The sequence below is a fragment of the Lycium barbarum genome, chromosome 7 (genome assembly GCF_019175385.1).
Source record: "Lycium barbarum isolate Lr01 chromosome 7, ASM1917538v2, whole genome shotgun sequence".
Lineage (NCBI taxonomy): Eukaryota > Viridiplantae > Streptophyta > Magnoliopsida > Solanales > Solanaceae > Lycium > Lycium barbarum.
In genome coordinates, this window is record NC_083343.1 from 38,882,592 (window position 1) to 38,954,680 (window position 72,089).

Consider the following 72,089-nt stretch of genomic DNA (forward strand, 5'->3'; position numbering starts at 1 on the left):
ACATGAATCCGTTCCTTTTTCTTACTAGTTTGAATTGTTTTAATTCTACTTTAACAATAAGTCTCATTATCGGTGCATTTATTCTTTAGGTTGTAACGAATTTTTTTATTATCCTTGATAAAAGTAAAACAAAAATTGTGGTTTTTCTTCCCATATGCTATTATTTTCCAGGTATGCTAAATGCAAATGACAATAGAGAGTAGACGGGATATGAGGTATAAATGGATTCAGTCGAAACCTTTTCAGATGTAAAATAGAAAAATGGAAATAGGAGTAACAGGACATGTCACCATTTGGCTCTGAAAATCTCAACAATAAAAAGGTCTTTCTGATCCTAAGCGCATACCCATAAAATAGATAGCACAAATTGTCGAAAACTAAACAAAGAGAAATTCATACAACCAAAATAAGCACACAAATCAAACTCAACTTATACAAAGCTATAAAACGAAATCAAGATTGAGTTTTAAAATATAAATAGAAGGGTTTTTCATATCATAAACACATACCCAAAAGAAAAAGATCAAAAATTCAACTTCGTGCATATGCAAAACATTGAAACAGAATCAGAAGATTGAGTTTTAAAAGAAATAGAAGGTTTTTCATATCATAAACACGCAGACCCAAAAGAATAACCTCAACAATTCAAAAGATTGAGTTTTTAACCCTCTGATTTAAAAAAAAAAAAAAAGTAATAGAACAAATAGCACAAATCACAGAAAATAAAACAAAGAGGGAGAAGAAGCTATAATACCTTGAGAGGTTTTTGATGCACAAGAGAAGAATCTGAGGAGATGAGAAATCAATTGGTTGCACTAATTAAGGAAGAGCAGACGATGGGTTTGATCTGTAGAAACTAGGGCTAGAGTTCAAATCGATCACTTGTGTTTGAGAAGATAGAGAGTTTGATTTAATTTTTAGAAATTTTTATTTTAGTATATACTACTTTATTAGTTTTGGCACCTTAATATTTTGTGAAAAGTAAAAGTTTTTATTTCACTGCAATTGTTTTGGCGCCAGTTTTTTCAAAAATAGTAGCTTTTTTAATATTATATGTGGTGGAATCTATCCTGCTCATGGCCTATCAATTACAATTTGGGACCAGTTACTAAATTCTTTTGGGACTAGATTTAGTGCCTTCACAATAAAATATAGAATTCAGGACCGAAATAAAATCTTGTCCCAAAAAATGTACTTTCAGAGACAGGATTATTAACTCATCCCTAAATGTTGGTCGAAGATAAGCCTTTTTCTTGTAGTGTACGACTTGAATATTCTGTATCATCCTGGTAAGGCTAATGTGGTTGCTGATGCTTTGAGTAGGAAATCTATGGGCACGTTGGCTTATTTGCGTGCTCATGACATGCCCAAGGGAAAGGAGATTCAAAGGCTTGCTAGTCTTGGGGTTAGGCTTGATGAAACTAAAGATGGAGAGTTAGTGGGAATCACTCCATCACGGTCTGACATTGTGGAAAGGATTTAATCCGAGCAATATAATGATGAGCTTTTGGCAAGGCTAAGAGAGGGAGTGGAAAGGGGTGAGAACACTTCATTTACTGTTGGGACTGGCGATAGTGTTCTATGGTTACAGGGACGCTTGTGTGTTCCTGATGTTGATGGCCTTCGACAAGAATTGATGATAGAAGCTCATAGTTCCAAGTATTCGGTGTATCCGAGATCCACCAAAATGTATAAGGATTTGAAACAACACTACTGGTGGAAGAGCATGAAGGTTGATATTCCTAATTTTGTGGCTAAGTGTTTGAACTGTCAACAGGTGAAGGCTGAACATCAAAGGCCTGGAGGCCTGGCTCAAAATATTGAGATTCCGCAGTGGAAGTGGGAGGAGATCAACATGCATTTCATTGTGGGTTTACCCTGCATTAAGACTAAGTTTGATTCGATTTGGGTGATAGTGGATAGACTCACAAAGTCTGCCTACTTTCTCCTTGTGAGAACGTCGTATGTCGCGGCGCAATACGCCAAGCTATATCTAAAGGAGATAGTTAGATTGCATGGGATTCCAACATCCATCATATCGGACAGAGGTAAGTAATTCAATGCTCATTTTTGGACATCCTTTCAGGAAGGTTTGGGAACTAGAGTGAAATTGAGCACTGCCTTTTATCCTCAAACTGACGGGCAGGCAGAGAGAACTATTCAAACGTTGGAACATATGCTGAGAGCCCGTGTGATAGATTTTGGAGGAAATTGGGATGAACATTTACCTCTTGTTGAATTCTCGTACAACAACAGTTACCAAGTAAGCATTCATATGGCTCCTTACGAGGTTCTTTATGAGAGGCGTTGTCGGACTCTAATTGGTTAGTTTGAACCAACTGAAGTAAAAATGTTGGGTCTTGACTCAGCTCATGAAGCAATTGAGAAGGTTAATCTTATTGTGCAACGACTCAAGACAGCTCAGAGTAGACAGAAGTCTTATACAGCTATGAGGTGGCGTGAGCTAGAGTTTTCTGTTGGGGACAAGGTGTTCTTAAAAGTGTCTTCGATGAAGGTAGTAATGCGGTTTGGTAAAAAGGGGAAGCTTAGTCCTCGTTTCATTGGTCTTTATGAGATTGTTAAGAAGATTGGGACAGTGGCTTACGAGTTGAAGTTGCCCCCCGATATGGCCATGGTGCATCATGTGTTTCACATTTCAATGTTGAGGTTGTACAAACCTGATCCTTCCCATGTATTGAATCATGAAGAGATTGAAATCAATGAAGGGTTATCTTATGAGGAGGAACCAGTTTATATTCTAGATCGTCAAGTTAGAAGGTTGAGGACGAAAGATGTGGCATCGGTCAAGGTTTTATGGCGAAACCATGATACTGAGGAAGCTACTTGGAAAGCAGAGGAGAACATGAAGAAGAGATATTCTCATTTGTTCCCTATGATAGGTATGAGCTAGCATTTTAACTATTCTTAGGTGTATCGTCTGTGTTTGTTGAATCAACTTGTGGTTTATTGATTACTTCCTAGAATATGATTCTCACTGGAGGACGAATGATCTTAGGGGGGGGGGGGGGGGAGGGGATAATGTAAAACCCCGTATACTTGAACTAAGTGTGAATGTGTAAAAATCTAGTGTTAAGATGATATTATATCTATATGAATCCATTCTTGATGAATCCGAGTGGAGGATGGTCGTTTTGAAGTCAAACCAACAATTGAAGTTCTTAAGGGCTCTTAAATTCGTCTAAGTTTTGGTAGGTCTGTCTTCTGGGCGATTTTCATGAAAATGTGTTGCGAATTTGGAAAAACGTCCTTCATGAACGTTGTCGATATTTGAAATATCTTTCCAATGGTAGGTCGCTCAGCCCAAGCAAAGTTATGTATAAAACGTTATGTCCGTTTTACTAAAGGGCGCAAAAGCTGGAAATTTCGCCCAAAGTACGCCTAGAAAGTACGAGATGTCCTTTAAAGTGCGGGATGTCTTTTTAGGCCGTACTTCTTCCGTTCCTCACTGTTTTTGGCGGCCAAAGTACGGGCTACAAGTTCGGGACGTACTTTGTGGCCGTACTTTCACCGTTTCTGGTAGAAAATTTGGTTTAAAATGGGTATGGTCTTATTTTGTTCCCATTTTTTTTCATTATCCCAAACCCTAAGGAAGAAAATTATTCCTCCAAGTCTTCAAATCAAAGGTAAGAACACCCTTAACATTACTAATCCATTCTAACATAAAACCCATGATTCTTGTGACCAAAACCTAGGGTTTGCAGCATAATTCTTCCCAAAGTGATTCAAGCTAGGGTTTGGGTGTTCTTCATTAGGAAAGTGAATTGTTAAACTTTGTTTAACGTATTAAGGTATGTCTCTTTTAAAAATCATTTTTGACTATAAAGGTGATTTGTATGTCTCTCTTTTGAAAACTTATGTTGAATGAAAATCACTTTTTGAAACTATTGTTGGAAGTATAATTTTTTATTCAAGATTCTTTAATGAATGAAAGAAAAGTAATATTTTCATGTTTCTTGAACTCTAATTCATGTCTAAATGGTGGTTAATGTGTGTGAGGGGACAAACCCACATTAAACCTAGATTGTAACAAACCCTATATATGTATAAGATATTATGAATGTTTTCCTCTATGAGAGATGCTTAGTAATGATGGTTAATAGTTGGTAATGACATTCTCATTGATGAATTGGGACATGGAAATCTTTCGTAAAGAAGTTATACGTTTTCAAAAAATTGATTGGAATGGCTTATTCTTTCGATATGGCATAATGAACCTTAATGACAATTGATGATGTGACTACATTACTAATGCATTATGAATTGGCCTCTATGCTATGAAAACTGGTTGTTGTGTTTTGCCTTGCTATTCGGGAGGAAGAGTAACCACTATGGATCCTAGTGTATTAATTGTCTTGCCATTCGGGGGGAAGAGTGGCCACTTCCGGGTTCGCTACCTGGGGTGTATTAATGGCCTTGCTATTCGGGAGGAAGAGTAGCCACCGTGAATCCATATTCTGGGTATTGCGCAGTGTTGTTGATATTGAGTTGGGCCTATATGGGCGATTGTGATATCCATCTTTATTATGGAACTGGTATTTATGCCTGTTTGATTTAAAGCATAATTGAAACTGGGATTTTGAAATGGCTTTGTAAACTGTTTAGCAAATGATATTAAGAATCACAAAGTGGAATCATTGTTTTTATACTATCTTTTCAGAACTGATTTCTTTATGTATTATTATAATTTATTTTCGTATTACTTGTTGTCCCCGAGGCACTCACTGAGTACAAAGTACTCAGGCATACCATTGTTGTTTCTTATGGTATGTTAGGTAACGGAGAAGAGCAGGTTCTTGATACTTCAGGCGCTTAGGAAGGACTTGTTGTTGCTGCTGATTTGGTGAGCCCACACGTTCATTCGTGGGACACCCTATTTATTCGTTCATTCAGTATTAGTTTTTGGGCTGCGTCCCGATGAGTCAAACTATTATTCCTTTATCTTAGAAGCTCCATAGTATACGTTCTTGTGGGTAGTTGTTGAGTTATTGATTAACTCTCTGGCACGTTGTTATGTTCGACTAAGTATTGATTACTAAAGAATTCCGCTGATTTAATTCATATATGCATGATTTGTTTACCTTTATTTTATAAACCGTTGGAGGCAAATGTTGAACCTGGTGGGTTCAAGTGTTATTATTGTGTCGTTTAGGTTCTTCCAATGTTGTTCATGACGTCGGAAGCCGGTCACGTCTAGGGTGGGTTTTGGGGCGTCAAAGATGTGTTTGATGAGGACAAAGTTTTAGTTGATATAGCAATTTTCAGAATCACTTTAACAACAGATTATTACTTAAAGTATTGTCTAAAGATTCCATGCAGAACTTCTCCTCATACAGGTTTTTATTTCATCAAAGAAGTACTTGAAGGGCATGATAAACGATGTTACGAAATGTTTAGAATGGAAAAACATATTTTTCTTAACTTGTGCAAAACCTTAAGTGAAGAATATGATTTGAAAGAAACAAGAAAAATGACAATAGAGGAGATGGTTGCTATGTTTTTAATGGTAGTAGGTCATGGTGTAGGCAATCGAATGATTCAAGAACGATTTCAACACTCAGGAGAGACTGTTAGTAGAGACTTTCATCATGTTTTATTAGCATGTTTGAATTTGACTATGGACATTATTAAACCAAAAGATCCAGCCTTTTCCAATATTCATCCTAAGTTAAAAGAAGATACCAGGTATTGTCCATTTTTTAAAAATTGCATTGGAGCTATAGATGGCACACATGTATCTTGTATTGTCCCTTCTAAAGATCAAATTAAATACATTGGTAGAAACGGCTTCACTTCCCAAAATGTAATGGTTGTATGTGAATGGTGTTATACCCCATTTTAACTGGGGTTAAAGTAGGAGTACAACATGTTGGTGATTCCTATTTATTTTATTTTAAGGAGTCGCCACCTAATTAATTTAACGGTGAATTAGGACACCTAGATGTTAACTAAGGTAAAGTTAAAACTAAACCTCCGTTAATAGTCTGCTTAACCAATGTGATTCTAGGTAAGGGTTCTATATTATCCTAAAGGGAAGGGGTTAGGCATCCTTTAGAATCCGTTAACTACGGTTATCCGGCCAAACTTAGGTTAATTAATTAAGGTTAGATAAGATGCTTAAATTTTAAGAAAATGGCTTATAGTGTTATTAAGGTTTTAAATAAAAATATAATAACGCTGCTTAAAATAAGATTTAAAAGATATGCTAAGGCTTTAAATAAAAATACTATTTTAAAAAATAAGACTTGCAAAATATAATGATACGCATATAAATAGAAGCTTTTAAGAAAAGACCTAGCCAATTTAAACTTAGAATGAAATCACATCATATGAGTACAGTGGTGTAGAAAATCATAGACTTATTTTATACATAGAATGCAAAAGATGATGAGTTTTCTTTTCTTTTTAACTTTATTTAACTATGCTCGGCTAAAATATATATAATTGGATGAATCTTGAAAACAATGTTTATAAAATATACTTGAGTTTATATCTGTGTATTAGTGACACTTTAGAAATGTATATGATAGTAAGAATAAAATATGATTCGCTTTACTTAAAATATATAGTCATGTTATTTTGCAAATCAATTGTTCCAAATAAAATAAATATTAGACATTATAAATAGTTTTAACATGGAAAGAAGAGAATAAAACTTATGGAATTAATTGTTAGTTTCCTTGGATTAACTACCCACTACTAAAACTAACCCCACTAATTTGCTAAGGTTCATCTAAGTTAAGGAAATAACAAAGTAAAGTATTAGTTGCACAAATACAAATCAAATGCATAAAATGAAATAAAGGAGCGAGTGATATTAAATGGGCTCAGCCCATTTTAGGACTGTTGATCTGCTGCTGTTGTCTATTGGGCTTTGGCCCAGAAACTTGTTTTCTATTTTTTCTTTGCTGCGGCAGAATTGATGGAAATGACTCGAGGAGATTACGCACCGAATACGGAAGAAGAACGAGTCCCTCGGACTCGTATGCGATGTTCATGCATAAAAAAATGAAAGGAAAAGGATTAGTATGCAATCAGTAAACAAGGCTAAACATGTGTAATGTATATTGTACTAGGGCGTGTATAGAATTCAGTCAACCAGGAAAGCACAGAAATGGTAGTCGTGGCATCGTATCCACTACTACCAGAGGATAGGGCAGTACTCATGAATCATTTTTTTTTTAAATCTAATCAAACATACAAACCAACAAACAAGAGAAATACTAAACTAAATATCAAATGCAACAGCGTCCCATTCACTGTTATAATCAATATTTAACCAAACACCTAAAGCAAAACAAACATATATTGAGTTTAATAATTTTAGGCATGCTGTCATATAGAAATCAGATAAAGCATTTAAAAAGAAGAATCTTAACAGGCGTCTCAAGTCTATAACACCTAAACATAACAAACCAACTAAAAAGAACCCTCGTCAATTGATATTGTGGATATTGAAAGTAGATATAAAGATGCAGGCTTTAAACTTAGCGAAGTGAATTTTCTAACTTTTAACACATCGCATACAATGTTCAGTTTGACGGAGAAGCAGCCTGAAAAAATTTGAACAAGTTGGAACCTTAACTAAACATATATTAAGATTTGAGAAAATCATTTGATAGTTGAGAGGCATTTTTTGCTAACTTGACAAGTCAACAATCATATAGATTTCAGCTCACACAGCAATTTCAACACGCATTGTTTATAAGATAAAAAATCGTTCCATTCGACATATAAATAAGAGAGAGGATGCTTCCAGATTTCTTCTCCTAAGCAAACAATCGAATCTGAAAATATTTAAGTAACCCCCGAAAAGAATATATCAAACTACGGAATCCCTTAATCATGGGCAGGTTTGAAGTATCTAAACATGTTTGAATGCACGAAGGGAGATGACCAAGAAACAACCGAACAGACTCTCAAACAAGCGAAGCATAAGCTGAACTTGAACAAAATATCGAAATAAAAACAGAATTAGAGTTGAAGAGAGGATAAAACAAGTTTGGTTCAGCAGGATACTTTAAACGGCATGTTTTATGCACAAATTTAGGGACTGCCCAAACAGATGCAAAGGTAATTTAAGCAAGAAAACTATTGGTAGTTTAAACCATCACTGATATCCACCAGATTTCAAATAAACTTGAGAAGATAGAATGCGCTTTAAAGAACTAGGATTTATTAACTCAATATGAGGCGAATTCTTGCAATGTCTATGTTTAAACCAGGTAAAGGGAAGCAGGTGAAATCCCAAATAGATTCTTACAAGCTCATTCTTTGCATACGAAGATCCCATTCAACCACTTTGAAATTCATCTAAAAGTCTTGTTCAATCTAAGCTCTTCGGGCTAAATTAAAGGTGACAAGGAAAGGAAATCTAAACATGGGCACTAGGGTAGATTCATTTTAAATCCTTTAAATACGCAGTTGAACTCAAGTGGTAGGCAGCTTCGGTCAAATTTATAGGCAATAAAATAACCTAAAATCTGGTCATTTAGCATGGAACTTATGTTGTTCAACATGGAAACTAAAATCTGGTCATTCTATTAAGTAAATGTAGCACACTGTGGCTAAGTAATCTGATTTTAGCTCACATTATTTGGAAACACAACTAGGCTAGATTGAACCATGTTAACACCTCACTAATCCAAACAAATTCCAACCACAATACAAGATTTGCCATCATTTTGATTGCCTAGAGCTTATAACAGGGATTAGGCTAGACTGCGATATACTGAGGGTCAACATAGCACATATTCAAGTGGGAGACATTTAGTTTATACTCACCCAAACAGACCATAATAGACATGATAACAGTGGCTACTCTTAACAACATGTTGTCACCTTAAAATCATATTTTACTAACAGAAGAAACAGTAATTCAGATAGACACAGTTGAATATGAAGTTATTAGATATGTATTATACACTTGGATAACTACAGAAAATTATGTGGTGAGTCATGGAGCATGTATATATTATTAACAAGTGATAAAGCATAGTGATTAAAGAAAGATTCCAACAGTGCATAATAAGCATAGAGTCAAGTATGCAATTGTTCCATTAAGACAACATGACAATTGAGTAGGCAAGCATGTGGAGAGAGCAGTCATGCTTTTATAAAGGAAAGACATATCAAGGTGTGGTTTACTAAATCACCATCAATGCTAGTTAGAGTTATTTTCATGGCACATTTGCAATAGTTCAAATTAGGCAAGTTCGCATTGGTTAACAGTCAAGATTGGTCAGGGCGACTCAACAATCATCCATGATTCAGAATTAGGCAGACTTGCACTGATACTATTCCATATCAACCAAAGCAAACATTCATGACTTAGGCCTTTACTACTGATGTAAGATTCCTATTAACAGCTAATCACATTTTAATCTGAACAACAATAGTAATACAAGCTCAAAAATCAGACCAGAGGTTCATATGGCATCAGTCGCATCCAGATAAGGGAAACAATAATGACAAATGACGTTAACAGCATATAATAAAGCTTATGCTCAGCACTGACCATATCCAAGCTTAAAGCAGATAACTATATCAGTATAGGCTAGCAAAATTGCAAAGTTCTGGTTCAATGTTAATCATGTTCAACTCATGATAGTCGATTATGACAATATGAACTAGTATAAGCCTCAAACCAATCCTTTAACATTGATCATATTCTACTTTAACAAACAGTCATGGCAAGGTAAGCTAGAGGGGACTACAGCTAACCAGACCAGCAACTATCATCTAGCGTTAATCGAATTCGACTTAAAACATGCAGTAAGGATGTGGTAAACTAACCTAAGTCTCAAACTACCCATTCGACATTAATCCTAGCAACTTAAACAAACAGCCATGACTTTGTGGACCAGATAAATCTTAAAACTAATCAGCCAACATCAATCATATCAATTTAAACAAGCAGCTACGACGTTGTCGACTAACAGGGACTTCAACCAACATCAAATATGATAACACCAATTATCAGCACCTTGGTATGGTTAATCCGGATTTTAAAACATGTATAAACACTGTTTAATTATCAGCAAAACTCTTCAATTGCACTAATATAGCAGACTGCCTACATTAACGAAATTACTACTAAATCAATTCACACAAAATTCATAAACGAACTAAGCTACCAGGATGAAAATAAACTAAGATGAGGAACAAATTACCTTTTTTGAGTGCAGCGAAGTGGATGCGGGGTCTTCGATTCACACTCGAACACTACAAACCTCCGGACTTGCGCGCGCACAGATTCGAAACAGCGAAAAGGGAATAAAAATGCATAGTATCTTCAATCAATATCAAAAGGAATTGTGCCAACTAATATTTTAGAGGAATTCGGGTGGCTGACCAGATCTTAATTTCTAGGGAATTTATGCGACTAAAAATCTAACTTTAGGGGGGGTTTTCCAACTTTAATTTCTAGGGGATTTCTGCGGCTAAACCACTTGTTCTTTGAGGATTCCATGAATCGATAAAAATCCCCCCTCTAACTGGATCAAAAAAGTGAGTATTTATAGGGAACTTTTAGGGCTTTTCGTTTGACAAGAAGAGAGAGAGGAGCGGGGGGACAGACGGAGGTGGAGGATGCAGAGGAGTGGGGAACAGAAGAAGGTGGAGGGAACAGAAAGAAGTGGGTGGAGCGGCGTGGTGTGTGGTGAGGAGAGAAGAGAGAGAAAGAGGAAGGGAGAGGAGAGAGAAGACGATGGGGGTGGCGGCTGATGAGCAAAAAAATGAAAGCGAAACCATTTTAGGGTTTCCCTTATTTTGAAATGGATGGGTCGGGTCCGAGTTAAGATTAAACGGGTATGGGCTGGTCCGTTTGGGTAATTATTTGGGCTGAATTGATTGAAAATGTGGACTGATCCGAAAATTGGGTTGATGAATTAAAATATGGGCTGGTCATTAATGGACTGGTCCAAGAAGGTTTGTGGATTAATTGGAACGGATGAGTCCACAATTTGGCTGCTGGACTTAAAATACGGGGCTTCATAAATTTGAATAAAAGACCATCAATTAATGATATAACAGCATGCGTTAAAATATTACAATTATTAGTGCTCAGTTAATAATATTATATGTCGTCGTAATAGCCGTGCAATAATATTTCGAAAGTCCACAGTAAATAAACACTATTATTTAATTATGCGAAGATAAATGCGATGCGTGTGCGTAAGCTGGTAAAATGCCGAAATGATAAAAATTGTGAATAATAATAATAATAATAATAATAATAATAATAATAATAATAATAATAATAATAATAATAATAATAATAATAATGGCTAGTAACTGTAATAGAATAATGAAACGCCGGTATTGATAAGAGGCTAATAATTATAGTAAAATATAAATATATTTTTAATTTTCCAAATATATTAGAAGCGTAAATAGGTATTTCGGAGGAGAGGCGGGACAAAATTGGGTGTCAACAATTGGGACATGTGCTTCATGTTTGTATGGCCTGGATGGAAGGTACTGCACATGATGCTAGAATATTTAACCAAGTGCTTAGAAGGCAGAACCTTAATTTCCCTCATCCTCCATCAGGTATGTAATATTAATATTATGTCTTGTATTATTTTAATACATAAGCATTATTTTTATATGATTTATTTAATTTTTTTTTTATAATTGGTGTAGGTAAATATTATTTAGTTGATTCAGGTTATCCAACAATGACAGGTTATTTAGGGCTATACAAGGGTGAACCTTATCATCTTCTCGATTTCAAACGTAACTCTAGTTTCAGAAATCCAAATGAGACTTTCAATTTTTTTTCACTCCAGTTTGAGATGTACAATTAAGAGAACATTTGGAGATTGGAAAAATAAGTTTGCTCTCTTACGCTTCATGCCATCATTTAAGTTTGACACTCAGGTTAATCTTGTTACAACTACTATGGCTATACATAATTTCATACGATGACACTTCTCCACCTATAAAGATTTCAACTATTATGCTAATGAAGACATTATCTCAGAGATCGAGCAAGGAGATGGGACCTCTGGTATTCCTTCAGAAATACAAGGCGGATGTTCTACTATTATCGAGACATTGCGTGATAAAATTAGGGATGAAACCATTGAGAATCTTTGTGATGTATGAATGATTCTACTTATTTTTGTGTTGAATTTTAATTTATGGAATAATTTTGAATATTATTTTGGTTGTAATCTTTTAGTATATTTAAATCATCGTGTTGATATTATATCAATATTTAATATTTTTATTTATCTATGTGTTATTGAAAATTTTAATATGTATTTTTAAATTTTAATTAAATAAAAGTAATAACTAAATTACACTCTTTCATAATAGATGTTTAAAATAATTTCTCTCTGTAAAATAATTTTGATAATAAAGTTCATTGATACATGTCCATTTTTATAATTTGACACTCAAAAGCACTTCTTTAAAAAGAAATAACCAAACACAATCTGCTTATTAAAAGTAGTCAAAAGCACTTTTCAAATGAATTAACCAAACACAAACTGCTTCTCACCAAAAGTGTTTTTTAACCGCTAGGCCAAACAGGCTGTAACTACCCGCTTTGTCGTTACCGTGATTATTTCGTTTTTTCCCTCGTTGACCCGTTCCTAAGTCTTGTTAGAACTATTTGGATCCGAGAAGATAATTGTCATAGTTCCCTAGGCATCGTTTTGAGTTTTGGAGCATCTCTTAGAAAATGTGGCTTTAAGCGAAAATCGTTTGACCTAGAGTTGACTTAGACAACGAGACCTCCGTTGGAAAATCCGAGGCCACAAGTGCGTCCGTAGTGTGTTTTTACATGTGGGCATATCTTGGTTGTCCGTATCGGGCCTCGGATGATTGTCGGATTTCGGAAGGAAATAATGAAACTTGGTATTTTGGATTCTGGTGTCTGGTGTCCGCTGGGCCGCACCAGCACCGCTGCAGCGGAACCGCTGTAGTGGTGGGATAGCCGATGCCGCGGTAGTGTGTGTTTTGGTCAGGACCTCTGTAACGGTTTGCACAGTTGCTGGGGCGGTACCACTAGGGCGGCCATTTGACCGCTATAGCGGTGTTGACTGATACTGACCCTACTTTAGAGGTTTGAGACCCAAAACCCTATTCATTATTCTATTTTCGTTAGAGGGCTTTGTGGAAGCGAATTTTAGAGTTTCCAAGAGGATTCTTCATGAAGGTAACTCCTCTAACTTGTTATTGGTTCTTTAACCTCTCTTAATCCTTAGAATCACCTAGAATCTAATGGGTCTTTAAATGGGTTTCTTCAGTTGAGTTCTAAAATCAATTTGGCTTCCTATAGTCTTCATAAATAGTAAGATTAATGTTGAATATGCTTGAAAACGTTGTGAATGGATTAGTTAGATTCATAATTTTTCATAAAAGCTTAAGATTAAAAGGAGGGTTTTATGGGTTTTCTTCCTAATGGGTTCTTGGCTTTGAAATCTTGTATTATTGGTTGGGTTAGCTTCATTAAGCATGAATTTGATGATTATAAGTTAAGGTTATACCCAAAATTGGGGGTTTCACCTAGATTCCGAATTTAAGTGTTTATTTAATTAATCTAGCTTCTAATGATGGAAAAGGATCACCTAGAGCATTATTATCAAGATTTGGCACAGAATCTCTAATTCTCACCATTCTAGTTCATAAATACCATTTCTTGGGTTAAGTGTTAGGAATTGAAAGTAGTAAGTTAATGAGTCTTGTTCGTATCGATTGTAACTCCGTATTTGGATATGGCTAGACTTCTGTTGTTTGAGCATTTGACGACGCTTCGAAAGACGAAACAACATGTGGGTTCGTGGCACCTGTTCGACTACCAGGTAGGTTACGACTTCCCTTTCGATAGACTCCGGTTAGTTTCTCATATTCATGTATTAGAAGGAACGGAGAATGCATGTGTAGGAATTGGAGTTTTGGGATGGAATCCTATGATGGTATTGTTATGTGATTTGTATGTTCGGGTTTGTGGCCTGTCGATTCTTTAGGATGCTTGATTTGGTTTTCGTGAGTATCGGTGGATTTTATGTGACTTGGCAGTAGTGGGTGATATCTATTTTTTGTGTCTCATGACGAGAATTTCCGTAATATGTGATTAAGTGTATTATGCTATGAACAGTGAATCTAGTTGATAAATGGAAGGATAAAATGTACCAACGATTGTGACTAAGTTCTAGATTGAGTTGTGACGAATGATGGCGAGTGTAGGGTGAGATTACTTGTTCTAAGCTAATAGGCCGATTTGGGGAAGTGGTAATAATGTGTATCGATTTGATTATCTTGTTGTGTGTTTAGGACTAGCCACCCCATTGTGTTGTGATTTGATTGTGCTATTGTGCCGACTTGATGCCATGAGTTGTTGATAAATATTGGATTTTGTTATCGTCTTGATTACGATATTGTTGGCATACCCACTATTGGTATTTGTGATTCAGATCTATTGTTGACATACCCACTATTGGTATTTGTGATTCGGATATATTGTTGACATACCCACTGTTGGTAGTTGTGATTCGAAAATATTATTGGCATACCCACTGTTGGTATTTGTGATTCGGATATATTGTTGGTGTACCCGATTGTTGGTACTTGTGATATTGATCAGACTGTTGATGTTGACTCATGCATTGAACTCATTCTTATCCATTTATGATACATTGTTGATATCCTGATTATAATGGATAAAACTCTTTTACTTGAGTGACGTGAGATGGCCAATGTCCGATGTTCATCCCGGAATCATTGATTGAGTGAAGTTGATACTTGACAAAACTCTTTTACTTGAGTGACGTGAGATGGCCGATATCTGATGTTAGTTCCAGAATCGTTGATTGTATGGCCAATATCCGATGTTAGTTCTGGAATCGTTAATAGTGCATAGACTTAGCGGGTCCCCCAGAGTGGTGTCGGTGAGAACCCCCTGTGGGCAAAGATCCAGGATCCTGTCTGTCTGTTGGGTAAAGATCCGGGACGGGTAGCACTTAGACTTCGCGAGTCACGCTGGGTTGTGCTACCGAGGCGTCGACATTTCCGTCCGGAGTACATGTGTACACGACATTTGCGTGGCATTGCATTGCATTCATACACTATTGCATTGCATTGCATTGCATTATGGCTTGATTCTGAGATGTTTTGGTGTTGTACTTGTGATGTTGGATTCGGACTTGATACATTCAGACTTGACACTATTGGGTTTAGATGTTCCACTTAGGCAATGATGTGTGCTTGATTTGAATTTGTTGTTTGTACTTATCGAATTATTGTGTAGATCGTCCATAAGATCAGTTACATGCTTGGTCCCTAAGTGATGTAGGATAAAAGGTGTCATATTGATGAGTGACCCCTAGACTAAAACGAAGGATATAATGATATATGACTTGTGGACTTGTTGTGAAATTGACTCGTGGTTATTAGAGGGCAGTTATGAATTAATGGTGTTGATGTTATAATGCGCGGTAGATAGACGTATGACTTGATTTAGTTATTATCATGGTTGTTTGTGAATTCTTTTACTGATATGTGTTACTAACCATTGTCAGCCTATGATACTTACTCAGTACGCGTGGATTGTACTGATATTACACTTGCTACACCCTTTTTGGGGTGTAGATTGTTTCAGGTAGTTGATTGTGATATGAAGCGGAAATGTGCGGTGCCTATCTGGAAGGCCTCCCCTGTCACGTCCCAAAATACCCGCTAGACGTGATTGGCACCGAGCAAATACCACCCGCCAGGCGAACCATATATCATACTCTTAATCATTTACGAAAGCACTAAAAGAAAATAAGTGCAGGTCCAACAACGTTATTAATGATAAAAATGCGAAATAGTCACCAACCAAATCCATAATCGATCTATGAAAACCAACCAACTCTAAGATAAAAAGAATCTCTAGCCGACATCCTACGCTAAGACCGTGGAGCATCTAACAGTGTTACATGAGTTTGAGTGTCGGGCATGTAAACCCAAAATAAAATAAATAACATAAAATAAACTAGATAAAGCTGAAATGGCTGCCTCCACGAACAATGCGGTGACTCACCTCAACAACAGAATCCACTCACGAAGTCTTCAATTACCAGCCTCATTCTCAACGACAGTATCTGCATGGACATGCAGGTAAGGAGTGATTTATACATAAATATAACCCAGTAAGATCCTCGACCTGCCACTTCAAATACCCCTGGAACAAGTCTTAGAAAATACAAACACACAACAAGCACAAAAATATTATGCACATGAATAAATCATTATATAATAGCAACCAAGGTCCAAACCACTTTTATCAAATATATTATATATCTTAACACAATTTACACTACGAACCGTCATAAGTGGCAGTTAAAGAATTAATCAACACCATGAATCCACGGCAACATACACAATGTGCCAAATATGTCAGGAAGCATACACAATGCTAAAAGAAGCATACACAATGCCCCAATATCATCAAGAAGCATACACAATGCTAAGGGAAGCATACACAATGCCCCTATATAATCAAGAAGCATACACAATTCTAAGGGAAGCATACACAATGCCCCAATATAATCAAGAAGCATACACAATGCTAAGAGAAGCATACACAATGCCCAATATCATGGCTCACAGCTATATCACATCACTAAACAATTTATAGAGAGAGTTTTAGAGTATTTGAAAATAAAGTATATGCGGCTGGCCTGAAGGACCACCGATTCTGCCAAGCACACGCTCGTCCCAACACATGGACCAGGCAGACAAAATATATTTTTAAAACGGGTTTTGAAAAGCAAGTACTTAAAGCTTAAAGTCTCACTTACCTCAAATTCACAATTCAAGCACACTTCCCAATAAATCAAAAATGCATTCTCGAGTCTCCGAATTGCCTCAAACTACACAAAAACTGATTTAGAATGGTCAAAACCCTTAGGGTAAACCACTTCGATATTTTTAGAGGCTTAAACGGTTAAAGTCAAATTTTAAAGGACGAAAACGCCCTCTGGTCAATGTGTTCAAAACCCGACAAGACATATGTTTTCGGGAAGTCCTTAACGAGAGGATTCCAACGATATATAGAAGTCTAAAATCCGACACTATTTGCCCTTTCAAATCAATGATTTTGATTGAAGAACCCTAGAGCTAAACTTTCTCCATTCCTCAAAATATTCCATGTTTTCACCATAAAGATTCCCCCATAATTATGTAATAAACTTAAATAAAAGACTAGAGTAATTACCTGGATGATTTGGAGTGAAAGTTCTTATTTTTATCCTCTCTTTTCTTCTCTTTTTCTCCCTCTCTTTTCTTTCTTTTACTGGTTTTTCCCTTTTTCTGTTTTCTGGTTTTTACTTCAGGTTCTTTTTCCTGTTTCACGTCTTATGCTGAATCCTTTATATCTGTTTTTTTTTCCTTTTCCTTTTTGGGCTTGGCCCACTAAATTACTTCTTTTCTATTTTTTTTCTTTTTATTTCCTTCTTTTATTTAAATTACCAACTAAGCCTAAAAAAATATATGGGTTATTACATTCTCCACCAATTAAAATGACGTTCGTCCTCGAACGGATCTAGATCATACCTGTCGCGTCAAATAAATGAGGATATTTATCTCGCATATCCATCTCAGACTCCCAAGTAGCCTCCTCGGTTGGATGATTACGCCACAACACTTTGACTGAAGCTACCATCTTCGACCTCAATTGTCGCACTTGCCTATCAAGAATAGATATCGGACCCTCCTCATAAGTCAAATTTTCATCGAGCTCCACATCCTCTGGTTGAATCTTATGGCTATCATCACCGACATATCGTCTTAGCATAGACACGTGAAATACAGGATGAACAACAGACAATCTCGGAGGTAAAGCAAGTCTATATGCCACCAACCCAATTCGATCCAAAATCTCATAAGGACCAATGTACCTAGGACTTAACTTACCTTTCCGACCGAATCTCATAACTCCTTTCATAGGGGATACTTTTAGAAAGACTTTTTCCCTCTTCATGAACTCCATATCACGTACTTTCTTATCTGTCCGAAGCCGTTCTCGTATGAATGCAACTTTTTCCAAGGCTTGTTGAACCAGATCTGGACCTAATAGTTGTGCTTCGCCCGGTTCGAACCATCCAACTGGTGAACGACACCTGCGACCATATAGAGCCTCAAACAGGGCCATCTGTATACTCGATTGGTAGCTGTTATTATAAGCAAACTCTGCCAAAGGCAACTGATCGTCCCAATGACCACCAAAATCAATCGCGCAAGCTCGAAGCATGCCCTCTAAAATCTGAATAACTCGCTCAAACTGTCCATCAGTTTATGGATGGAAAGTTGTACTCAACTCAACTTGTGAACCTACGACTTCTGAAAAGACTTCCAAAACTCAGCAGTAAATTGTGCACCTCAATCAGATATTATAGAAATAGGCACACCATGAAGTCGTACTATCTCACGGAGGTAAATATTTTCTAACTGCTCTGCGGTATGAGTAACCCGAACTGGTATAAAATGAGCGGATTTGGTAAGTCTATCCATAATAACCCAGACTGAGTCATACTTCTTGAAAGTATTCGGCAAACCAACTACGAAAGCCATCGTAATCCTTTCCCACTTCCACTCTGGGATAATCAAGTTTTGCATTACTCCACCGGATATTTGATGTTCATATTTGACTTGCTGACAATTTAAGCAACTTGTCACATGTTTCAAAATATCAGGCTTCATACCTTTCCACCAATATAATCCACGCAAGTCTTGATACATCTTCGTAGCACCTGGGTGGATAGAGTATCGCGAGCTATAAGCCTCTTCAAGAATTTGTTGCTTCACATCACCCACCATAGGAATACACAGTCTACCATGACAACGTAACACGCCTTTGCCATCAATAGAGAATGACTTAACACCCCCATTTTGCACTCGATCTCGTAGGCTAGCAAGACGGGGATCTTCATATTGGCAAGCCTTGACTTGTCCCACTAAGGACGATTGTGCCACCATACCTGCAAGTAACCTGCCCTGCACTGTATGATCAATCCGAACTCCGTGGTTGGCTAATGCCTGAATATCCTTAGCCATAGGTCGTTCTTCAGTAGTAAATCGGGCCAAGCTGCCCATAGACTTTCTACTCAAGGCGTCTGCCACCACATTCACCTTATCAGAATGATACAAAATAGTAAGATCATAATCTTTAAGTAACTCTAACCACCGCCGCTGTCTCAAATTCAGATCTCTTTGCTTGAATATGTATTGCAAACTCTTGTGATCAGTATAGATTTCACACGGCTCACCATAAAGATAGTGACGCCAGATCTTGAGTGCAAATACAACTGCGGCCAATTCTAAGTCATGAGTTGGATAATTCTTCTCATGTTTCTTTAGCTGTCGAGACGCATAAGCTACTACTTTACCATTTTGCATCAAGACAAAACCCAACCCGACTCGAGATGCATCACAACAAATGGTGAAACCACCCTCATCAGTAGGTAAGGTCAAAATCGGAGCCATAGTCAATGCAGTCTTTAATTTCTGAAAGCTTTCGGAACATTCATCTGACCACTGGAATACCACACCTTTCAGAGTTAAACGTGTTAATGGAGTAGCTATCTTCGAGAAACCCTCCACAAACCTTCTGTCATATCCAGCTAGTCCCATGAAGCTGCGTATTTCTGTAGGAGTAGTGGGTTGAAGCCAATCTCGAACTGCTTCAATTTTTTGTGGATCAACTTGAATCTCATCTCGGGACACCACGTGTCCTAAAAAGGAAACAGTACTCAACCAGAACTCACATTTTGAGAAGTTGGCATAAAGCTTTCATTCCTTAAGTGTCTGTAGCACAATTCTCAAGTGTTGTTCATGCTCATCCTCACTCCGAGAGTAGACCAAAATATCATCAATGAACACAATCACAAAATGGTCTAAGTATGGCTTGAATACCCTGTTCATGAAGTCCATAAATGCTGCGGGGGCATTAGTCAGCCCGAATGACATCACCAAAAATTCGAAGTGCCCATATCTTGTCCGAAAAGCTGTCTTGGAGATGTCCCCAATCTTGATTCTCAGCTGATGATAACCTGATCTCAAGTCGATTTTGGAAAAATGAGTAGCACCCTACAGCTGATCAAACAAATCATCAATACGAGGCAATGGATACTGATTCTTGATAGTCGTCTTGTTCAGTTGCCTGTAGTCAATGCACATTCTCATCGTGCCATCTTTCTTCTTCACAAATAACACAGGTTACCCCAAGGCAATACACTAGGCCTAATGAACCCCTTATCAAGTAGCTCTTGGAGTTGAGCCTTCAGTTTTCTCAACTCAGCTGGAGCTATACAATATCGAGAAATAGAGATAGGTTGAGTCCCTGGAATTAAATCAATGCTGAACTTGATTTCTCTCATCGGGGGTAGGCCGGGTAAATCTTCAGCAAAAACATCCGCAAATTCGCGAACAAAAGAAACACTATCAATAGTAACATTCTCCTCTCGAGTATCATGAACGGTGGCAATAAAACCCAAACACCCATGATTAATCATTCGGCGTGCCTTTACATAAGATATTATTTTTCCTTGAGTCACAGGAGTCATGCCTTTCCACACTAAAGTTTCTCCAGGAAAATTAAAATGTATAAGCTTAGCATAGCAATCAACCGATGCATAACATGATGCCAACCAATCCATGCCCATAATCACATCGAAAGCGGACATCGGTAACACACATAGATCAACTACGGTGTCCCTGCCCTGAACAGATATCACACAATCTCTATAAACTCTATCCACTAATATACTCCCCCCACTGGGGTTTCTACCACATACGACATATTAATAGACTCAACTCCCCGTTATAAGAATATAGCAAAAGAAGGAGATACATACGAATACGTAGAACCGGGATCAATAAGAGCATATGCACCATGAGAACCAATAGTAATAATACCTGTGACTACTGCATTAGATGCCTCGACATCCTGTCTAGTCATAGCAAAAAATCTCGGCGGTCCACCCCCTCCCTGAGCAACCTGTGCACCCTGTCGACCCTGTCCACGAGCACCCTGTGGAGCGGTCCTAGCTGGCTGAATCTGACCCTGTGTAGCTGTAGTAGTTCCCTGCAGCTGTGTAGTAGCTCGACTAGCACCAGAATCACCCTTAGGATAATATTTAGCAATATGCCCTTTTTCACCACAAGTAAAACAAGCCCCATTTGACCTAAAGCAACGACCACTGTGATTTCTACCACAGTTAGAACACCTCGGATGATAACCTGACTGATATGAGCTATTACCCTTCCTCTGTATCTGCTGCTGACCCTGTCTAGCTGAATAACCACTCCTAGAAGACTGCACCACTGATTCTGATTGAGTAGGTTTGGACTGCCCACGATAAAAACCACTCTTGCCTCTAGATGGAGCACCACTAAACCCACCTGTGTTACGTAGCTTTTTGCTTTCACGCTCAATTTTGTCCATTTCTAGATAGGACTCGTAACGGAGAGCAGTGTCAACTACATCTGAATAGGTACCATATCGCACATCTCGTACTACGGGACCACGATAGCGATGCTCAAGTTCATCCACGAATCGTCTCACCTTCTCTCTCGGATCCTCAACCAAAGAAGGCACATACCTGGATAAATCTGTAAACTTGGCCTCTTACTCTGTAATAGTCATAGTTCCTTGCCGCAGATTATTGAACTGACATCTTGCTTGCTTAATGGAATAAACCTGTCCTTAAACAGTGCTAAAAATTCTGACCAAGTAATAGGTGGTAACCCTGCTTGTCTACCTCTCTGAATCGAAATCCACCAAGACTCTACAAACCCTGAGAATAAGAAAGTGGCAAATTCCACACCACGAGTCTCCTTCAACCCCAACGTAGTCAATATCTTTTCATAACGATCAATGAACTTCTGAGGTTCAATAGAAGTTGGTGAAGCATCAAACTCTGGTGGCTTAAGATCCATGAAATCATTAAACTCCTTGGATTGCCCTGCAGACTAGACAACCTGTTGAGGGGCCAACTGAGGTGTCTGATTAGCTGCAACATTCAACTGAACTTGAGCTTGCGCTTGTGAAGTAGCCCGTGGACCTGGAAGTCCACCATGACTAGACGCCAATGCCTCCAACACATTCAACAATCTGGTCACCACATCTGTAGGCAAAGCAATAGTAGGTGCAACAGCTGGTGCCGGTGGAGTGTTCTGAACCACTTGTTCCTGTACTTGCTCTGACGCAACTCGGGGCTGACCCCCATTCACAACTTCAGGCTGAGGAGTGGCCCGAGTCCTAGTCTGAGCTCTAGTCCGATGAGCACTAGCCATTCTACCACCGCGGGTAGCACTCTGTCCAGCACCACGTTTAGCAGATGAAGATGCGCGTTTCTTAGTCATGTGCGAAATAAATATTACTAGGTTAGACTTGATTCAACTCACGCACGAACAAGAAATGAAAGAAGGGAAAACTTCCTATATATCCAGTAGCCTCAAGGTCATAAGTATAGGCGCCTACATACCCATGAACAAGACTCTACTAAACACTGCTCCATGACCCAGGACTTAAAGCCTAGGCTCTGATACCAACTTTGTCACGTCCCAAAATACCCGCTAGACGTGATTGGCACCCAGCAAATACCACCCGCCAGGCGAACCATATATCATACTCTTAATCATTTACGAAAGCACTAAAAGAAAATAAGTGCAGGTCCAACAACGTTATTAATGATAAAAATGCGAAATAGTCACCAACCAAATCCATAATCGATCTATGAAAACCAACCAACTCTAAGATAAAAAGAATCTCTAGCCGACATCCTACGCTAAGACCGTGGAGCATCTAACAGAGTTACATGAGTTTGAGTGTCGGGCATGTAAACCCAAAATAAAATAAATAACATAAAATAAACTAGATAAAGCTGAAATGGCTGCCTCCACGAACAATGTGGTGACTCACCTCAACAACAGAATCCACTCACGAAGTCTTCAATTACCAGCCTCATTCTCAACGACAGTATCTGCATGGACATCCAGGTAAGGAGTGATTTATACATAAATATAACCCAGTAAGATCCTCGACCTGCCACTTCAAATACCCCTGGAACAAGTCTTAGAAAATACAAACACACAACAAGCACAAAAATATTATGCACATGAATAAATCATTATATAATAGCAACCAAGGTCCAAACCACTTTTATCAAATATATTATATATCTTAACACAATTTACACTACGAACCGTCATAAGTGGCAGTTAAAGAATTAATCAACACCATGAATCCACGGCAACATACACAATGTGCCAAATATGTCAGGAAGCATACACAATGCCCCAATATCATCAAGAAGCATACACAATGCTAAGGGAAGCATACACAATGCCCCAATATAATCAAGAAGCATACACAATTCTAAGGGAAGCATACACAATGCCCCAATATAATCAAGAAGCATACACAATGCTAAGAGAAGCATACACAATGCCCAATATCATGGCTCACAGCTATATCACATCACTAAATAATTTATAGAGAGAGTTTTAGAGTATTTGAAAATAAAGTATATGCGGCTGGCCTGAAGGACCACCGATTCTGCCAAGCACACGCTCGTCCCAACACATGGAACAGGCAGACAAAATATATTTTTAAAACGGGTTTTGAAAAGCAAGTACTTAAAGCATAAAGTCTCACTTACCTCAAATTCACAATTCAAGCACACTTCCCAATAAATCAAAAATGCATTCTCGAGTCTCCGAATTGCCTCAAACTACACAAAAACTGATTTAGAATGGTCAAAACCCATAGGGTAAACCACTTCAATATTTTTAGAGGCTTAAACGGTTAAAGTCAAATTTTAAAGGACGAAAACGCCCTCTGGTCAATATGTTCAAAACCCGACAAGACATATGTTTTCGGGAAGGCCTTAACGAGAGGATTCCAACGATATATAGAAGTCTAAAATCCGACACTATTTGCCCTTTCAAATCAATGATTTTGATTGAAGAACCCTAGAGCTAAACTCTCTCCATTCCTCAAAATATTCCATGTTTTCACCATAAAGATTCCCCCATAATTATGTAATAAACTTAAATAAAAGACTAGAGTAATTACCTGGATGATTTGGAGTGAAAGTTCTTATTTTTATCCTCTCTTTTCTTCTCTTTTTCTCCCTCTCTTTTCTTTCTTTTACTGGTTTTTCCCTTTTTCTGTTTTCTGGTTTTTACTTCAGGTTCTCTTTCCTGTTTCACGTCTTATGCTGAATCCTTTATATCTGTTTTTTTTTCCTTTTCCTTTTTGGGCTTGGCCCATTAAATTACTTCTTTTCTATTTTTTTTCTTTTTATTTCCTTCTTTTATTTAAATTACCAACTAAGCCTAAAAAAATATTTGGGTTATTACATCCCCCACTTCATTCCGGGACGGAGGTTGAGTCCTAGAATGTAGTGGTAATCTGAAATCATTAGTCGCTTTTGTACTAGTCTAGAGCAGGTCATGGGAAGTTAGATCGAGTCTGTAATAATTTATTTGTTGTAATCTTTTAAATACTTGAGGTTATTGAATATATTATAATGTTCCGCTGTTATTTCTAAATATCTATTGGTCTTAATGTATTGTCTTTATTTAATTGATGTGTTATTCAATAGAGGGTTCACCTACTGAGGTGGGAAGGTAGGTGCCCGCCCAACCCTAAAATGGGTCGTGACACGGGCTCTTAAACTCTTAACTTAATCGTTGTCCTATTTTGACAAGGAGAGCAAGCGTTGCCGAAAGTTTAGGGACAAAGAATAATTTCTCCTTTTATATTAGAAATAATAGCATTTTTGGTTCCTAAGTTATTGGTAAATTCTCGTTTTGATCCTTGTAATATATGACTCAACATATTTAATCTTCAATTAGTTAAAATGTGTATTTATGGTCCCTCTATATAGAAAATATAGTACTACATTTGACTATATATAATACTATATTACCGCTAAATGTGGTGTAACAATACAAACTTACTCCCTTCGTCCCAATTTGTTTGAAGGTTGATCAGTTTGGGGAGTCAAATAGCTCTTTTTTTTTACTACGATTTTCTCCAACTCTTTTCATATACTGTGAATTATTTATTATGCAGACTTATAACACTTTTTATGTAGTTTTAAAATATATAAATTTTATTATAAAATACTCGAAGAATCTATGTTTAAAATTAAATCAAAGAAAAACCTGTTTGACTCCCCAAACCGGTCAACCTTCAAAAACTATGGGACGGAGGAAGTACATAATCCATGAGTAATTAAGTGGTGGAACAATTAATAATTATAATACATTTGTGCATAATATAAGCAAAGGGACAAAACGTGAAACGATTCAATTAATTAAAGGTTTAATATACTTAGTCAAATATTATAAGGATTAAAATCAAAGTTTACTAATAATTGAAGGACCAAAAATGCTATTAACCCTTTATATTCAGCAAAAGACTCATCTAGAAGAAACCTCTTCAATATTCATAACCGTCGGGTCTTTTATTAGGTTCAAACAATCGGTCCAAAACTTAGTATTGCCTACTTTAATGTTACACCCCGTAACTTCTGTACGTTGAGATTCGTGAGGTATTAGCTATTCAATTGCAGACATCGGAGTTATTGTCGAGAAGACACAAGATCACAGGTGCCCGTGTTACGATTATAAGAGTCCGAGTTTGCGTAACAGGTTATAGGAGGATTGGAAAACCAGTAAACTAAGGAGATTGAGCTTTCGAGGCTTTGAAGGAAAGTTGGGCAAGGTTTGGTACGGAAATTTTAGCCTAATTGGAAGAAAGAATATGTTTTGGTATATTAAGAGTTTTGAAGCGAAACAAAAGTCTAAAGTGAAGTTCCGGAAGTCTAGTTTCCAACACAACTAACCGCTCCTCGATCGGACATCGGGGTAAGGAGATATGGACATTATAGGTTGGGCTGGCAGACCAGGAAAATGGCATGCGCGAACGCGCCAGGGAGTGGCGCGAACGCGCCAGGGAGTGGCGCGAACGCGCAGAAGGCCAAGGGCCGACACAGCGCGAACGCGCTGAGCAATGTTGGGGCCCGGGTTCAGGATGAAGGTTATATGATAAGAATGTAATAATAACTTATATATGACATTTGGAGACCATATGGGGTGAATTGGTTCATACGACACTTGATGAAAGGCCCTCGTTGCTGTAAGCTAAGTGGGGCCCACACAACAGAGTTTATAAAGGACATATGAAGAGATATATGAGTAATACATGGAAATTTGAGAAAGTCCTAAGAAGGACCCTTAAGCCAAAAATGGGCATAAGCCCTCCAAAAGGACGATTTAATAAAATATTTTCGGATGATCTGACTTGGAGGGGCCAAAACGCTATTATAAGTTTGGAATTTGGAAAAATGCCAAGAATAAAAGTTGTATATAATTGAAAGATATTTCCAACCGTAGGTCGTGGGCCCTCACACGACATCGGGATTGAGAGTTATGACCTTTTCGCAGGCCAAAAATATAAGCCAGCGCGAACGCGCCAGAAGGCACCGCGAACGCGCTGACCAAATTTTAAGTCGGTCAGGGCAGTTTCTGGAACTCTATATAAGGGGGGCTTACCCCCCCCCCCCCCCCCCCCCTTCTTCATCCAAAACGCCTAGAAGACCCCCAAAATTCTGAAAAACCTCCCCCAACTCTTCAACATCAAATTTTATCCAGGATCAGGTATAATCCCCGAATTTCGGTCCCGGTAGCGTATAGTTGCGATTACAAAATCGTATAAAAACGCGATTGGCTCAGTCCAAGGTGGGGAAAAGTGAATATATAGCAATATTAACGGGATAAAGGTATGGATCTCTTCCTATTTATATTAATACTGGCTTATTTACAAAGATAGAACAGTTAAATGGTTGTATAGTGAGTTGTTTAGTTATGGAAGTTGGAAAACAGCGTGTGGGCTGTTTTATGGAATACTTTGATATGGGAAATGATACTATGGATATTGGTATTGTTGTTGTTATTGTTGGTTGATAAATTAAGAATTCAGGCTAGGGATATAAACAGGGGAGGTGCTGCCGAAATTTCGACAGATCCTAGAAAGAGTTAATGTAAAGGCTTAGGATAAGCATATGGTAACGAGCCTAACGGTGGTATGAATTCCCTTGACTGTAGATTTGCGAGTTCGAGAAGTAGAAGTTGAGCAAATAAATAAGCTTCAAGGTATGTAAAGCTAACCCTTCTTTCTTTTTGGCATGATCTTTATAAGACAAACAGACGACGGGTATATGACTCCAAAGAAGCTCCTATTCTTAGAGACACTAGGATGGCTAATGTTCTTGATTCCCAAAACTTATTTTATTATGTCTTATTACGTGTCTAGGATTCCAGACGTCCTATTTTGATATAATCCATAGTGACATTCGAAGCGTACTTGATATGACTATTGACTTGATTTTCAAATGATAGTTCATTTTGATTATTCTATTGAGTCTCATTTATGATTTAGTTTGCATATGGTTTCTCACTACTCTGCTCGTGCATGCCTCAATATATCTTTCATCGAGTCCCGGGCCGGGGTACGTTCTCGTGCACAGTTTCATTGCATTATTCACCGAGTCCCTCACTAGAGGGCCAGGATACGGTATATATATATATATATATATATATATATATATATATATATATATATGATGTGATTATGGCGCCAAGGATGGTATGTGATGACTTTATTCACTGAGTCCCATAGTGGGCCGGGTATGATATGCGATATTGATATGCATGATTTTCATTTCATAAGGCAAGCGTATCAGTATTTTGAATGTCATACTTGTTTCCTGTAATCTCTATTTCAGTCATGATCCTCTTTATTGTAATTCATGCTTTATATACTCAGTACATATCTTGTACTGACCCCCTTTCTTCGGGGGGCTGCGTTTCATGCCCGCAGGTACAGATACTCGACTTGGTGATCCTCCATCTTAGGACTTCTGCTCAGCTGTTCGGAGAGCTCCATTGTTCGGAGCCTAGATATTTTGGGTACAGATCTTCTATATAGACTTACGTATATATCCAGGGGTATGGCGGGGCCCTGTCCCGTCGTATTTCACTCTGATACTCTTAGAGGTCTGTAGACATATGTATGGGTTGTGTATAAGTTTGTTTGGCTGTGTCTATATGATTTGCTAAGGATATTCCCGTCTGTAGTGGCAGCCTTGTTGGCTTGCGTATCTGTCACGACCCAACTAGGGGCCGTGACGAGTACCCGATACTTGTACCGAGCACCCCCTATCTCCTATCGTATTCTTGTTACTAAGTGGGCCGTATGAACTGCACCATATTTTTTTTTCTGTTCTACTTACCATTAACACTAGTAGCATAGTTATAAACATAGGCTAACAAACTCGGTTTGCACTTTATACAACAACGAGGACCAGCAAAAGTACAAGACATTTAACTGTACATATCTGTCTACGAGCCTCTAAACATACTATACATATACATAGGAAGGGCCGAGTACTGCCGTGCCCGAACATATATACACAAAATAGTACCAAGAACTGAGGTTCCGGGACAACTGGAGCGCTGCCGATAACCGCTGATAGAACTTCTAGAAATCAGGTCCGTCTACCTGCTGACCTGCGCGGCATGAAATGCAGCGTCCACAAGAAGGGACGTCAGTACGAATAGTATACCGAGTATGTAAGGCATGAATGATAACATAGTAACTGCATATAGAGTATAAATAATAATAGAATAGACATACAGAGCTCATCCTGGAGTAGAAGTAACCTGTACATATGTATGCCTTGTAGGTGGATACCATGCCAGCTTAGCCCATTTTTCAGAACACGGTGTTTCTTATTCTCGTACACAGAAAACAGTACATTTCAGGAAACGGTATCTTTTACTCACATTTACAGACGCCGAATACATCAGCTCTCCCACCCCCCTCCCCAACGGTGTCCCCACATATCATATCGTATATATATCATGCATCACATATACAGACGCCGCGTACGGCTCTCCCATATCCCGCGTCCGGGACGGAATCCAGCTGAATCAGGTGGTGGTAAAACAGTTGCCCTTTCCCTTTTCCCGTATACATTTACATATACATATACATATCCATACACATACATGTATCATATAAACAGCATGCATGGGAGCCCAAAGAAAGTTACATATCCATCGGAGTGACATAAGGTCGGTAACCTCCGATTACATTATGGAACGGCTATAGTCGTTTTGTCTCACCTTGACGAGTATTATAAGGCGAGACTACCAATGAAAAGTGTCATTATGAGAAAAACATCAAATAGGGTCATAAGGTATAGTTTCATCTACTTAGAACCTTTAGAGCAGTCGTTATCGGTAATAGAGTTGAGATATCAAGAAATAGTTTAACATTTCCCTATTTCCATTTTTATAGCAGAACATATCGTCAACGTATCTATCGTAGGCATTTTCTCATCTTTGACTCCATCGTTATCACGGTCATCATAGACATATTTACATTAGGATGGTGATGTACTTATCGTTTGATAATCGGAACAAGGATCAAAAGTTTCCTTAGGATTCTACTCCAAAACAAGTCAAACGAAGCAATAGGAAAAATCCGGGAACAATGGGCCCACCTCGGGCCGAATGAGATAGCGTACACAATCTACATATGTTACGTGTCATGGCGTTACTTATGAGGGTTTTAAGGATAGTCGGGTCCTATTTATGCGAGTTCTAGAGATTTAGGAAGTTCTTCCAACATTTTACACAATTCTTAATTCAATTCTTCTGAATGAAAAAGGGGAAACTTTAGGTGCGGATTCCGGAGAATAGGGTTGTCCCCGAGGCTCACATCCAACATATTACGTCTAAGACATGCCATAGGAAGAAGGGTGAAGCCTTACATACCTCTTGCCGCTCCTTATGCTATCCCGAATTCAAGTCGCAAATCCGCCAAAATCTACAATTTGGTCACATTTACCAAATGTCAATTTGAGCATTCAGAATTGGAGTCTTAAGATAATACTTGGCTACCGAAATTCCGGCAGCATTTCCCCTGTAAATACTCTATCCCACCAAGTTCAACTTGGGCCAATTTCAATCAACAACAATCTCGGGAATTCAACCCGGCCAAATTATCAACCACAATGCCAACAACAATACTAACAATTTCCATATTCAATCAAAGTTACATTATAACAACTCAATCAATTTACTACTTCTTTCAAAACCTTCCAACTCCAACAAAAACGATAACAACCTTATAATATATATTCCAACAACACCATACTAATATCATTATCTTCCATACATGTAAGAACATAATTTTCAATTTGCATAATCCTCTAAAATAAGTCTCCAACTTCTACAACTCCACTAACTCATTAAGCTTTTATTAGCAATATAAAATCCACACACTAACAACCAAATTACCAATAAAGTTGGTTCACCAATCCTTCACGATACAACAAATATACACAACTATACCCATGCTATACACCACACGGCCAACATCATGCACACATGACTACAATCTCACAAAATCATCCAACTTCCATTATCAACATAGTATCCACAACAATAACAACCAAACACTAGATAAATTAATTAAACATAATTTCTACACACATATACATGTTCCACACCTCACGACCACACCCCTATTTTTATCTCCTTCATGAATTTCATCCACTTTTATACACTACAACATGTACAAGCATCAATAACATAAAAAGAAAGTGAATTCTTACCATCTTCTTCAATTCTTCACTTAGCTAAAAATTCCAACTTGCATGAATATGGATTCTTCTTGCTTCAAAGACTACTCCACCTTGCTAGGAACCCTTGAATTGGTAGGGAGTAATTTTTGAAGAAATTTTTGGAAATTTTTCTTGGAAATTTTACTATGGCCGAATGGCCCCTTGAAGTTCTCTCCTTCTCTTCTTTTCTCCACAACTCTTGAAATGTGTAGAAGATTATGGGGATTTTTAGAAGACTTAGTCTTCTTTTAAATCCCTAAAATTTTAATTCCACATGGGCTTGGCCCATCAAGGAAAGTGGACGGCCAAGGAGGCCCAACACCAAGCCCACTTTTTTTTTTTAGTCCTACAATTCACGAAAAATTATTTTCCAAATTCCAAATTTACCCTTCGCCTTCCTCCATGTTTCTTTGAGTCGTATTGCAAATTTACCTTTTTGCCCTTGACCTTTCTTAATATTTTCGCTTCCAAATTCTTCATACGCAACTCATGTGCTTAGCAAAATAAAAGTAAGGCCTTATTTGTCATCTTCCCGCAATTGTCTTGAATTATCCGACTGTACAAAAGTGCGGGATATAACAATATCATACCGGATGTAGTGGCAGCCTTGTCGGCTTGCGTATTTTGTTTTGTTTGGTTAGCTGTGGCTTCGCAAGAGACAGGTTCTTTTGATGTATGACGTGATGAGTTTACAGCGTGCTTTTACAGATTGTCATATTTTTTTCAGTTTCGATCTGATTATATTTAGTAGGTTCGTATATGGGTGCCTAGTCCAGGCACTAGTCATGGCCCACGGGGTTGGGTCGTGACATCTAACAATGTCAAACTTTCCATTGGATGTTTTTGCCGAAATCCTCTGTCGATTACCCGTTAAATCTGTCGTACGTTGTAAGTGCGTATCTAAATCTTGGCTCACTCTTATTGATAGTCCTGAGTTTTCTAATTTGCATCTCAATTATTCACTCCAACTCAAAACAGCCAATTCTAACCTTTTCTTGATCTTGAGAAAGGTTGATTATTATGGCTATGGAAAGCGTTGCTTTTACTCTCTACACTTTGATTCTCTCAACTCTAGAGTTGTTACTCCTAAAGAGTTGACCAACCCTTTGTTGTCTAGTGAATATAGTACAAAGGTTGTTGGTTCTTGTAATGTGTTGTTGTTGATATCAAATACTGTGCATGACATTGCTTTATGGAACCCTTCTACTGGAAAGTACAAGAAGTTACCAGTTCTTGGTGTTGGTGATAATCCTGTTCATGTTAGTTTTGGTTTTGGTTATGATGTTATCAATGATGATTATAAGGTTGTCCGTATTGTGCAGTTTTCTGGTTCTAAGAAAGGTTCTTTTCGCTCTGATGTTAAGGTTTATAGTTTGAAATCAAGTTGTTGGAGAGGGGTTGATGGACAACTTCCTTATTTCCTTCGATATGTAGATCAACCAGGTGTATATCTAAATGGTTCATTGCATTGGGTTCCTAGTGCTAAGTGTTAGGATTTAAATCCCAAATCCGACCTTTGTAAGCAGGTTCCCAGGAAAGATTGGAGGGTCACAGCTGGACCACTTAAATACCAACCTCCTTAGACAGAACCTACTTACGCCGTGATGTAAGCGAAGAATAAATAGCACACACAGATTTATAGTGGTTCACCCTCAATGTGAGAGCTACGTCTACGTTGCTGCTGCAGATCTTATTAAAGAAGAAATATTACAAGTGTTTACAACACTCAACCTCACAACCCCAATCCCAATTACACTCAAGAATTTTACCACAGAAAATTCTCTCAAAGACCTTCTCTTACTTAGACCTTTCACTAAGAGTATTTCTCTTAGATTTTTCTCTCTCTTTGGGATGTGTTTAGTAAATGATCTTGATGATATCTTACAAATGAACCATAAGCTACCTATTTATAGGAATGAATTTCCTATGATGAGGTAAGCGCTTACATCACGACTATGTGAACAAAAGAATTGACTTGTTTGGCCAATTCCACACCTAACAAATCTCCCACTTGAAGACTAATTTTAATTTGTCTTCACACTTTGATCGATGCAGCAGCTCTTTCCTACTTTCATACTTCGTGCAGGCCAACTGAAGTTGAGCATAACTTCAGTTTGTCTATCGTCACTGCCTTTGTCAGCATGTCTGCTGGATTCTGACTCCCTGCGATCTTCTCAAGCACTAGCGCTCCATCTTCCAAAGCTGATCTAATGAAATGGTACCGGAGTTGTATGTGCTTTGTTCGAGCATGGTAAACCGGGTTCTTTGCCAAATGAATGGCGCTTTGGCTATCACAATATAGCACACTTCCCTCGTGGTCCTGATCCAATTCCCGCAGAAAAGATTGTAGCCACATCATTTCCTTTGTGGCCTCCGTCACAGCAACGTACTCAGCCTCACAACTAGAGAGAGCTACTATCTTTTACAACTTGGAAACCCAAGAGATTGCAGTACCTCCGAAGGTGTAAACATACCCGGATGTGCTCTTTCTGCTATCAATATCACCACCGTTGTCAGCATCAACATACCCTTGCAATCCTGTTTTTGATTTTCGGAAATACAGAGCTGAACTCGAGCTGCCTTTCAGATATCTGAATATCCACTTCACAGCCTCCCAGTGTTGCTTTCCCGGATTGCTCATAAATCGGCTGACAACTCCCACTGCATGTGCAATGTCTGGCCTTGTACATATCATTGCATACATAAGACTACCGATTGCAGATGCATAAGGTATCTTGTCCATCTGCTTCTTCTCATCCTCGGTTGTCGGCGACTGATCCTTTGACAACCGAAAGTGTCCAGCCAAGGGAGTGCTGACTGGCTTGGCATCATGCATGTTAAACCTTTTGATAACTTTCCTCACATATTCTTCTTGTGAGAGTTTGATGCCTTCCTTGCTTCGGTCGATTCTCATCCCAAGGATTTGCTTTGCAGCTCCCAAATCCTTCATTGCAAACTCTTCCGATAACCCTTTTTTCAACCGATCAATCTCCTGTAGGTTTTCTCCTACGATTAGCATGTCGTCGACATAGAGTAGCAGTATCATGTACGAGTCTTCAAATTTTTTGAAGTAACAGCAGTGATCTGCCTCGCACCTTGAAAAATCAGCTTTCTTCATAAAGCTGTCAAACTTCAAATACCATTGTCTTGGAGCCTGTTTTAGTTCGTACAGACTCTTTTGAAGTTTGCACACCAGATTCTCCTTTCCTTTGATTTTGAATCCCTCCGGCTGTCGCATGTATATTTTCTCGTCTAGATCACCGTGAAGAAATGCAGTTTTCACGTCCATCTGTTGCTGATGTAGATTTTCCTTTGCTACCAGCCCAAGAACAGTTCTGATAGTCACCATCTTGACTACGGGAGAGAAGATCTCCGTATAGTCAATGCCTTCTTTCTGTTGAAATCCCTTTGCAACCAGCCTTTCTTTATAACGCTTGCTTCCATTGGGTTCTTCCTTTATCCGATAAACCCATTTGTTTTGCAATGCCTTTTTATCCTTTGGCAACTCGGATAATTCCCATGTATGATTTGCCGATAATGAATCCATTTCATCCTTCATTGCTAGCTCCCACTTAGTCGATTCATCGACTTGCATTGCTTCTTCATAACATTCCGGCTCCCCTCTATCAGTGAGTAGAATGTAGTTGAGGGATGGAGAGTACCTGTGAAGCGGCTTCCTGATCCTGGATGATCTACGCAGCTCTGTGATTGGCGTCTGTTCATTTGTTTCAGAATCAGCACTTTCATCAGCACCTTCTCGGATTGTTTGTTCCTCTGCCTCGGTTGTACCTGGCTGCGGCTCAGGTGCCGGAAAGTCCCTCAAATCGACTATTTCCGATTCCTTGTCCTGACATTCTGAATTCTTTTGCAGCTTGTCTTTGTACAGTACCTCTTCGTTAAAGACAACATTCCTGCTTCGGATGATCTTCCGATTTTGTTCATCCCAAAATCGGTACCCAAGCTCGGTGTCACCATAGCCAATAAAGTAACACTTCTTTGATTTTGGATCAAGCTTGCTTCTAGCCGTATCATCATTATGAACATATGATTAGCAACCGAACACTTTCAGAAATGAAAGATTTACCTTCTTGCCACTCCAGACTTCTTCTGGAATTCTGAAATCCAAGGGAACTGAAGGTCCTCGGTTAATTAAGAAGGCCGCGGTATTGACTGCATCTGCCCAGAATGTCTTGGGCAGTCCAGAGTGTATTCTCATACTCCGAGCACGCTCGTTCAACGTTCGGTTCATTCTTTCGGCTACTCCATTCTGTTGCGGCGTTCCAGGAATAGTCTTCATCATCTTGATCCCATTATCGGCACAGTACCATTTGAAATCACCATCAGTGTATTCTCCGCCGTTGTCGGACCTCAAACACTTCAACTTGAGGTTTGTTTCATTCTCGACCATGGCTTTCCATCTTTTGAATACACTAAACACATCGGATTTATTTTTCATAAAATAAACCCATACCTTCCTGGTTGAATCATCAATGAAGGTCACGTAGTAGTGTGATCCTCCAAGGGAGGGTACAGTGGTAGGTCCCCACACGTCTGTGTGCACCAATTCCAGCTTTTCGACCTTCAACTCTCTGCCTGCACTTGAGAAGCTTACTCGCTTTTGTTTTCCGAGAATGCAGCTCTCACACGTATGAAGGTCCACCGTCTTCAGCTCCGGAATTAAGCCATTTGTCACCAACAGCTTCATCCCCTTCTGGCTGATATGCCCAAGCCGACAATGCCACAAATCTGTCTTCTTTGTGTTGTCAACCACAGCAACAATATCACGACAGATATCCGTCATGTAGAGAGTGCCAATCTTCTTTCCTCGGCCAACTACCATAGCACCTTTCGCCACCTTCCAAGACCCATTACCAAAGTTGAGATCATATCCCTCATCATCAAGCTGACCTACTGAAATCAGGTTTCGCATCAGCTTTGGAACATGTCTAACTTTTGTAATCTTCCACGAGGATCCATTTGACATCTTCAAATTAATGTCTCCCGTGCCAACAACGTCTAGCGGCTCTCCATCGGCTAAATAAACTTTGCCGAGATTCCCAGCCACGTAGTTTGTCATTATATCATGATGTGGGGTGGTATGAAAGGACGCTCCTGAGTCAAGCACCCAAGAGTCTATCAGGCTGTCAACCGATAGCAACAACGCATCGCCAATGTCTTCCGTAGCAGCGTTGATTCCAGCCCCCTTGTTGTCCTCCTTCTTTGGCGCCCTGCAGTTCTTCTTGAAATGACCTGGTTTTCCACAGTTCCAACAATCAAATGTTCGTCCTGGTCTGGATTGACCCCTGCCATTCCATGACTTCGATCTGCCCCTATTTCGGTTGTAGTTTCTGTCATAATTTCTGCTTCTGTTTTCAACATTAAAAGCAGAACTCGTCGATGCCTCTCCAGAATCTGTCCTGCGCACCTCCTCAGCAAGGATACGATCCCTAACATCGTTGAACTTTAGTTTGTCACTGCCGACAGAATTACTAACCGCTGCTCTCATTGGCTCCCAGCTATTTGGTAGGGATGCCAACAAAATTAGAGCTTGCACTTCATCATCGAAGTCAATTTTTACCGATGACAATTGATTTACAATGGTATTGAATTCATTTACGTGTGCAGCAACATGAGCATTTTCCATCATCGTTAGATGAAATAGTTTCTTCATGAGAAATACCTTATTATTTGCCGATGGTTTCTCATACATGTCAGACAATACCTTCATCATATCTGCGGTGGTCTTCTCCTTTGCCACGTTGTGAGCAACGTTCTTCGACAGCGTCAGTCGAATGACTCCCAGAACTTGTCTGTCGAGGAGATCCCAATCTGCTTGCTTTATCTCCTCTGGTTTCGGACTCAGAGGTTCATGAAGCTTTCTGCCATATAAATAATCTTCAATTTGCATTCTCCAGAACGCAAAATTTGTACCATCGAATTTACCGATGCCGTGCGTCATACCATCTTCGCCTCCCATCGTTTCTAAATCACAACACAACCTGTTGCTCTGATACCAGTTGTTAGGATTTAAATCCCAAATCCGACCTTTGTAAGCAGGTTCCCAGGAAAGATTGGAGGGTCACAGCTGGACCACTTAAATACCAACCTCCTTAGACAGAACCTACTTACGCCGTGATGTAAGCGAAGAATAAATAGCACACACAGATTTATAGTGGTTCACCCTCAATGTGAGAGCTACGTCCACGTTGATGCTGCAGATCTTATTAAAGAAGAAATATTACAAGTGTTTACAACACTCAACCTCACAACCCCAATCCCAATTACACTCAAGAATTTTACCACAGAAAATTCTCTCAAAGACCTTCTCTTACTTAGACCTTTCACTAAGAGTATTTCTCTTAGATTTTTCTCTCTCTTTGGGATGTGTTTAGTAAATGATCTTGATGATATCTTACAAATGAACCATAAGCTACCTATTTATAGGAATGAATTTCCTATGATGAGGTAAACGCTTACATCACGACTATGTGAACAAAAGAATTGATTTGTTTGGCCAATTCCACACCTAACACTAACATGGAGATACCTGCCAATAAATTAGAACCACTGATTGTTGCTTTTGATCTTGGAACTGGAAAGTGGCGACTTGTACCTCGTCCTCGTTATACTGATATGGGTTTCATTGTGAATTTGGTCGTGTTGGGAGGCTCCCTTTGCGTATATAAAATGTATTTTGTGGATTCTTATGATTATTCCTCAGGGAATGTGGATCTTGTTTTGGATCATGTGGACGTATGGGAAATGAAGGAATGTGGAGTTAAGGACTCATGGACTAGGGTTGCATCACTTGAACAACCAGATAAGCAACTTGGTCATACTGTGGTCCCACTGGCATATTCGGAGAATAGAGAGGAAATTCTTGTGGAACAAGATAATAGACGATTCCTGTGGACTAGTATTGTGGGGGACTCCATAAAGATTGTTGATACTCAAAATGGGACGTTACGTGGCTTTCTACATTTCAATAGTTATGTTTATTTAGGAAGCCTTGTTAAGTTCGGTTCCAATGATGACAAAAGTGATCTGAATAAATAGTATAATCAAGATAAAGGAGGAAACAAGAAAGCCCGAAAGAAGAGGTCCGCCATTCCGTTAATTTGTAGCCTACTTTCTTTTAGCATTTAGCATAGTTTTTACGTATTTGTACTTCTTTTACAAGTAGAGCCTTTAGAATCACTCGTTTCAATAACAGGGCACTATTGTTAACATTTAGGTGAAGTAGCACTATTGAGGGAGAAAGCTTATACAACTTATAACATTATTTGTATTTGTTAACTTTCTTTGCTAAATTTTCTATTTTATCCTTGATTTGATAGAGGAGATGATTTCCTTTTAAAGGGGTTTAAGTTGAAGCTTTGAGCAATGAATGAGGTGAAGATTTGGAGGGTCAAGGTACCTTCTATTCCCCCTATAGACAATAGATTTTAATGGTCTCTCGATACTTAAACAAACTAGCATGCTTCCGTGAATTACTTCATTTCTCTTATGAAATTCTTTCCGCTGGTCGTGATGATGGTGTAAATTACTATTTGTTCTTAGGCGTGCAGCTTAGCCTTAAAATTGTGATTTACATGTATATAAGAAACTTGTTTAAGCAAGGATGGTTGGATGGGTAGCAAAAATATCTGATCATAGTAGGAAGAAATAATCACACAGGTTATGTAAAGAAGTTACGCAGTCCAAATGCAATTGAATAGTCCGACCATATAATTTTCTTTGCTTAATCCAAAGAACTGAAAGTACCTGTTATAGCTTTCCACACTGAAAGTGTATTAATTAAATTGCCTCAGTTTTGTTACGTTCTTTATCTTTGTTTGTTCTCATCAATATTAAGAGGAAGATATGTTTAGTCGTCTCTAAGTGCTTGATAACATGAATCAAATATGTTGCATGCTTAATTAAAGTGGAATTTGTAGAACTTGTACTTCACTCCTTAACATAGTCAACATGCTACTGTTTAAATAATTTTGTTGCATTTTAAGTTGGAAATTGGCTATCTTCTCTCTCTCTCCCCCTCTCTCCTCCTATTATGCGTTCGCGTAAAATCACTCTGCTTGTGATGTACAGAAGAGAAAAAAGAAATATTGATGAGAAACCATCAAATGGTAGCATAAGATTTTTACTGATTATAAAAAAATGAGTTTTTTTCACAAAAAGGGTTGTTAAGCCATAATTATAGGGGGAAAGAAGCATAGAAACTAGTAAGCTAGAAAAAACTAGTAAGCTAGAAAAATTGTCTACTAGTCTATAGAGACTCTAAAACTTGTAATAGAGACTCTGTGTACTCTTGTTTACATCAATTATTAAAAAGCAAAATGCAACTAAGTTTCATCTTTTGGATTGGATTGCTTTTGTTTTCAAAACACCTTGAGTTCCTTGCCTTCCAAACAACCAAATGCAGCCAGGGATTAAGCTCCATCTTCTCTTTTGCTCCTTTGTGCCCCCTTTTCTGTTCCACTTCCAACTGGAAAGCAAATCCAGTGGGTTCATTGGCATTGGCCAGTTCAGGCCTATCATAGGAAGAAAGATATCTCAAAGTTGTGTAGTCACTCGACAATGCATAAACAAATGTGTATTTGTTTCTGCAGTTCTCCCACAAAGTGGCAAGATGGAACAAAGTTGCATTCCCCTTCTTTGTAACTTGTCCTGTGTCAGCCTTGCTACTAACCAGACAAAATAGGCCACCTTGTATGGAATGCTAGCCTTCTATATTTGTCTCCATGGCCATTGAGAATTCAAATTGCTATCAAAATTTAGCATGTGGTATGCTATTTTTACTGAGAAAACTCCAAGACTATGGCCACTCCACCAGATTCTGTCTTGGGTCAGGGTAATTCCAGTGACATAAGCTATGATGTTGATGAATTCTGCATATCTGTCTATCTCCCAATCATTTAAAGGCCTCCTTTAGCTTAAGTCCCATCCATGATTACCCCAAACTTCCCTGATGTTATCCTTTTGCTACTGATTTAAGGCATTTCCTAGCCATCTATCTTTCTGCCCACCACCAACTTGGAAGCTTATTCTGTGACTGAAAACTTGCCAGAGGTTTCTGATGGTCTTCCAGACATTGACCTCATACGTTGCATCCACTTTCTTTGTCTTCCATAGGCCTTCCTGTCCGTATTTATCTTGGATTACATTCTTCCATAGGGATTGATCTTCATTTAAGTATCTCCATAGCCATTTCATGAGCAAACTTTGGTTTTGTTTTCTGAAATTTCTAATGCTTCCTCCTTACTTTTTACTGAGGGTAAGAATTTTCCATTTGACCAGGTTGAAACCTTTCTTCACCTTGTTCCCTTGCCACAAAAAGTTTCTTCTCTGTGCATCTATTCTCTTTTCAATCTTTGGAGGGATTTGAAAGACTGACATCATGTAGGTTGGGAGGGCATCCAAAACTATTGATAAGGGAACTAATCTGCCACCCAAAGAGAGATATTGACTTTCCATCTAGAGAGTCTTTTCTCACATTTTTCCAGTACCCCATTGCATATGTCTTGTGATCTGCTATTTTCCCCAAGTGCCATGCCAAGATAGACAGGGGGCAGTGTACCCATCTCCCCTCCCAGAAAAAAAAAACATTCTCATTAGCTCAAATGACTAAATAAAATTCAGATGGATGAATGGTGAATCAAGAATGGTATATGAAATCCTTCATATTAGATCATAATTTCAGCTGATTATAGGAACTCACAAATTTGTATTAATGTTTAGGTTGGCACATTATTTTGATGTTTAATAGTTAATTGCTGAAGTGATAGAGTTTGCTGCTCCTAGCACATGTCTTTGACCTGCGGGTGTTAAGTTTTGCACTTAAGTGCCACCAAAACTTAAGGCCCCAGTGCGGAGGTGTGAGAGGTTGACTATGGACGATTTTAGGAGAGGTAGAGGTAGGCCTAAGAAGTATTAGGGAGAGGTGATTAGACAGGACGTGGCGCAGTTTCAGCTTACCAAGGATATGACCTTAGATAGGAGCCAGGAGGTTGTGGAGGACTCAGATTAGGATAGAAGGCTAGTAGGTAGTCTCGCTTATTCTTTCGCACTAGTAATCGTAGTTTTGCTCTATCGTTTATTGCCCTTTGATTTCTGCTTATATTTGTTGGGTCTTGTCTTTTCAGGCTGCTTTATCATGACTTTCTCGCTCTTGTTATTTCTCATTTTTGCATTGCTTTGATATGCTTGTCCTTATCTGACTCTTTTGTCTTGTTTTCTCTTGAGCCGAGGGACTTTCGGAAACAACCTCCCTACCTTCCAAGGTCAGGGGCAAGGTCTGCGCACACTTTACCTGTTACACCTTGGAAAATTTTTCGTTAACGTACAGTGAATAGGCTAGCGAAGAGCACGACGTATACGATGTTGCGATAAGTAAGAAATAGCATTTGATGATCCTAATCGAGATTCAAAGACATTTGACGTAAGGGAAGAAGGTTGACAAGGAAAGTAAGGGGTATGTTGCGTGTCGGGTAAGAAGTATGGGCGACGAATTAACGATGGATTAAAGATGTTTTAGAGACAAGTGATAACATCCCTTAGATTGGTATTGAGGTTTTAAGAAAGTGTCAAGAAGGTTCCATAAGGATTGGAGATCAAACGAGTTGACGAGAACGAAATCGGAACAGCTGGGCATTATACGGCCCAACATACTGGTTGTATAAATTATACTGGCCGTATGTTAGGCCGTATATTTAGCCAAGAGGGGCATCATTCACTGGACCAAACATACGGCCCGTATAAAATGTACGGACCGTATGTTGGTCCGTATATCTCGGTCGGGACAGATTTCAAGATTTAATATAAGGACCCCTCTCTCATTTTATTTCATTTCATTTTTCACTCTCCACTCTTCAAGAAGCCTCTAGAATTCTCTCCATTATTCATCCACAAGAAACCAAGGGAAAACCATGATCAACTATACCCAATCCATAAAATCAAGTGTAGAAAACCTATCAAAGTTCATCTAAGCCAAGAAAACTTAAGGGAAGTGAGTTAGGGTTTTGGTGCAAGAAGAGAAGTTCCACTCCAGGGTTGTTCATACATTATCTAAGGTGATTTTTATGATCATTCCATGTTGTCTAAGGTATTGAAAGTTAAAAACACTTGGATTGTAGAAAGATAAAGAAAATGGGTCATAAATGTGGGAATAGTGACATTGTTGAGTAAAGGTTTGGATTGATTCATGATTATCGGTATGTTGTGGTTGTAAGTATGTTGTGAATGACATTTAGACCATGGAATAAGTATTATATATGAGAAAATGCGATAGTGAACTATAACCACAATTATGGAGAAATTGAAGAGGAATTGTGAAATGCGGATAATGTAGATGAATGATGATTGTTGTCTATTGTATTGTGAATGTTGTTATGAATGTTTAGGAGTTGATATAGAATATGGGAAAAGTTGTATAAACAAAGGAAATGCTGCCCAATTTTCTTTAGCCTTAGTAAACACGTTTAAGTAATCGATTAGCTAATGTTCATGCGACTTCTCTTGAAGGTAGAAACGTGGGCATTGAAGGAGATCAAGCAAGCAATAGATTAGTTAAACAGAAAAGGTATGTGAGGCTAGTCCTTTCTTTCTATGGCATGAATCCTATAGCATGACTTTTCCTTCCTCTTCATGAATTTCCTACATTCCGGAAAACTAAGAGTTTATGTTCATGAATAGCTATATGAGATAAGCGATATGTTACGAACCCAATAATGATGATGATGAGCTTGAGTCTAAGGATTCTAAAGTTCATGATATGATGTTCCTATAAAGTTAGTGATGTCGTTATTATATACACTCACCTTATCTACTATTTCCTTCAAGGTGAGGCAGAATGTTTATAAATGTTCCATAATGGAATCGGGGGTTCACGACCTTATGTCACCCCGATAAAGTATAGCTATCTTGAGTTTCTATGCATGCATTATGATGAGTACATGTTGATGATATTACACCGCGCCTACATGGCCGGGCAGACACCGCTAAGGTGGGCAGCGTATACACCATGTCCAGATGGCATGGGCAGACACCACTAGTGGGCGGTATGAGATGATACCCCGGACGCGGGAGTCCTGGACGCAGGCTAATGATTATCACACAGTACCTATATGGACGGGCAGTTTATACATTTATGCATATATGATATAATGATGATTATGAAGTAAGTCAGCATGCATTATTTCTTTTATAAGTGACAGTCAAATACAGTTGCTTCTTATTGATGCTTCCTTTATGTCATTGACGTATTATTATTTCTTATGCCTCTCATACTCAGTACAATGTTCGTACTGACGTCCGTTTTCTTTGGACGATGTGTTCATGCCCACAGGTAGACAGGGAGGTGAGCTTGATCCAGACTCGTAGGAGCCAGTAGCTGATTTGAGAGCACTCCATTGTTCCGGAGGTGCTTTGATTATTCTTTTGTGTACATATGTATGTTTTGGGCACGACGGGATCCTGTCCCGTCCATATGTCTAGTACTCTAGTAGAGGCTCGTAGATACGCAGTTGTGGGTTATATGGTCTCACGAGGTTACTACTATATATATATATATATATATATATATATATATATATATATTATCATTTTGATAGCCGAAAGGCTTATGTCTATAAAAGTATCTATGTTCTCAAATGAAAAATGATTTCCTTATGATTTGAGTATGAATTTGATAAAAGAACGTTTAATGTATGATGAGTAGTAGAACGAGTGGTGCTCGGTGGTTAGCCCCGGATACCCGTCACGGCCCCTAGCCGGGTCGTGACATTACCCTCCCCAGACCCCACATTGTGGGATTCCACTGGGTATGTTCTTGTGTGGAAAACAAGGCAAAATTGGAAGTAGTGGTAAAAGTGACGAGCATTTTCTGTAAATGATATTCATTCCATTTGGAGGAAACAGATCTTGATAGAGTTTGATTGGTGAACTTCTTTACTCAAATCAACTAGAAGATAGTAGGTCTTTCCTCAATGTTTCAAACTTCCGTCAGTTTCCATTTTCCCCATCCAGCTTCCTGTTATATTTCTACTCCATCAACGACCTCATCCTCGGGCTGTCTTCTTTTGATTTATCAGTATGCAACGTATATTTCCAAAAATAAATAAATTGTAGTTTCCTTATTAAAATACAAAGAGAATTATGAAGCATCTTAAATTTGATTAACTGTGACTTCTCTGCGAGTTGTGAGGTTGACTATGCTATCCAGGCCAAGATGGAAATCTTGCTCCTTACCGTGTTGCACGATGCCACTCTTAATGTTGGCTGAATATAGATTATGACTTATTTGATGAGCATTAAATTAAATATACAGGTGAACTGATGGGATTGGAAAGTAGGTGGCAATGTTCTACTGTGTACCAACTGTTAATACGGTTATATAATATGTGACGTGCTCCAGCACTTCCCAAAGAAAAACAGAAATTTTAAAATTGCAGACACATTCAAGAGTACCTGAATTAATTTCTGTTTTGGCAGGATGCCTTTTTGATGGTGAAACACTGAAGCTGGACAATGAAGGAGGGCACATTTCGTCTATTTTGATTTTAAACTCCAATATCCCTCCTACTCTCTTTTGATGTAAATAGTTGATACTTATGTTTTGATATCAGTTTTTAGTCGATAAAGCTGATGACCGACTTGTATGGCATTTACAGATATGCTTTTCCGTTTTGACGTGCTTATATGAATCTGTTAATTTTGTCATGCTTTTGTAATTGTAAGGCTGCATGATGGATTTAGTGAATGGTTCACTTAAGTTGTTGGTCTAAACTTTTGCTGGCCTTAATTATTGTGAGGTTATTGAAATTGTAGAAAATGCTCTTACCCCATATTATTTTTCATGGGGTTACAAGATGGTTGACGAACTGGACCTTGAAAAAGTGAATTAAATAAGGCAATTCTCAAGTATGCTGCTGAATTCATCTAGTCTCCAGTCCCTATATGTTTTAGGTAAATTAAATAAAGAAGTGTATTAGAAAGTGATATCAATTGGGGCGGCCGGTTGGATCATACCGGCTGCACTTAATCTTTCCAACAATTGGGTTTAGGTTTCAACCAACGGAGTGGATGGGCAGGTTTCTCTTGAAGCTGGGACGAGGCAAATTGTATGCATTAGGCGGTGGATTGTTTTGGTAGCTAGGTGCGGCAGGTTGATAGCTTTGTTGCTGACTTTGGTAAGTGGGGGCTGGTGCTTGGTAGTTTGGCTTTGGAGTTTGATAAGCTGGGGAAGATGCTTGGGAGCTTGGTTGAGGAGTCTGGAAGACTGGGGAAGGTGCTTGGTAATTTGGTTGTGCATAGAAAAAGGGGATTGGACTATATGGAACTGGGATGTAATTGTTAAGAGGATGGTGATTGGTAAGTTCTGACAGGGGAATGAGATTCACTGGTCTTCTTATTTTGCGACTGGGGGTATATGAGACATTAGCCCCGTCCTCTTTCTTCTTTTTGGCGAACCTGGCGAAGCTGTGATGAACAGATTTTGTTCGAAGTCTGCAATGTGCAATGCGGCAAAATTTGTAACCCTTCCTGATTTGAGTCCATCCTCTATAGCCTCCCATATTTTGACCAATTCTACGTGGGGTATATTTGGACCGAAAGCAAATGAGGGGTATATTTAAACCATTTCTAATAGTACTAGGGTATATTTGATCCTTTCCCGTTGTTTTTATAATGCAAATTGTGAAATGTGAATGAAATAATAAGGGGTCTGGCAACTGAAATAGCCATGCCTTGGGGATGAAAGCAGTACCTTATAGCAATATTCCTCCTGTTGAATTTTTGTGGGTTTATTTGATAAACCTACTGGAACATTTTCGAGGGGAACACATTCAATATACAATATTATTTACTCGAGTTTGCGATATTCTAATACTATGACTTGGGAAAACAACTGAAAAAAAAGTTACATAGGCGCCACACAGAAAAATTAAGGTGGACATTGGCTTTTAATGGAGTAGGGATAAATATGACTTTTTTGTTGAGTACAAGGGCAAATATGGCCCTAAAGCTGAATGAAAAGAGCAAATATGGCCCTAAAGTTGGGTAACAAGAACAAATATGTGGAAAAAGTATAACAAAGGGCAAATATAGCTTATTTGTGAGAGTATAAGGATAAATCTAACCTTTTTCCGTTTATTTTATACGAATTATCTATCTATTCTACCTAAAAAAAAAAAAAAACAAATAGTGTGGTGTCATTTTATTGAGAAGATAACTATATTAGTTGCATTATGCAGAGGTCAAGAATGTAGAAGAAAACAACAAAATGTTATTGTTAGGATTATACGTGCCAATGTGAAACTTCACAGAAGCCCTCCGGACGTTTACCACACGAGTTGAACAATTAAAGAAAGTTCAGTCAAAACTAAATACTTTGAAAGATAAGGAAGTTTCTAGTCCTATATTAAGTTTTCCAAATCAAGAATTCTGCCACTTTCTTTTTCCTTTTAGCAAGAACTATTCCGACAGAAAGAAAGAAAGAATGCTGGAAGGTAAAGGGAAGATAAAGAAGACAGACCTGCCACTGAAGATGCAGATGCATGCTATGGCTTCTGCCTCTCAAGCTCTTGATGTATACGATGTCTATGATTATACCTCAATAGCTGCTCATATCAAGAATGTAATCTAATTTACTTGTTAGTTTTGTTGGGTTCAATCTTGATTTGTTGTGTTGATCTAAACACAGGAATTTGACAAGTTATATGGGACTGGATGGCAATGTGTGGTGGGCTCAAGCTTTGGTTGTTTCATCACTCACTCCAAGGAACCTTTGTTTATTTTGCTCTGGAGTCCCTTCATTTTCTCATCTTTAAGGGAGCAACTATCTGAATTTCTATACAAGGATTATGTACGCTAAGAACTTTAGCATTTCATGTTGGTGCTTTTTAGCTTCTTTAGCCTACTGTGTTTACAAACATTATCCCTGAAGCACCACGAACTGAAAAGAAAACCTTTTGCAGGTGTACAACCAAAACAGACATTGCATCCTTCTAAACAACTCTTTACATTCCAGCAAATTTATAATTCAACGACCAAACATATATTTTACTGAAGAAACCTGGTTTCTTCATAAAGATTGTGGTGCACATGCTACTTCTAGTTCCTTTGACAAACTCTACAAAGCTGATCAAGCTTTGAAATTGCAATCAAACAAATCACATATCTACATTGACTACATTTATATAACTATATCAGCAAGAAATGTACAAATTCAAGATCAACTCAGCATTAAAATGTAATTTGAGCTACTGAACTCTATGTTAGTCTGAAACCTCAGCTTCTTTTCAACTCCTCTACTGAATAAGAATATTCTTATTTACAAATTATATAAGTCAAGCTCCTAAATCGCCGAACTGAATATGTACTAAGGCTATAGCATGAAGTCAGTCAACAGATCATCGATGAATCCAGTTAAAAGACACTTCTCAATATCATTCACCACTTGTTCAACTTCATTGTTAGTTAATCCAGTTATCCAAGCCAGATTCCATGCACTGCCGACCACGCCCTTGCACCATAGATCTCTTTCTAGCAGTGAATTAAGAGCATCTGCTGAAAGGTCCTTGCCAGCATCCTTATTGTAACTTCGCAAAACTTCAATTCCATCACAAATTTCATTCACCAACTTGTCAAACGATATAGAAATTTTTCGCATCTTAATGGCCTTCAGTGATAACGGATCAACTGCCAGTGCACATTGAGACCTTTTATTTTCTAACAACTCATTTGCACAATCAAGTAAGAGTGTGTTATCAGCGATTTCATGATCCACACAAGTTGTCTGCCATACAGTTGGTTCCCACGCATCTGTTTCAAAAAGCTCCTCGGACCGACAGAGGAACGATTCACTGCTCAACAGTAAATACCTTGTAGTGGCTCCGGAGTTGAAGTTTTCATTTTCAGTGAAGTCTAGAGTGATGTTACAGTTAGTGTGCTCCACTAATTTGATGTCACTGACACACTGGATTGATGGAATGCTAGATTCACAAGGGAAACTTTCACCATTGGCACTATTATCTGCAATAGAAGAAGTAATATTTTAGAATATTTTCACCATGGCAACATATAAATCTCCTTGTTTCAACCACTAGTCGTGTGCAGAATCTATTTCCTCTAACATAAATAAAGGAATATTGGAGCTTGCTTGAGTGATGACTAGAAGTAGTTACTTCCGTGTGTAACAGCTTTTCAGATTGTCATCCATTTATCATGGTTCTTGAAGGGATGGAAGAAGAAAGAGGCCGATTTTCACATAGCAGACTAGTGAACAAGCCTTTTTTGAGCAAGTATAATTATTATATAACACTCTGTGTGTGGCTTCAAAAGGTTGAAGTGCATTACACCACTTCAATTACTTCTAGCAGGTTATTCAACGCTTGTTCTCTAAGAGTCTAGCTAGCAGAATCTATCTCTTTACAGATTTTGGAACTTTCACACAGAAAGAAGTGAGTTATCAAGATAAAATAATTCATATGTTTACTACAAAACAACTTCTTGTAGCTTCTCAAGTATATCGGAACATCTTCCTCATTGTCAACCACATATATATGTAGAGATTCTATGGAAGCTTTTGAGTCCGCCAGATCTTTCATTTAGTGTTTGGTTATACAAAGCTGCTGCACGTCACATGTACTGCTATTCCCAAAAGAAAAAAGAAAATATTCTAAGCTGCAAAATAAGAATATAAATACTATTCATATTTGGTCTCTTAGATGAAGCTAATATCATTCTTGTTTGTTGAACAATGTCTGGGATATATATCTAACCAGATTGCAACACTTAAAAGTTATTCCCTGGAAATGGTTACTTGACAAGCCATGTATGATGAATAATTGCAAAAATGTTTCTAGAATTAACAGAACGATTGCATGAAACTGGCAAAATAATGAAGTGCCTTACCGGTGACAAGATTCTCAAAGATATCAGCCACTTTTTCTAACTGAAATTCTTCTGAGGATGTAAATTTGATTATGGGTGTATCTGTGTCTTTCTCTACTGCCTGCACCCTCTCTACATTTTCATCCTTGTGTTCCGTGTTGTCAACCTGTATCAATAGATTCCATTATTCTGGGTAAAGAAATTGGACCAAAATCTACAGAATAGTGTCCCCTAAATCTGTGTTATAGAAAGGAAGTTGGACAATAAATAATAACATGAGAGATGAGAAACATAGCTTCCAGAAGAAAGATAGTTAAAACTCAGAAATGTCAGTTATAACTATTTACTGACCGTAGCAATGGGGGTACTCTTGACGGACTTGTCAGCATTAACATTCTTCTTCCTCTTACTGGAGTTATGAGATGCAGTGGTTGTGATGCGCTTAGGGTCTGCTATAGTACTTTTTGCTTGTGTAACCAATGGCTTTCTCTCTGGTATTTTCACTTTCATAACGCTCATCTTGCTTTGGTCCTGAAATTTAGCACTGGCGTTGATTTTGACATTTTTCATTTCTCTAGAGTTTCTTATAGCAGGCGATACTCGTTGACTCCCATCCTCTCTTTTTTCAATTGTTTCTTTCTTTGGTTGCCGGGTCTTTCCGGGAGAAGAAGCTCTAGTCCTTGCATTAGGCTGTTTTTCCTGAATCAGAACTTCAACAGTCTTTGTATTTGCATTTGTATTAGGATGTTTTTCTTGAAACAGAACTTCAAGTGTCTTTGAATTTGCAGGTGCTTCACCACGATTATTGCCCGGAGAAGAAGCTCTAATCTTTGTATTAGGCTGTTTTTCTTGACTCAGAACATCAAAAGTCGTTGATTTTACAGGATACTTTCCAGGAGAAGAAGCTATGATCTTTGTATTGGGCTGTTTCCCTTGAATCAGAACTTCAAGAGTCTTTGATTTTGCAGGTGCTTCACCATGATTCTTCCTCCCTTTTTCTTTGCTGAATCTATTATTTTGATCTTTCCCTTTCTGCAGTTTCCTGTATATGGTGAAATTCAATGCTCCCTCCTGATCATCAGAGTTTTCAGGGGAACTGATTTCTTTTACATCCCATTTTTCAGTTGTGTTTCTAGTGCCTGATGGATTTTCTTCATGGTTACAGGGAGGAAACCTTTCACTGTGCGAGTCTGGAGCATACAGAGGCTTCATGATCACAATGGGTGGAGAATCATCAACAAACTTGTTTAACAAACCTGAAACACTAGATTGATGAGTTCCCTGATTAGACTTGCTTCTCAAAAGCCCCTTGAAATGCATGGTTTCAATTATTTCATCCAATGTTCTTGTTTTTGCATCCACCTTCTGACTGATGAATGTTGGCTTCTTTGCTTTTGGTGAATCTAATTCAAATACAGGTCTTCCCTGCTTGACAACCTCGAAGTGCTTCTGGGTAGTTTGGTTTCTAGGAATCTCTTCAAGACCCATCAGTCTGGCAATTAAATTAGGCCCGTCTGGTGGCGGGGAATAATCAAAAGAGGTAACCTCTTGGGATTGAAGCATGGAGGACTGGCTTGAGCTAGTGGATGGGACATCCGATAATACAATCATTTTTCTTCTACCAAAACAAGCCTTTTTGAAGGACGACTCACTTGAGCTAGTGAAGCTGGTAAAGGGGAGATCTGGAGATAATTCCGCTTTCCTTGTATCAAAGTCTGAAGCACAACTTGGTGGCAACAGATTTTGCCTAGTAAAACTGTCTCTTATCACTTCCCTAAGCTCATCAAAACAATCCCGCGAAGCCCCATCAACAGAAAATCTTGGTTTCTGAAACTCAAGCCTGTTAAACCTGTGATCTGAAATCCTTTCAGACGTGGTTCTTTCAATGGCTATTCCATCTTTCAAAGGCTTATCTTTCAGTTTTTTCTTCAACTTTGCCATATGCTGTGAAGCTTCTTGCAGCTTTCCTAGCATCACTAGTGATTCCTGTAAATCAAGAGCTCCTTTCAACAAATCTTTTGCAATATCTTTGGAATGCCTTTCAAAGGTCACACCCTTAGACCATGAGTCGATCACTTGGTTCAGCTTTTGAGCTTCTCTGGACACCTCCATTAGCTGGAAGGAAGATGAAGAATATAACTCATCATCTTTGCAGACTCTCTCTCTCCCTTCTGATGAACAAGACTCATTCAAATTGTTGCATCTTCTTTCTTTTACAACTTTTTTTTCCATTTTTGAATGGTCAGTCTCAGATTTTATGATTGTCTTACATTCCACGACACCATTGGGATCATCACAGGTGACAAAGGATCTGTATACAGCTGATCTCAGGCTGTCTGGAGGCATATTCTATTAATCAAAATTTTCAGCTAGAACAAGCCAGTTAGGGACTTAAATTCTGAAGAAAAAAAAACAAGTTTATGCGATTAGAATTTGCCAAATGTAGTCACATAAACTAGTAAATCTCAACCAAGCGGATGTAGACAGACAGAAGAAAATATAAAGAACTAGTTGCCGTCTATGACTAGACAAATATCAAATGTTCCAATTTTAAGCAAATTCATCTCCTTTTAAAATATTCAGATTACAGACAGTGTCCTTTTAGTGAAGTATATTATGATAATAAATTAAAGAATACAATAGACAAGTAAGGCAAGAGAAAAAGAAGCCGCAAACGATAAATAAAAAGACAATGGATCTGACCAAGAACACAAATGACAAATCTACAAGACACTAAAAGCACTCTATGAGAAAAAGAAATCAAATGTTTTTCCAAAACATGAGGTACCTGAGTTGTTGCCACTTGTGGTAAAGGAAAATGACCCTTTTGATCAAAACTTGATAGTTTCACCTTCAACCGCTATCTAAGTGCCAATGAAGGACAAAGGAACAAACATCAATCCAAATGAAAATATTGAGCTAAGACAGGACACCAAATGATGAACACAATAACTGTTCCTCTGTAATTCTCACCTACATAATTAGCTAGACCCGTATCTTAGTTTAGATTAAAGAAAGAACTCAGATCCCACTTACAAAATAGCTTGTGAATCTTGACTTTCAATGACAATTACTTTTATCAATAAACAAAGATTCCAAGGTCCATGTGTTTTCAAGAACTTTCAAGTTAAAAAAAAAAAAAGGGAAGAGAGAGATTTAAATGTGGATTGTGAGTGGTGGTTGAGAAAGATACTGTATACATGTGAGTTAAGGAGCTGAAAGGCATTGGATCACAGACATACATTGAGTTACTTACAAAGAGAAACTACCCTGAAAATGCCCGTGACTTAATTAAATATATGTTGCCTAACTGTTTCTTTGTGCTTGGAACATATTCTGTGCGAGGAACTGTTTTTGAGGAGGATTATTTAGATTCTCTGCCCCAATTATAATATTTTTTAAATCTCCAACACTTTGTTTGTTTGTTTGGTTTAACCATTTGGAATCAAGTAATTCTTCTGTTACCCTGTTAATATCATGAAATTAGAGTTATATCCATTAAATTTCTTTTTGTTTGGCTTAATTAATTCAAATTCACACCAAGCAGGCATATTAACGGGTTAAATCACTTCCCATCAAGACTTGAGTTCGAGACATCTCATCTAAGGTGATCTCAACCATCCTCTCATATCCCTAGGTGGTCGTAACTGTAACTTCATGTTACACTTAGTGGCCGATTGGTTTGAACACAACTTAAGTTGGGATTACTTATGCTGAGATTAATTATCTTGATATTATTTCTTGTTGACGGTTTGATTTGTTGTATTAAAAATAACATGCATTGCATAATTTCTAAGAAGAAGTTGTTTATTTACAAAAATATCCCCAACTTATTTAGTAGAAAAAAGATTTGAGGGACCTAAGGGGTAGTTTTGTCATTTTTAGGGTTTTATACTGGGATAACTATTCTAGTACTATTATTCCACCGTCTGACAATAATAACTTATCCCGATACTATTTGAATCCTGGTGTAACTTATCCTAGGATTAGTAACCAAACAAGGGATACATCCAGTGGCGGAGCCAAAAATTTTACTAAGGAGGTTAAAAAATATAAAGAAGTAAATACATAAAAAAACTAAGGGGGTTTAACATCTACTATATATATATAAAAATAATAATTTTAATGTTGTATATAAATTGTAATTTTTTGCCGAAGGGGAATGAACTCCCTCGGCCCTTACTGGCTTCGTCCCCGGATAAGACTGCACTAAATTTTTATCCCAAGACTATTTATGCTTGTCCAGCTTACCAAACAACCCTTAAAGTGGGCGTAAAGCTCACCACTCTCATGCAAACAATTTCTTTTTAAAAAAAAATCCCTATTGATATTTTGATTTTAGAGAATGTGGCATGCTTCTCGCTCTCTTTCCCTGCATTTAGTACTTTCTCGTTTAAGATAAAAGATTGAGTGGTTGATGACACCTAATTAGCATGATTGTGAACTATATAAAGCTTATTCAACTATATTCAATAGTCCTGCTTCCGTAGTCTTTCTTGAACTCCCACCGACATGTAACAGTCGGATTAAATTATTGACATTAATTTTGTAGCTTCTTAACATCTGAACAATTAATCTTCCATCCAACGAAAACATAAAGAAGAAATTAAAACATATGAAGAATTATCAGATTAAAGTGTTTGGCCAAACATTAAATATGGTGAAATCAATACAAACTATGAAGAGCATGATGTAAAGCTGCAGTTTGATAACATACTAGAATTACTTACTATTTCATACTTCATAGGAAGTACAGGGGACGAGTACCCAAAAAAATATAAGGAAAAGGGTCATATATACCCTGTACTTTGGGAAAAGGTTTACAGTTACCCTTCGTTATATTTTTGGGCTAAATATACCCCTATTGAATAACAGACCACTAACGTTCCACTGTTAAAGACCAATTAGTTTCTAATCAAGCTGATTAACACCAATGATTGCCATGTGCCTTAATTTTTAATTTTAACCCAAACTCCTTACCTTCCTCCATAGACGGCTTCCTTTCCCCTTCGTCACTGCCATAATAAGGGACAGTGTTTGGAGCAGTGTGGTGAGAGAGAGTTGTTGTAGTGCTCCGGAGAAGGGAGACATTATCTTTGGATGAGCAATTTGTCGGCGGAGATGGAGGAAAGGAATGAATAGATGGGTTCGAATCCGGCATCGTTACATACCTGGAAAAAGAATCAAATTTGAAGTAGAAAAAACATACATCAGAGTGAAACTTGAGAAATTCGTGATCAACTTTGCCAGTATTTGGTGGAAGAAGACGTGCGAGATTTTTGTGAAAGTTATTGCTATAATTTTAGTTTGAATTTTTGGTGTTGAAATGAAATGCTAGCTATGGAGGAAAAGTGAGACGGTTGTCTTTCTTTTTATGTGTGTAAGTGTGTGCACTTACACACAAACATAAAAATCTCGATTTATATTACTTAATTAGCGGGAAACTGGTTGCTTGATTTACATTCATAAATCTTTATTAAGCCTTTTCTTAATGTCTTGCAAATAAGGTGGATTGGAATGGAACTGGTAACAGATCGAGGGATTATGCAAATCTTTAAGACAAATATGGGAGTGGGTTTCCAAAAGTCAATGCTAGACATGTAATAACTTAACTGCTCTCTGCAGGGGCTAAATGTGGGTGATTTCTGGTGTAGTGTGACGGAAGAAGGATGTTGCTTGAGCTTAAAGGTATCACCAATGGCGGCAGATTAAAACATTGGGATGGGATTAATTTAACTGGATAAATGGGATCGGGTTAAAACACTACGTGTAGACATTTTAGACGCAAATTAATCTTAGAATAAGGTCTGTTAGTCAATAGGGGTATATTTAGCCCAAAAATATAACTGCAAGGGTATATTTAGCCTAAAAGTATAACGGAGGGTAAATGTAGACCTTTTCCCAAAATACAGGGGTATATATGACCTTTTCCGAAAAATATATGTATATACTAGGAGTTATTCAAAAGTAAAAAGATAAAAACCATTAGCTCGACTCGAAGAAAACATCCTTACCAACCAAAATTTACTGTCACAGCAAACATGCAATAATTATTTCAAAAGGGAAATTTTTTGAACTTGTTAGTTGTTACTATTTGAATTGCTGTACCATGTGGACTTCTTTAATGTTAAGGGCAACCTCCCCTCGGGTGGCAAGCTATAAATGATTTAAATCAAGAAAAAAGCAAGATGAAATGTACCAACATCGCTTTCATATAGTTACGTAGAAAACACAGACACAACAAAAGTGGAAATTCCTTCTACTTCGATGACTTAATAAAGAAAGAACCATTTTGGGGTTCCAGCCGTCTCTACGTGAGGCGTTGTTTCATAGGCCTCTATAATCCTATCTTTAATTAGGATTACGGGGTACCAGGAATGTAACGACGCATCCGATCGTTTTGAGCATTTGGTACATTTTTTCCCCCAAATGACACTTCTTGTAGGTTCAATATGCATATTATCACATGAAGGATGGTTTGAACATTCCCGAGGCAATCAGATGAGTACTAAAGAAGAAAACCAAAGACTTGAGGATTTAGAAAAAATAAAATAAGAGTTGACGAAAGTCAACGTTAGGGGTAAACGGAGTCGGAATCGAGGTTTGACAGTTCTGATAGCGAATGGTGATTTATGACTTAGTTGGATAGTTTGGACGAACCCCGAGGGGCTCGACAAGTGATTTAGACACTTGAGTTGCATTCTAGTAGGATTGAAAGTTAAGGGTTCACCACAATCAAATTAACAAACCCGGACTCATGATTTAAAGTTCGAATACATTTGTATGATGATTTTGAACTTGTCCGCAAGTTTTGGTTAGATTCCAATGTGTTACACCCCGGAAAAAATTTCGTGTTACCGAGACTGCAAACGACTTAGTATGGGCTTAGGGGAGGGTAAAGATATACAAGGATTAGGGATGAAGATTCTGTTATATATGTATAAGAATAACATATAGACAACAGTGGAGGCCATATGGTGTAAGTTGGTTAATACGTTACTTGACAAATAGCCCTCGTAACCGTAAGTTAAGGTGGGCCCACATGTCGGGATTTTATAAATGGCATATGACAAGTTATATGAATAGTACATAGGAAGTTTAGAAAGTCTTAAGAGGGACACTTAAGCCAAATATGAGCATAAGCACTCCAAAAGGATGATTTAAGGATACGTTTTCGGGTGATCTAGCTTTACGAGGCCAACACACCATTATACGTTGAGAATTTGGGAAAACACAAAAGATGAAAGTTGTATATAATTGAAATATCTTTCCAACCATAGGTCGTGGGCCTTCATGCGACATAGGGATAAAAAGGTATGGACGTTTTAAGGAGGAAAGGTCAAACTGGCAGTGGGCTCGGCCCAACCCGACTCCAAGTCGGGTCAGGCCCACTTCCTTGGCTATTTAAGGAAAATTTTCACCCATTATCTTCCTCATTGCATTCCAAAAGATCTAGAATATTTTAGAGAGAGAGAGAGTGAGGAGAGTTAGAGAAATAAAGCAAGGGTTCGATCAAGTTCGAGGCCCCGAATCCTGAGGCTCGTGAAGGATAAAGTTTAATACGAGTTGTCATCGTCGTTTCAAGCTAAATATTGAGCTTGGGGGATGATATTTTCGTGGTTGAGCTGCTTCTAAGGTATGTATTATTTTCTCATCTTTGTTATTGAGATGATTACGTGGAGATTTAACGGATTAAAGTGTTAGAAATATAGTTATAATTATCGTATACCGAATATTAAGGCGTTGTGGTTTAGGGGCTGTTTTGGATAGAATTGTAAGATGAGTTTAGTTATATTATTGTTGTAAATTGTTAGATTTTTTGTTGTTGTTGTTGGTTATTAGCTTAATTTGGAATTGTTGGGTTGGTAGGATTATAGGGGAGATGTTGTCCAAATCCCGTTAGGCGACAGAATAAATGATTAGTTAGAATAATCTTGTCGGCCTAGTCTTAATCCCTATATTGTTGATGGTATTTTAGTTGACTAAGATCGGGAAGGGACTCGAGGATTAGCTTGAGGCATAAATAAGGTATGTAAGGCTAACCCTTCTTTCATATTTTGGCATGATCCCTTTTATATGACTCCTAAAGAACGTAAAACATAAGTACTCTATTCTTAGTTGATTTGGAGTCGATATCCAATGTCTTGTTTCGTTCATGCTATACTCTGGTTGATAATTTGAAGGAAGCTTCTGCGATACATTATACTTACATGTTCACTACAAAGCAAATGGTAAATGAAGGAAACTCTAAAACTTGTTCTCAAAATCTCTCCAAAGGGAGTTGTAATAGAAACCACTCTGAAAGGGGTGCAACGTTTTGTAACTTCATTACATATTCATACTGTATATCATATGTATTGTTATTGTTCCACCTGATCAGCTGGATTATGATATTCTTAAGCCGGAAGCGGCTGCCCGAAAGGGCCACCCTAGCTAAGCCGGAAGCGGCTGCCCGAAGGGGCCATCATGACTACGCCGGAAGCGGCCGTCCGAAGGGACTATTGTGTTATTAGCCAGAAGCGGCTACGAGTAGGTTATTCTATATTTATATTGTGTATGATAGAATTTGTGTAAGGGACCATATGACATGGTTCAAAGTGTTGTTCCAGGTTACTCCCAGGTTGCTTTCTAAACTTGCTTACTGTTACGCTTTTCCTTATTTTATGATTCAGTATTGCCTTACATATTCAGTACATATTCCGTACTGACCCCTTTCTTCGGGGGCTGCGTTTCATGCCCGCAGGTTCAAGGATGCGGTTAAACGATCCAGCCACCTAGGAGGAGTCAGCATTGAGAGTCAGACAGCTCCACTTGCTTCGGAGACTGTTCCTGTTTTTGTATAATTTTGTTTGTATACTGTATGGGTACGATGGGGTCCTGTCCCGTCACTTATGCACGGTCATACTCTTCTAATAGTCTGCGGACAGCGTGGGTGTCATGGATACTGTTTGGCCTTGCCGGCCATTGTTTTGTTGTACAGAAGTATCGGCAGCCTCGTTGGCTTACCTTGTGATATGTTACGTATATATAAGTATGTTTTGAGATGTTTTGAGTTACAGATGGACTTTGATATTCTATTTACAGCTTTCAAACTTAGTTAAATAGACCCTATTGAATGCTATGTTTGAGTACAGGTAACATAAGTTGGGTTATTGGGCAGGTTAAGCTCGGTCACTCGTCACGGCCCTAGGTTGGGTCGTGACAAGAGTTGTATCAGAGCCGTTCAGTCCTCGGCATGTTCGCAGACGGTGTCTAGTAGAGTCTTGTTTATCGGTGTGTTGTGCACCACATCTATAAATAGGAGGCTACGAGACATTAATAGGGTGCCATTCCTTCTTTCATGTTAGAGATCGTGCGAATAGAGCTGTGTCATAAGTGAAGTCCTTAATCTAATAATCTTGTATGATTTTAACGATGACTAGGAAGAGTAAAGCGACAGCAGCCCAGAAGGGCAAATCAGTTGCGGGTGAGGCAGTTAGCCAAGCCCCCAGGTCCACCAGAGCTCAAACTTATAGTGGGATACACATTCAGTCCCAGAGTTCTCCTACTTCCCCACCTCCGGAGGAGCTCAGAGGGGCACCTGATCCAGCCCCAGCTCCAGCACTAGTACCTGTACCTCCAGTCCCTCACCCGGATGCTCAGGGTCAGAAAATGAGAGAGATGAGAGATGCTATCCGTTTGTTGAATCAGATACTTGCTACCCAAGTTGGACGACAGGATAGGGGTTATGAGTATCCAGATAGGGCTGCTAGTGCCAGGGCCCGAGATTTTCTTACATTAGATCCCCCAGAGTTTAAGGGCACAGATCCTAATGTTGATCCTCAGGAGTTCATAGATAGTATGCAACGTACTTTAAATGTGATGAAAGCGTCAGCTACAGAATCTGTTGAGTTAGCTGCTTATAGATTGCAGGGTATAGCGATTAATTGGTTTCAGTCATGGAGATTATCGAGGGGTAGGGATGCTCTTCCGTCGACTTGGCAGGAATTCTCAGATGCCTTCTTGCGCCATTATATGCCAACCAAGTTGAGGCGGGCAAGGGTTGATAGGTTCCTTAACCTGCAGCAGGGTAGTATGTCTGTTAGAGAGTATAGTGTGGAGTTTGATTCTTTAGCCAGATATGCCCCTTCTATTGTGCAGGAAATGGAAGATAGAGTTCACCGATACGTGATGGGATTAGAGTCAGGGTTGCAGGAGGCTTGTATGGCAGTAGCGATGCAGCCAGGTATGGATATAGCTCGTATTCAGGCTTATGCTCAAGGGTCAGAGGATCGTAGACGCCAGCGAGAGGCTATCTCGGAGCAGAGTAGTAGTCAGCCCAAGAGGGATAGCTCAGAGGGTCAGTATAGAGGTTCCACTAGCGAGAGCAGACCCCAGTATAGTGCACCTCTGCAGTTTCAAGGATCTCAGCAGGGTAGGGAGACTTCCCTTAGGCAGAGACAGAGTTCTTATGCATCGGGTTCTCAGCAGCAGGTGGGGTCAGGGTAGGAGATGATGCCCCCTCCTCGATGTACGACTTGTGGGAAACGTCATGTAGGACGTGTTGTCAGGGTGTATGCTATACTTGTGGTGATCCGGGGAACTATACTAGAGATTGCCCACAAAGAGTGGGTAGTATTGTTCCTGAGAATTCGGTAGCAGCATCGTCACACTCAGTGAGAGCCCCAAAGTTAGGACTCCAGACTTCTTCCGGCCGAGGTAGGGGCAGAGGTGGAGCATCTAGCTCCAGTACTGGGCCACATCGTATCTACACTCTAGGTGGGAGACCGGGTCCAGAGACACCGCAGGATGCACCATCAGGTATACCCTTCTTCAGATTATTTGTTGATGGATTTAAGCTATATACGAACTGTCCCTTACCACTATGACATGATGTATTACAACATAAGTTAGAATATAAGCATAGGAGTTAATGGGTAAATCGAGACAAAAGACTTAGTGAAAAACTTAGTTGAAACCTTAAGGGGGGAAGTGCCCATAGCATAGCAAGACAATAGCTATAAATCGGAACTAGGGTAAACGAATAGAAGACTACCCTTGATATGTAACCATTTAGTTATTATAACATGATACTGCGGTATTAGATACGATTAATTTGACCTTAAATAGTACCGTCATGTTTTACTCTATTGTTTAACTATCCATAAAACTTCTATAAGTTACATATTTCCAACATTCGAGGATGAATGTTCCTAAGGAGGGAAGGATGTTACACCCCAAAAAAAATTTTGTGTTACCGACACTGCAGACGACTTAGTATGGGCTCAGGGAAAGGTAAAGATATACAAGGATTAAGGATGAAGATTCTGTTATATATGTATAAGACTAACATATAGACGACAGTGGAGGCCATATGGTGTAAGTTGGTTAATAAGTTACTTGACAAATAGTCCTCGTAACCGTAAGTTAAGGTGGGGCCCACATGTCGGGATTTTATAAAGGGCATATGACAAGTTATATGAATAGTACACAGGAAGTTTAGAAAGTCTTAAGAGGGACACTTAAGCCAAATATGAGCATAAGCACTCCAAAAGGATGATTTAAGGATACGTTTTCGGGTGATCTAGCTTTACGAGACCAACACACCATTATACGTTGCGAATTTGGGAAAACACAAAAGATGAAAGTTGTAGATAATTGAAATAACTTTCCAACCATAGGTCGTGGGCCTTCATGCGACATAGGGATAAAAAGGTATGGACGGTATAAGGAGGAAAGATCAAACTGGCAGTGGGCTCGGCCCAACCCGACTCCAAGTCGGGTCAGGCCCACTTCCTTGGCTATTTAAGGAATATTTTCACCCATTACCTTCCTCATTGCATGCCAAAATATCTAGAATATTTTAGAGAGAGAGAGAGAGTAAGGAGAGTTAGAGAGATAAAGCAAGGGTTCGTTCAAGTTTGAGGCCCCTAATCCCGAGGCTCGTGAAGGATTAAGTGTAATACGAGTTGTCATTGTCGTTTCGAGATAAATATTGAGCTTGGGGGATGATATTTTCGTGGTTGAGCTGCTTCTAAGGTATGTATTATTTTCTCATCTTTGTTATTGAGATGATTACGTGGAGATTTAACGGATTAAAGTGTTAGAAATATAGTTATAACTATCGTATATCGAATATTAAGGCGTTGTGGTTTAGGGGATATTTTGGATAGAATTGTAAGATGATTTTAGTCATATTATTGTTTTAAATTGTTAGATTTGTTGTTGTTGTTGGTTATTAGCTTAATTTGGAATTGTTGGGTTGGTAGGATTATAGGGGAGATGCTGTCCAAATCCCGTTAGGTGACAGAATAAATGATTAGTTAGAATAATCTTGTCGGCCTAGTCTTAATCCCTATATTGTTGGTGGTATTTTAGTTGACTAAGCTCGGGAAGGGACTCGAGGATTAGCTTGAGGCATAAATAAGGTATGTAAGGCTAACCCTTCTTTCATATTTTGGCATGATCCCTTTTATATGACTCCTAAAGAACGTAAAACATAAGTACTCTATTCTTAGTTTGATTTGGAGTCGATATCCAATGTCTTGTTTCGTTCATGCTATACTCTTGTTGATAATTTGAAGGAAGCTTCTGCGATACATTATACTTACATGTTCACTACAAAGCAAATGGTAAATGAAGGAAACTCTAAAACTTGGTGTCAAAATCTCTCCAAAGGGAGTTGTAATAGAAACCACTCTAAAAAGGGTGCAACGTTTTGTAACTTCATTACATATTCATACTGTATATCATATGTATTGTTATTTTTCCACCTGATCAGCTGGATTATGATATTCTTAAGGCGGAAGCGGCTGCCCGAAGGGGCCACCCTAGGTAAGCCGGAAGCGGCTGCCCGAAGGGGCCATCATGACTACGCCGGAAGCGGCCGTCCGAAGGGACTATTATGTTATTAGCCGGAAGCGGCTACGAGTAGGTTATTCTATATTTATATTGTGTATGCTAGAATTTGTGTAAGGGACCATATGACATGGTTCAAAGTGTTGTTCCAGGTTACTCCCATGTTACTTTCTAAACTTGCTTACTGTTACGCTTTTCCTTGTTTTATGATTCAGTATTGCCTTACATATTCAGTACATATTCCGTACTGACCCCCTTTCTTCGGGGGCTGCGTTTCATGCCCGCAGGTTCAAGGATGCGGTTAAACGATCCAGCCACCTAGGAGGAGTCAGCATTGAGAGTCAGACAGCTCCACTTACTTCGGAGACTGTTCATGTTTTGGTGTAATTTTGTTTGTATACAGTATGGGTACGACGGGGCCCTGTCCCGTCACTTATGCACGGTCATACTCTTCTTGTAGTCTGCGGACAGCGTGGGTGTCATGGATACTGTTTGCCCTTGCCGGCCATTGTTTTGTTGTACAGAAGTATCGACAACCTCGTTGGCTTACCTTGTGATATGTTACTTATATATAAGTATGTTTTGAGATGTTTTGAGTTACAGATGGACTTTGGTATTCTATTTACAGCTTTCAAACTTAGTTAAATAGACCCTATTGAATGCCATGTTTGAGTATAGGTAACATAAGTTGGGTTATCAGGCAAGTTAAGCTCGGTCACTCGTCATGGCCCTAGGTTAGGTCGTGACACAATGAGTTTCAGATGGATTTGGGTTGTGGCGCGCTCGTATTTGATTTTTCGACGTTATTTTGAGCATAAACGATATCACTTTAAGCAACTAGCTTTAAGTTGTGTTTTGATAGAATTAATAGATCTGTATCGTGATTTCGGAACCATAGCAACAAGAATCGTCAAATTTTGAGGTCGTATGAGAAAATTATAGTCTTCTTAGCGCATATAGTTATTGTTGGGTTTGTGGTGCAAAGTTTGTTCTTCGCGAATGTAACGATCCGTTTGGTCGTTATAGCACTTTTGACCCATTTAGCCCCGTTGACCCTTCCCCGAGCCCTATTAGTACGATTTGACCTGCGGGGATAGGTGGTACGGTTCCCGAAATGATTGGGTGAGATTTATGATATCTTTCATCAAATAGAGCCTTAAAGTGAAAAATGTTTGACCAATAGTTGACTTTTGGGTAAACAGACCTTTTTTTAAAATTCGTCAATTCCGAGAGGTCCAGATGGTCGATTATGATTTAGTGGGATGTTCAGTTCGGTTCCCGAGCCACTCGGGGAGCGTTTTGGGTTATTGGTTGGAAAGTTGGTCTTTGGCCATTGGGTGTTGACTCGGTCAAATAGACCTCCGTTGGGAATTCCAAGATCACGAGTGAGTCTGTAGCGTGTTTTTATGCATGGTTGCATGTCTGGTTTGGATCTGGGAGGTCTCGGGTCATTGTCGGATTTTGGGATTGAGATTGTGAAAGCTAGAAGTTTTCTGGTGTCTAGTGTCCGCCATAGCGGCACCAGATGCGCCGTAGCGTACCCGCCACAGTGGGGGCCTGCTTTGATATGGCGAGTGCGTTTGGGTTTGTGGTGGGTCGCCACAGCGGACTGGGATCCGCTCTGGCGGATGCGTGATAGCAAAGGGTGACCGCTGGCGTGAGCCCGCTGTAGCGGACTCGTGACCGCTGCAGCTTGTGACGGGACCTGGATCCTATTTAATTGCCTTGTTAAAACCCTTCATTTCCTATCCTTTCATTTATTGTTCCTAAGCATCTTTGAGGCGATTTGAGGAGGTTCTTGGCTGATTTCTCTTGTGGGTAAGTTCCCTAACCTAGAATTCATTCTTTTACCTTTCCTAAGCGTGAATCCATGCTAGAAATTCCATAGAACTTAAGAAGGAAGGGGTTTTTTTTATGTCTATTTCATTATTTGAGTTTCAGTCCTTCTAAATGAGATTTGTTGGTGGATTTGACTAATCTAAGCATGGAATTTAATGAATTAGTGACTAATAGACTTGAATCTTCCATTTATGTTGATGAATTGAAGGTTTGCAAGTTAGGGTTTATACCCAAATTGGAGGTTTTGACTTGAATGATGAAATTCACCTATTCTTGAGTTAATCTAGCAATTGAACAATGGAATTGAACTTTTAGAACGTTGGGTTACCAATCGCACCCTTGAGATACCCCTTTTTCCCTTGTGGTCCCGTTTTCCCCTTTTTCATAATTGATTCTGATTCAAACGATAGTGTAGCAATATCAGTATTATTCGTCCTTATTTCTAACTTAGAATTCGAATATGGATAGACTGTGAGTACTTGGAGGCTCTCCGAAAAGGCAAGGCAAAAGTGTGATTGTTCGTGGCTCCCGTTCGGCTACCAGATGGGTTACGACGTACCTTATGGTTAGACTTCGGTTAGTATCATATGTAGGGTTAGTGATTGTTGGAGAAAGCATGTTGTGCCTTCAGGTATGAAGTTGGGATAGATTACCTAGGTTGGTATTGTTGTTTGATTGTGGTTTGTTGCCTTATTGTGGTCTATTGACTTGTCGCCACGTGTGTGATACTAGACTTGATGCTTAGTTGCCTTATCATGATTGTGAAACCGTATCTCTCATTTATTGGGTATTATCTGATATAGAGGAAGGATTTGACTTATTCTTGATATTGTGGTATGTGTTTATGTGTGGCACGATTGGTATCGATATATTCTTATTGGGACTGATACATTCTCACTGTAATTGATATCATTCACGCATTCATACTCATGTATTTGGATCGGGTTGCACGCCGCAACACATATATCTATTTGGATCGGGTTGCACGCTGCAACATATATTGGATCGGGTTGCACGTTTCGCAACATATATTGGATCAGGTACGCGCCGCAGCCGGTACATAGATTTTGCAGGTCCCCCATGGGTCATGACTGTCGAGGCATGGAGGTATTCCGCCCGGAGCATGTGTGTACGGTGATTACATTAGCCATTGCATATCATGGCATTGCATATGCATCATTATTATCATCCCATTTTACATCTATTGATCGAATTTGTTGGTTGTACTTGTGGTTGTGGTCATTCTGAGGAATTATGGGAAACTTGGCAGACTTGTGTTTAGGTGCTTCACCATAGGCTATGATTCGGCTGTTTGTGTCACACCCCAACTAAGTTGAGGCGTGACCTTACTAGGCCCGACCGAACCAAGCTGTAACTCGCATCCTTTATGTCTCGAAAGACAAATAAAGCCCAGGAGGCCAACTTATAAATATACTATCATATTTGGGCAAATGAGTCCTCGTGCTGTAACATCTGTACTTTAGACTAACTCAACAAAATGGGACCATTCCAACGCATACATGAATAGCTACCTGGCCGACTAGGCCAGTATACGTCTCTGTAAGCAGTAATAACTCATAATAGACCTATACTAGGGCCAACAAGGCCCTCATACTAACATACTGAACTGACCATTCAAGTCTACAAGCCTCTACAGAAGTGTAACTGTAACATGGTCCGAACAGGGCCCCGGCCTACCCATACTGCATATACCTAAAACTCTGACCTTGGTAACTCCAAATGACATGGAGCTTACCACTTTGGCTGGTACTCGGCAATCCCTACTGGTGCGATCCTCCTGACAACCTGTCTAAACCTGCGGGCATGAACACAGTGTCCCCAGGTAAAGCGACGTCAGTACAAAATAATGTACCGAGTATGTAAGGCGGAATGAAACATAATGATAACAATATCATACTGTAGAATAAGAGGGATAAGAATCAACCTGTGAACTTGTGACTTACCACTGAGGACTGAAACCTGTGTGATACTATAAACTTTTACGCAAGATCGTATGCATCTTTATGTATCTATAACATTTCTGTACTGATGAGAATGTAGCGTATATGTCCCTCCACGACTCTCGTATGCATAACCACATCTGAATGACTGTGCACCTATGCGTATCATAGCCCGTCCATAGGGCATACAACCTTTCTGAATATAATGAACGCGATGCAAATGCAATGCAATGTATGAATATCATATATGCATGTATATATATATATATGCCTTTACCCAATCGCTTCGTCGAGCATCATATCATATCGGCCCCTTCAGGCATCATAATCATCATGTACCAACTGATCAGGTGGTTTGCGTATATAACGCCATAGCCATTCCCATGCCCCATAATATCATGATGCATAAGTATATAAATATGGATGTATAGATGATGCATGACAAGACTTATGAAACTCGGAACTCCCTTCGGAGTGACTTTTTAGTCGTTACCATCCTACCTTGTTAAGAACATCTTCTTATTATCATATGCTACCTTCGGGACTTATAATCCTTATGAAAATGTATACAAAATATGAAACTTTATATATATGCCTTTCGGGACTTAGGAGCTCAAGGCATGATCAATATCATCATATGGGAAACAAAGACATAAGCTCTTAACACTTCTAGGAATAGAGGCATTATGAGGACTATATAGACCATGCCAAAAGAATGAAGGAAAGTTTAGCCTTAACATACCTCGATTTTTCAATACGATCCAACAACGAACTCGCCGCAAGTATTACGCCAACCCTATAACAAAGGTATACATGTATAAACTTAGGCGACGCTAGTATATCACGTATATCAAGAAATAATTTGGTTCTAAAATGAAACGGACAACATTCCCCTATTTCACAACCATCACAATATAAGAAACAGGACTAACAAATGCCACCACAACCTCTTTAAACCTTCCTTAGACTCAAATTACCAACAACACAAAGATATACAAGAACCCGTCCAATATACACTCGTATACAATATCTTTATACACTTTCTTCCTCCAACTTTATGAAGTACATCAACACATCACAATAACAACATCAACTACTTTCCATATACAAGGAAACTATCTCAACAACACAACAATAACAAGTTCCAAAACAGCCACCAAACCGCCCATACAACAACAACAATCTCAAAATACGATTTTCCGCTATTAATTCCGTATTTCTCATTCCACAATTTAGCTATGACCTGGACAAACTTTAAATATACCTAGGAGAGGAGGATTCTTACCTTATATGTCAAGAACTACTCTTCTTCCACTTTACTTTACTTTGAAAACAAACTCCTATTTGTTATTATCCGGAGAAAACCGACGTGGGTATAACCTCTATGTCATTCTTTGCATTTTGTTACTTCAATGAAACCAACTGCAATATGTAATTAGCACCGAATTTGGAAATAATTTTTCTACAAATATTATGTATACATAAAGTAAAGAGGTTGTATATCCTTTCTTATATTCCTCGAGGAAAGAACGTAATGTGTATAATTTTTGTTGCTGCATGTGTTTTTCTGTAACATTTATCCAACTAAAATCAATCCGTTATCCATGGTTCATAGGGTCCACTTTTATCCGATACCCATATATATATATCACTTTTATCTACACCACTAACATCATATAAAGCTTAGTCACTTGTACTTGAATAGTTGTCACTTTATGCCATGGACACATAGCACTTATCCCTTTATAAATTACCTCCAACAATATATTAGTGTCCCCTTTCCCTTGCTTTCACGTGTACTAGTTGTTGTAGCTTTGACCCTTATCCATTAATATAATTATTACTTCCGTACACTCCCACTTTATTTCAACATGTAATCAATTACCCACATAATTAATTTCTTGACCATAATTCACTCAAACAATAAATAATTTTTGAAACACTTCATATACTCATTATCATGATCATGTCATATAACACTAGTCCATAGCCTCTTTTGGCACACACGGAATATTATCTCCAATAATCGTCGTCACACTTTTTCGTCTTAAATCATTTCGGGACTTATCGTTTTATACACCGAGCTCTTGATTTTCATGCTTGAATATGACCAAATCCTCCGGGCTTGGGTAAATTTGCTCATGTTGACGATTCAATTTCCTGCTCTGAAAATACGAGGTATTATAGCTTGTGTCATATTTGATTCAAATATATGTTGAACCTTCACGAAACTTATATTCTCCGATTCGCTTAACCTCTAACCTTCACAACACGTACTTATCACTTGTTAAACAACTTATAACCTCAAAAATAACTTTTCCTTATACTTATGTCGATTAACTTACGACAAATCTAACGTAAAAAGATCGGGATGTAACAGTTTGACCTTTCTGTAATTGAGTTGCTATTCTTGGACTGTGTTGTTTATACTTGGTTGTGAGCATGTCTATTCTTCAGTCTCTTCCTTTATATATGTTAGATAACTATTGTAGGCCTATGATACCTACAAGTACATCATGTTTGTACTTATACTACCTTGCTGCATCTTTTATAAGTGCAGAGTACGTGACAAGATCCACTTCTTCTTCGCGTGACTGATTCCCGAGGCCTTTGCTGACAAGTATCTAGGGTGAGCACATGGATAGATCCACAGCCCGGATGACTCTTCATTTATTACTTGTCTTATATGTTATTCCGAGATAGTATTTCACTTATTCAAACTCATATATTTCAAATTCAGACTTGTAGTAGTAACTCTTGTACTGCCTTAGACCAAATTCCTTAGGATTGTATGTATTATTCCTGCACTTATCTACTTATCCTTATTTATATCTACGGTTGAGACTTATATATTTCTATTGTCTTGATTTCTTTATTGTGGTTAAATGAATAATTTGTGAAAAGGTTCGCCTACCAAGATGGGAAATGGTAGGTGCCCACACGACTTGAGATTTTGGGTCGTGAAAAATTGGCATCCCTAGGTTACCTGGTCTATAAGTACAAGAGAATATCTGGTAGAGTCTTGTGGATCAGTACGATGAGCTCCGTACTTATCCGAGAAACGCTATGGGACATTTAGGAAACTTCAAATTCTTTCATTCTTTCGTGCTACTTTATTCAAATTAGTATCTAGAACGTTCGAATTAGTATCTGATTCATTTCTATTCTCTCACAGATGGTGAGAACTCGAGCTACTATCGCGAGAGATGAGGTGCCCGAGCCCGCTACTAGGGCCGGCACGAGAGGACGGGGACAGGATAGAGGTCGTGATGCTGCACCAGCCAGGGGCGGGGCCCCTGTGGCTGGACAGAGGCGAGCTCAATTAGCTTCTCTAGAGCATCAGCCAGAGTGCCAGCCTGCTAGAGAGCAGGCACCTAGGGGAGGTATGGGGCCAGCCCAGACTCAACCCCAGGTCATGTCCAATCCAGTATACCAGGACACTATGGCCCGTATATTTCTTCATCCCGTTGCCCAGCATGCCGTGGGTGGTGTCACTATTCCAGGTGGTTCACAGGCCAGAGCAGAATTACAGACTCCTAAGCAGGGGCAGACATCGAGGATGCAACCTGTTGCTGCCATGGTCCCGCGTATTGATAGTATACCAGCCCCTGAGGGTGCTCCTAGGCCAGTAGCTGGCCAGGTCATGACACTTGAGGATCATGAGCTTGTTAGCAGATTCTTGAAGATGGAGCTGCCCAGATTCTTTGGTACGCCTAGTAAGGAAACGTATGAATTCATTATGGATATGCATGAGAGGCTCTACAAGATGGGTATTGAGGAGTCACATGGTGTGGATTATGTTTCTTTCCAACTTCGCAGGGATGAGAAGACATGGTGGAGGTATTTTATTGAGGGCAGACCTATTGGTTCACCTCCACTCACCTGGGAATAGTTTCATCAGGCTTTCCTGGAGAAGTATGTGCCACGTACTTTGAGGGATTAGCGCAGGGATTATTTCCTTCATTTGCAGTAGAGAGGCATGTCAGTGGCAGAGTATGAGGCCAGATTACTATTTTTGGCTCGATATGCGACACAGTTGATTCTGACAGAGACAGAGAGTATTCGTAGGTTTGTCGGTGGACTAGTGCTTCCTCTTTATATTGCATGTCTTCAGCTTGTAGCCTTAGAGTCTGTCACGACCCAGCCCCGTGGGCCATGACTAGTGCCCGAGCGGGACACTCGTATACGTACCTGTTAAATATAGTCAAACTGGACCTAAGAAAAATATGGAAGCATGCAAAAGAACTCCAAAGGTCCGTAATGTCGTCATATGTATATATCCCGATAACCTGTCTCCTGAGGAGTCACAACTAAACAAAACATAATATGATACGCAAGCCGACAAGGCTGCCATTACATGTCAATATGATACGCAAGCCGACAAGGCTGCCACTACATATCAATACCATACGCAGGCCGACAAGGCTGCCCCTACAGACGAACATATCCATAGAACATCGTATAGACACAGCTGAACAAAACTTATACACAACCCACACATATGTCTACAGACCTCTAAGAGTATTAATAGTGAAATATGACGGGACAAGGCCCCGCCGTACCCCTGGATAAACATATGTATACATCAAAAGATCTGTACCAAAAGTCTAAGCTCCGGAACAATGGAGATCTCCAAGACAGCTGAGTGGAAATCCTAAGCTGGAGGATCACCAAATCGAGTATCTGTACCTGCGGGCATGAAACGTAGCCCCCCCCCCCCCCCCCCCCCCGAAGAAAGGGGGTCAGTACAAGATATGTACTGAGTATATAAATCACGAAATACAATAAAGAGGATCATGACAAAAATAGGGATCACAGGAGACAAGTATGACATTCCAAATGCCAATACACTTGCCTTATGAAATGTAAATCATGCATATCAATATCATATATCATACCCGACCCATTAAGGGACTCGGTGAATAAGGTCATCACATGCCATCCTTGGCGCCATAATCATATCATCACATCATCATATCATCAGCTATGTATATACCGTACCCGGCCCTCTAGTGAGGGACTCGGTAAACAATGCAGTGAAACTGTGCACGAAAACATACCCGGCCCCGGACTCGGTGAAATATATATTGAGGCATGCACGAGCAGAGTAGTGAGCAACCATATGCAAACTAAGTCATATCTGAGACTCGATAGAATAATCGAAATGAACTATCATTTGAAAATCAAGACAATAATCACATCAAGTACCCTTCGAATGTCACAATGGATTATATCAAAATTGGACGCCTGAAATCATAGGCACGTATCAAGACATAATAAAATAAGTCCTGGGAATCAAGAACATTAGCCATCCTAGTGTCTCTAAGAATAGAAGCTTCTTTGGAGTTATATACACGTCGTCTGTTTGTTTCATCAAGATCATGCCAAAAAGAAGGAAGGGTTAGCTTTACATACCTTACGTCGTCCAAGGAACTCAACTTAATCACGAACTTTTCACAATTAGTATGCCAAACCTATAATCGTAAGAATATGCACGTGACTTAAGAAGGCTTTCGTATATAATATATATTAATAAATATCTTAATTCTAAAACGAAACGGGCAGCATCTCCCCTACATCATTAGTATCCAACAATTCGGTATATCACCACAACAGCCCAACAACAATAAATAAATCTCAAAAACACAACAATATACTTAATTTACTGCAACAATCCATCCAATATATATCCTTAAAATCAATCCCTTAAACTTGTCTTTATTTCTAACGGAATTTCGACAACATTTCCTTTCTATTCTAAACAATCCCAATACCTCAATTCAGCTAACAAACCATTAATATCAACATTAACAAAAATACCCAACATTTATCCACAATAATCTAACTAAATCCACCAAAGAATCCATCCAAATCAACACCTAATCCCCAACTACTTAATACAACATATACGACAATTTTATCAACATTTCCAACATTCTAATCCGCCAAATCTATCAATAAACATGTAAATAACATCACAGACAACTTAAACATACCTTATGTAGTCCATAACCACGAAATCAACACCATCCAAAGCTAATTTTTGGTTCAAAACGACGACAATAACTTGTTCTTCACTTCACTCTTCACCGGCCTCGGGATTTGGGGCCTCGAACTTGATCAAACTCGCACTTTCTCTCTCTAATCTCTCCTCCCTCTCTCTCTAACCTTGCTGAACTTTATATCACATTATCATGCTGTTTATGACTTGTTTGGAGTCTATTTATAGTGACAAAGGGCGGCGGAGTGGTCCTGCCACGTGTCCACCACGTGTCAGGCTCTCTACTTGCGGCCAACGCCTTTGTTCAGTAAAATAGTCATATCTCTTGATTCCGTAATCGAATAAATACCCATGACCTATGGTTGGAAAGCTATTCAATTATCTACAACTTTCATTTTAGGAGTTTTCCCAAATTCCCAAATAATGATGGGGTTATGGTCTCCCGAATTCAGATCACCCGAAAACGTAACTTAAAAACATCTTTTTGGAGGGCTTACACTTGGATTTGGCTCAAGGGTCCTTCTTGAGTTGTGTTTAACTTCACATATATTGTCCATATAACTTATCATATGTCCTTTATAAAAATCCCATCATGTGGGCCCCACCTCAGCTTACGGTTACGAGGGCTATATATCTTTTAACGTATCGTTCCAATCATATCGTACGAATTCCAAATATCATACTCATGCTATCCTCATGATACTACAGTAGAATTTCATTCTTTATACTTGTAATATTTGCTCCTCCAAGTATATTTGCTCCTCCTCGAGCTCACATTAAGCAGTCTGTAGCCTTAGTAACACGAAATTTTCTGCGGTGTGACATCCTTCCCCTTTTGGAACATTC

The 72,089-nt window shown here is 38.8% G+C and overlaps 2 protein-coding genes and 1 long non-coding RNA gene across 8 annotated transcripts; 2 read left to right on the top strand and 1 right to left on the bottom strand.

Moving 5' to 3' along the window:
- The first annotated feature begins 31,533 nt into the window (after positions 1 to 31,533).
- Positions 31,534 to 32,209, top strand: LOC132601466 (F-box protein CPR1-like). The gene has a single exon (XM_060314546.1). It carries the CDS (start codon positions 31,535 to 31,537, stop codon positions 32,207 to 32,209), a length of 675 nt encoding a protein of 224 aa, XP_060170529.1. The 5' UTR covers position 31,534.
- Positions 32,210 to 36,729: 4,520 nt separating this feature from the next.
- On the top strand, positions 36,730 to 46,598 carry LOC132603397 (uncharacterized). 4 transcript variants are annotated; one of them, XR_009568214.1, is made up of 4 exons: positions 36,730 to 37,816; positions 38,054 to 38,129; positions 43,060 to 43,134; positions 44,205 to 46,598. It is a non-coding gene; the product is annotated as an uncharacterized LOC132603397 (long non-coding RNA). The 4 variants fall into 4 exon arrangements; XR_009568216.1 differs by lacking the exon at positions 43,060 to 43,134; XR_009568217.1 differs by lacking the exons at positions 38,054 to 38,129; positions 43,060 to 43,134.
- Positions 46,599 to 46,873: 275 nt separating this feature from the next.
- Positions 46,874 to 51,932, bottom strand: LOC132603396 (uncharacterized). 3 transcript variants are annotated; one of them, XM_060316431.1, is made up of 5 exons: positions 51,642 to 51,932; positions 51,394 to 51,465; positions 48,957 to 51,003; positions 48,627 to 48,771; positions 46,874 to 47,744 (listed from the first exon to the last, which is right to left on the bottom strand). In XM_060316431.1, exons 3-5 carry the CDS (start codon positions 50,949 to 50,951, stop codon positions 47,098 to 47,100), a joined length of 2,787 nt encoding a protein of 928 aa, XP_060172414.1. In that variant the 5' UTR covers positions 50,952 to 51,003; positions 51,394 to 51,465; positions 51,642 to 51,932; the 3' UTR covers positions 46,874 to 47,097. The 3 variants fall into 3 exon arrangements, with proteins under 3 accessions (XP_060172414.1, XP_060172412.1, XP_060172413.1); XM_060316429.1 differs by having other exon boundaries at positions 51,394 to 51,469; XM_060316430.1 differs by having other exon boundaries at positions 51,394 to 51,469; positions 51,579 to 51,932.
- Between the last annotated feature and the right edge of the window lie 20,157 nt (positions 51,933 to 72,089).

Coding starts and splice junctions, on each gene's coding strand:
- LOC132601466 (XM_060314546.1), top strand. CDS start 31,535: ATGTCAAACTTTCCATTGGATGTTTTTGCCGAAATCCTCTGTCGATTA.
- LOC132603396 (XM_060316431.1), bottom strand. CDS start 50,951: ATGCCTCCAGACAGCCTGAGATCAGCTGTATACAGATCCTTTGTCACC. Junction 48,772..48,956: donor AGAGTACCCCCATTGCTACG/GTCAGTAAATAG, acceptor CTATTGATACAG/GTTGACAACACGGAACACAA. Junction 47,745..48,626: donor CTTTGAGAATCTTGTCACCG/GTAAGGCACTTC, acceptor CTTCTATTGCAG/ATAATAGTGCCAATGGTGAA.